This window comes from Phoca vitulina, unplaced genomic scaffold (assembly GCF_004348235.1).
Source record: "Phoca vitulina isolate PV1807 unplaced genomic scaffold, GSC_HSeal_1.0 scaffold1, whole genome shotgun sequence".
Lineage (NCBI taxonomy): Eukaryota > Metazoa > Chordata > Mammalia > Carnivora > Phocidae > Phoca > Phoca vitulina.
In genome coordinates, this window is record NW_022589704.1 from 42,321,286 (window position 1) to 42,393,374 (window position 72,089).

Consider the following 72,089-nt stretch of genomic DNA (forward strand, 5'->3'; position numbering starts at 1 on the left):
AATCCATTCTGAACAGCGGCCTTCAGTAATGTAAATATGAAGGCATTTTTGACTGGAGACGAGTAGAATGTTCTTAAAGAACCATGAGAAGGCATCTGTGAGTGAATCTTGCATAAGATTTTCCTTTCGGTTCTTTTGAAAGGTAAGGCGGATTGGCAGTTAAACTAGTTTCCACTTGGATATAAATTTGATTATTCTGGCAAGCTCAGAAGAGTTCTAATGATTCTAATGGATTCTTAAACTGCCCTAAGTAGTTCTCCACACTTGCCTGTTCTTACGGTCACCAGAGATTGAATCACGTGCATACGGGAAAGGAGTCAGGTTGGGGACTCGCCGGCTGACTTTGCGTTGCGCCATTCCCCACGAGCGTGGTCTATGACCTTATACCCTTAGATGCCTGTATGCCCTTTATGTTAACTTTCTGTAATTTCTCATTCTTCCCCACCTTTTATATGACACCTTTCAATGGGAACCCACTGCACAATCACTTTGGATTGTTCTCTATTGTCTGAAACCCTTCTTGTGACTGTCTTCTGGGTCTGCTGCCCAGAGCCTACTTCCCTCGCCGTGAAAAGCCCTAAGACACGAGGAGAGAAACGAGCTTATAAATGCAGTCTGGAGAGGTCAGACTAAATATTTTGTTAAAGGTGGTCTCAGGAGTGATATTTGTTCATTTGGCAGACATGCACATTTCCACCAAGGATCAATAGTGAACCCATTTGTACTACGCTTAGTGTTCAAAGAGTTTCTGTGCATTTATCCCACCTTGTGCTCTTTCTCTCTATAATAAAAGCCACTGGCTGTCTGAGTTTCAGAGTGCTTCTGCGTGTTGGTGCTGCTACCCTTGCCGGAGAGTCGCTACCCATCCTCTGCACCCTGTATTCAAGCAAAGATTTTCCTGGGCTGGCAGTTTTAACTGCGCCTCGTTTCTCTGCCTTTAACTCCACGGTCTGTCTGCAGCCCTGAAGCCTCTGCTCAGCACAAGCCACCCCATTTCTGCGGGCTAAACCTCCAGACCACATCTGATTTTGTTTCCCAGCATTCCGAAGCTCTGCGACTGTGTGAGGGGACCCTCAGGGCCCACTCTTTTATACCTTCTGCCTGACATCTCTACGTTTGTCATGGGCTCAGCACAAATCTTGGGATTGCTGCCTCTATCGCTCTCCCATACCTGTTCTGGCCAATGGAACAGTGTTATAGCCAGCAATGTTTCAAAGGAGAGGGAGTAGGGCAAAGTGGGAAGATCATGGACAGACCTTTGTTAAATTCCATGCTTGGCTATTTACAAGGCACGTTAATCAACCTCTTTAAGCCTCAGTTATCTTATATGTAGAAAGAGTATCATTATGCCTACTGTGAATAAATGTTCTAAAGATTGAAGTAAGACCTGGAAAGGGCCTGGCTCAGATTGCAATGCCTTGAGATAGCTGTGGTTACTCAATTCTGATCAAAACGGACAAGTTCTAGGAGGAGGTATCACATTACTTAGGAAGCTAGACTAGCAAACATTCAGTAGACCGCAGATAATTTGGCAGGGAGCTTGAACCCATGCTCACTCTGTCCATCCCACAGGTGAAAAACAGGTTGGCCTTTTTTATCGGCTTTTGGGATTTCTCTGTCTCTTAGTACATCCTTGGACGGCGTGCTAGCTGGTAGTAGAATCCAGTGACAGATTTATGACAGTATGTTGCTGATGGAATTCTTTGACTGGGGCAAGCTGGAACATGACCCCTTTCTCCTTCAAGTTTAACATCAATCAATGGTGTTCTGCCAGCTCTATAAGGAGGATCTTAATTTCTTTTTGCCCTTACACTTCAAGAAAAGATTAGGCAGCAATCAAGTTGTCGCCCAGTAAGTTCACAAGGGCTTTACAGCCCCTAGAACAAGAGCAGACACCTAGCAGGCACTCAGTAAGCATTGGATGCAAAGAAGAAAGAAGGAATGACTTTATGTGATACTTTATGTCCGAGTGGAAGAACTTCCTATGGATCTGGAACTTGTGTTGCCCACAAGTTCCCCTTTACGTTTTCACATGTTTGAACACGACTCAGTAAGATAATATTAGAACTCATGTAGCTCCATTTCACTCCATTGACAGTAGGTCACTATCAATACTTGCATGAATGATTGCACCTGAGTAAATGTCAAGACATTCATGTTTCAAACTGAACTGGGGCCTTTGTGGTTTGTCCTTATCCATTTTTCCTGCACACCTACATTATTGGCCATGTAGCAAAGCTCACATCAACTTTTCCACTTTTCATTCTAAAGACACATTGTTTCCCATGTGCCTTTAAGGAATCATTCCTGGTCTCAACCATAAAACTGGAAAGCTGCATAACTGACAAGATGATCCCCGAACGCAGCTGAAACATGGGGTAGATTGAAACCGACAGTTAATTTGTAGCAGTAAAAAATAGCGATATCACCATAAAACAAGTTTAAGATTAGACCAGGCTCAAACGCTCTGCGCCCACAGAATATATAGATGGATATTGTCAAGCTTAAATAACAAAGCAAAACAAACCTGAACCTCACAGCCCTACCGAGCCCAATTTATTTGCTTTTTCGTGGTGCGCTATCACCATCTGCTGGCTGCAGCCGATAAAATGCCTAGCATTCTTTAAATCCTAGAATATTCTAGTGTGCAGATCCTGTTGTTAATCACTATGCATAAGAAAACATATTTTTTAACCTAACAATATCATTGCAGTGGCACAAATAAATCAGAGCTTCTTAGAACACCAAACAAATGAAAGAGCCCAGAAAGCTAGTTCCTGCCAACGGCATCCTGGTCCGCTACGCCTAAAAGCTGCATTTGCTGAGTGCGTAAGTCCTAGCACATTCCCTTTTTATTCCGGAGCTTCCTTCTGACACGCATTCACTTTCTGACTTCCTCCTCCCCAGCTGCCTCCCCCACCAGGCATCCTACACAGCACTGCAGTGACAGGCAAAGCAGCAGCTCTCAGCTAAAAACAGCCTCCTCCTGGAGATCTTAAAGGAAGAAAACCACTGACACTTGTCTTCTTTAAGGAAAGCAAAGCTCCAGTGGGATTCAGCAAGCAAGAAAGGATATTGTTGGCTCCCGAAACTCTGAGAGCAGATATTTTAGCATGGTTTCCTTAGGGTTAAATGCCTGGTGTTGTGCCTGTCTTCCTAACTTGGCAACAAGTTTGGAGGGAGAAAGAATAGAGTCTACATAAGCAAATAAAATCTAGTGACCTCCTCTACAACCCTGCCCATTTTATCTGAGGTGTTCAGTCTTACCATTCCAGACTCTCTGTTATTAGCATCCAGGGCCTCTGGCTTCTCAACATCCTGAGGCTAAAGAAGGCCTTAGGAAATATTCCTGCTGCATCAGGACTAGTTTCTGTTATTATTTTTTATTTTTTTGTTTATCTGAACTTAAAATTTTTACTCAGTGAGCATGCAGTAGTTATGTATTGTAACCATTTATAAAAATTCTTCAACTTTTCGTGTATTTAGAAAGTTTTTCTGACACTCCTATTTTTATAATGATAATGTAGTAATTGCTCTGAGACAAAATAGCTGGTTTTGACGGAGCCATAAGGTGACTGCATCACAAGGTGTTTGCCATGGAAAGACGACCCCAGCCTGGTGCAGCAGCAAGGGGCAACACTGTCTCCCGCGGCCACGCGTCTCTGTATGACCAGGCTCTGCCAGTGAGAAGGCCATCACGACTCTCTACACGACACTCTCTATGGGAGACACACTGGGCTGACTTAATTTCCTGAATATAATCATCCTTGCATTTATCTAAACAATGACCTCACTCTCTTAAACGTTCCAAGATGTAAAGTTCAGCTCAAAGGCATTCTACATTTTCTTCCTGATGCTGCAATTTTAGAAAGGTACCACTTACAGGTTAGGTGGTTTCTATATAACGAAGTTAACCCCTGAAAGCCATGGATCCTTGACAAAATTTTCCCTTTAAATTTTTTTCTTTGGCACAAATGACCAGTGAATGTATTTTAAAATGTCCAATGTCATCAAAATAATTAAGGTCAAATTACTCTAAAATAAAATAATATTCTTTTCTTATCAAATAGCAAAGGATGCTTTAACAAATAATAATACCCATCGTGCTCAAGGGACAGGAAAAGTTTTTCTACGCACTGTTGTCAGGAGTGTACAACCCTTCCAGAGGGTAATTTGACATTGTTAATCAAAAAGCCCTTTTAGGGGCGCCTGGGTGACTCAGTCGTTAAGCGTCTGCCTTCGGCTCAGGTCATGATCCCAGGGTCCTGGGATCGAGACGCACATCGGGTTCCCTGCTCTGCGGGAAGCCTGCTTCTCCCTCTCCCACTTCCCCAGCTTGTGTTCCCTCTCTCGTTGTGTCTCTCTCTGTCAAATAAATAAATAAAATCTTTAAAAAAATAAAAGCCCTTTTAAAAAAGCATACCTACCCTGTGGTTTATACATTACAGCACTAGAAGTTTATCCTGAAAGAATAATCATTTCTGATGAATATAGCATGCAACCTCACAGCCTTGTTCATAATTTACAGACAGCATCATGGCCTTGTTTATAATAAGGGGAGATTTTAGTATTCAGATATGGTAGGCTGTATAATGTCCTCCCCAAAGACGTCCACATCTTTATCCCCAGAACATCTGAATATGTTACTGTACATGGTAAAAACGATTTTGCAGATATGACTAAGTTAAGGATCTTGAGATTATCCTGGACTACTTGGATTAGCCCAATACAATCATAAGATACCTTATAAAAAGGAGGCAAATTGAGCCAACACTATAGAAGGTGATGGGGTAATGGATGCAGGGGTTGGAGTGATGGTCTTTGAAAATAGAGGAAGAGGCCATGAGCCAAGAAATGTGGTAATCTCTAGAAGCTGGAAAAGACTAGGAAACAGACTCTTCCATAGCTTCCAAAAGGAACACGGCTGAGCTGACACCATAATTTTACGGTTTCTGATCTCTAATATTATAAAATTTAAGAAATTGTGTTGTTTTAAGACACGAAGTTTGTAGTAATTTGTTACAACAGCAATAGAAAACTAACATACCAGATATCAAGCAATAGAGAAATTGGTCAACTTAGGCCTCCAAAAGCCTTATACTTGAGGGTCTGAGTTATGAAAGAAGCTTTTTTTTTAATCCTGTGTTTTTATTTTGATGGTAATCTAAAAAATGTCAATGTAAAGATATTCTGGACCATCTGGTAGACTAACTTATAACTCACAGCTAAGCTATGATTTCAATGTCCAAGTTGGTGTTTGTTTTATAGTCACACTGGCAGTGCCAAGCAAAGGCTACCTCCGTGGAGTACTCTGAGAGAGGATGACGCAGCAGCTCCCAGAGGAATGGTGGGAGGACTGAGTTATCACCTGGCAAACAGCTGTGGCTATCATACTCACGCTGTGAGGAGCTGTATTTGTACCGAACAAGAATAAGTTCAGCAGCAAAGTATTTTTGTTGAAACTTTTGTTGATACTGTATTTTGAGGTATACCATTAAAGTGACTGACCCATCATAATAATAGATCTCTGGTTTATGAGTTTATTATTAGAAGGAAAAATAATGATGATGATTTTCAAGATGATTCAGATGATAGTACATCAGCCTCAAAATCAAATGAACCATGCCAAGAAAAAAAAATATAAAACATTTATCATCCTACTATTAAACATCAACCAACCCCTTAAATGGCTGTTGGCATTTCAATTATATTGACTTTATATCTAAATTTAAATGTAAATTTGTGTTGGTTTTATAGTTGTAGACAAGTGAGGATCATGAAGAATTAATCCTATTTTTATATTTCTACATAGAGGACTAACAACATAATAAAAATAATCTAAGTCAACCCTGAAGGTAACATGGGAATTTATTTTTCCTTTGAAAAGGATCCACATATTTACTCAAGTCTGCAAAATGTAGAGTCAATTATGGTACCTCTTTCCAATGGAATACTACTCAATCATTAGAAATGATGCTATAGAATAACATTTAATGAAATGGGGAAATGATCAGGATGTATTGATGAAATTTAAAAATAGTTACCAATTGTAATAGTAAAATGTCAGTGTTAAAAAAAGAAGAGAGAAAGAAAGAAGTAATTTCTATACATAGAAAAATGAATAGAAGGATATACCATAAAGTAGAAATGCATTGCTAATTCTATTTTCCTTATGCTTTTTGGTGTTTTCAAAATTTTCTACAACAAATACTTTTATAGAGAGAAAATAGACCTTTGAGTAGCAGATCTGGAGTTAAAACACTCCTCTTGTCCCTGACTTCAGAATGTTTAAAAATTGAAATGACAGGTTTGTTTCTCAACCCCTGGCAGACAACTATGCAGGAGAAGATAGCCTATGTTCCCCTAAAAGAAGAGAAGAGTGTCAAGAAAACAACTCAATGAATCCATCGTTTGTCCCCCGAACAACTGTGAGAAATAAAGATCTGCACATACATGAATATATACATGTACATAATCAATCTCCAAGAAACCCGTTTACTTAATGTTTAAAGTAATTAATGCTAAATCATTTTCCCAGTGAGAAGTTCAGGAGACTCTCATTCCCTGGGCTGCCACACATTCTCTTATTTCCACCAGCTAATGTTTTAAATCCATGAGCTCTTGAGAAACCATGTAACCTTTCTCACGTTTAAGTTGACTTCTAGAACTTTTATGGTAGGTTTAAATTATTGCAGAGGATGTATTTACCTACATATTTTATATTGACACATGCTTTCCACATAGATTTGTCAAGACCATGGAGCTGAAAATTTAACTGATTAAATCTATAGAAAATATCTGCCCTAGAACTAATGGGTGAAGACTGTCCTTGCTGTGAAACCAATCTACCAAACCGAACTTACTTTCTAACAAAAAATGTCTGACTTCCTTTTTTATTTTAATAAACATGTTCAATCACCTCTTGTATTTCCTATAAATTCAAATTCATTGTGAAATGGACTGAGACAGAAAGACATGAGTTTGTTGCTGAAATAATTCGGAAATAAGGTTCAGCATGCATCAGTAATTCTTATCCAAGTTTGCTCTGCTCCTCTCTTACAGGAGCCTTCCTCAGGAGCCTTGCAGTCTCAAATATCACTGTTCTGCAGTACAATAAGATTAGAGATGGGTCAGATGCACGCTTTTCTTTACAGAATAAAGGAGAGTGATAGGGAAGGATAACTGGCCCACCACAGCCATTCTCTCTGGGAGATTCATTTTCGGAAAGAGCCAGTGCAGAGACTGAGGATCTGGAAATTGATTCCCTTAAAGGTTTCCATGACCTTGGAGCTCCTGCAATGTCTTCTGTACTTCCAGGTCTGTATGGGCCCTTGTTTGAAAACTGCTACTTTAAACCCAAACAAAATAAATGAAAATTTTCAATTCAACTAAAAACAGAAAGGGATGCATTAAGTCAGCCATGATACCAGAGCCTAGAGTATAAAATACACATGAGAACATGTAGGATCATCTCTTTAAATGACTTTGAAGTTTTTCTCATATAAGATACATTTAAAAAGAAATTATTTTATTTAAATTCAACTAATTAATATATAGTGTATTAATAGTTTCAGAGATAGGGATTCATCAGTTGCACATAACACCCAGTGCTCATTACATCACGTGCCCTCCTTAATGCCCATCACCCAGTTACCCCATCCCCCATCCACCTCCCAAGATAAACCTTTGGAAGGTAAATCATGCAGACAAAATTCTTAGAATCATGAAGTCTCATGCTTTAACATCAAAAAATGCCTCTGAACTATCCCAAAATTCCAGTGATTATTAAAAAACAAACAAAATCTGTTCTCCAGGACTTAGTCAACTCAGCTTTTGAGATGAATATGTAAATTATATAGTTATGACCCCCAGTTGTCTCCCCCATCCCAGTGCTTAGATTTCCATCATATACGTACGGTCTTCATTAGGTTGTAGTCTACAGGGTAGTAATTATTGTGATTAAATTGACCTTAATCTACCAGCAAATTTTTAGTGCATACTCCAGGCAGGCACTGTGCTACATTGTAAGAAATGCATTATCAGATCACTCCTTATGCTCAGGAAATAGAGAAAGTAACTAGATGTGGATGAACCAATGCTTTTCATAATAGCGTCCTACTCCATTTGAACTTAGAATGTTATAACAAGCTACTCTCATTCAGTAAATCTGTCTAATGTTAGCCTAACTTTGAAAAACATTTATCCAATGCCTCTTCTCCTCCTTCCCAACTCCCACCCTAGCTTTTTAGCCTAGAAGCAGAAAGACTCTCTCTGAACTTGTTAGAAGCCACCAGCAGCCCAACTTCTATCAAGAAGATTCTCTCTCTCTTTGTACCCACCTTTCTTGCCTGCTCTGACTATAATCTTCTCATTCTTGTTGCTCTTGCCACTCTCTGTGGTCCAGCCATAGTGGCCTTCTTCCTCCCCAGTCCGAGAAATTCTCACAAACTGGCCTCTTTCTGGAATGAGCTTCTCCCTCCCACTCCCCTACTAAACTCTACTCTCCCTTCAGATCCCAGCACAGTCAAAAAGCCCCCGTTCTGCACTCTTGCCGAGCCTTGAACTTCTGATCTTAGTTTGTAATCACATTTTTGTTTCTTCTATTATTTGATTACATCTGTCTCACTAGCCTTGAAACTACATGAGGGCAGAGTCTGTGAATACTTTGACTCCCTAGTATCTTTATGGTGCCTGGAACCTAGGAGAAGCTAAATAACTGTTTGTTAGCTATTTGTATGAATGGTCTAACCCTGCTTGAGAAACCCCAGACCTAGATCATCACAATATACTCAAAAGGACAACTCTCCAAGTGTGTGGTCTCCAGCCCCAACCCTTGCCTTGCTAGGTCCAGGGAATCTGTTAGGTATTCCAGAGACTTTTTCAGACACCTGCTTGGTACAGGGAGCCAAAGAAATAGAAACGAAGAAATGTCTTTCCCTGGTGGTCAGCGCTACAACCGCACTCTCCTGCCTCAAGACTCCAGTGATTCTCTATGTGGGTCCTTCTCCAACTGGGCTTGAGTTTCACCTGCCTTGTTCGCTCCTGAGCTACCAGCATCTAACAGACTGGCTGGCACCTATTGGGTGTTCAGTATACATTTATTGAATAAATCAGTGAATCAATCAGCGCTTGACCTAAGCTTCCCCTTAAGTACAAAGCCCCTGAAACTGCCCAGTGGCATAAGGGTTTGGCACCTACACACTGTTGGACACTTTTCTGCATTAATCTCACTCCTTTTTTAAAAAAAAATCCCCATTTAGTTTTCCCTTTGATTCATTAATTTCCACATACAAACTGCCAATTCACTCTGAGAGGTAGGCGGCAATATAACTTAGGTTGACCAAAAAAACTTTCTTTTTCTCATAACCCAAAAAAAGCAAAGATGAAAACAGTTGTCCCACTCTTTTCTCAGCCAAATGTGTCTTGAAAGATTTGATTTTTGAGCTCAGAATCCAACTCTCTAATTATCTAAACAATTCTACAAGTACAAAACACCATATTTACATATGCAAAGCAAGAATGAGGAATTAGAATACTTAATTTATTCACACAATTGAATGTTGAAACAACGACAGATTCAGATACTATTTTTTGCAAATTCGCATCTCCAAAGTGGCTTCATACTCTACTTTTTTACATAGCATCATGGTCCTCAGTATCTTATCTCCAAACAATTGATATTTTAGGAACTTAAGTTTTAGGTAAATATTTGGAATATGTTTGCAAATTAAGGTTCCATGAGCAAGGTTGTTAACCTACAGGCTTCTCTTGAAAATGAGGTCCTTGGTTTGCAAACATTTTGTTCTAATACCTAGGTGAAGAACAGGGAGGGGGCTGCCTTGATGGCTTAATAGCTTTTTCTTCCTGGGTAGACTCATTTAGGATGAAAGTGATTATTTTGAAATCCATTTCATTCTAAGCAAATGTCTCTACCCTGGGAAAATAAAACCAAGCAACTGCTGGCTAGCTCCTGAGAGCAATTGTTTCCATTTTACTCAGTGTTCTTCCTTATTACTCCCAGTAGTTTAAATGAATATCTATAATAGCCCCATCCTCCTTGTAGTCCCATGAAAACTTACCTCCTTCAAAAACCAACCAACCAACCAACCATATTCTAATGAAATTGTAACCTTACATCAGTCTTTCTAGGTCAACACTAATGCTCTTCTTTTCTAATTTTATACCAGTTCATAGCAGAGTTAAGGTCAAACTCCATCCTGGAATGACACATTTTCCACTCAGCAGTCTTCTTGCCGTTTAATGCTGAGCATCATTCCTGGAGGAATGTCTCCCATGAGAGCATCTCCCAGTCCATAAACACCCCTAACAAATACTCCAGCCTGTCCTGATCTACCTTCCCCTGGAATGTTAAGTGTAATCATCTGTAAAATAAGTAGAGAGAAGGAGTTGATAGCTGAGAAAGTTTTAATAAATGGGAAAATTAAAATACAATAATTCACATAATGCTTGAACCTTTGAGTTCCTTTATTTTCCCCAGTTTCACTTTTTCCTGCTTATCTAAGAATCAAAGCTTCTTTATTTCACTAAGATTGGCTTAAGAGCTTAAAACCTCCCTTCTGCTAGTTATCTAGAGAACTCAGGAAATAGTTAATTGAAAGACTTCACATTCTTTTTTTTTTTTTTTTTCCAACTGGTTGCATCATTTTATCCCTGTTCAAGGACTAGCCTCTGAAAGTACAAAGTCAGGATGTGACAGTGTGCTGTGTAGCACATCCAGACAAAGGCAAGATTCCATATGGCCTTGGGGGAAGGAAGAGGCAGAAGGCATTATTTACTTGGTCTGCACACTCCAGATACAGGAATTCTGAATACAGCTGTCAAGTGCATCAACTTTGCCAAGATACCCAGCTACAAAAATACTGAGATAAAATAAAAATAAAATAAAATAATAAGAGAGATTCATTATTGTAATCCTTCAGGAAGACAGTAACAGGATTTATTGGGAATCACTTAGCCTGCTCTATAGAATAAGGATTACAGGTCGGTTACCATGCAGAGGATTACAAATACCGTATTAAAAATAATACAGTTGGTCCCAACATGCATTTTAAGTTCTCTCTTACCAGAAATCAGCAAGCACCTGAACCATGGTACCAAATGAAGCATTTCTTATCTCTCCTCAAAATACCTTCTTGAAAATTGTGCTGATCACCCTGTGAGGCCCCACCCCAAGTTGGTCACTGTCTTGTTCTAGTCGTAACTGCATAAACTGTCACTCTTAAGTGTATGGGAAGGAGACAGGTTTTCAACCAGAAGCTCTGCTAAATTCTGTACCTTTCATCAGTTGCTAAATTCTGTACCTTATTTCCAAGATTAATGATATCACCCTACAGCTTTCTGCACCTGAGTCGTCTCAAGACTGTCACCCAGATTTTCAGAACTTGCCTGATTCTTCTTTTTGGGTTATCTCCTCCCTGGGCAACTAAGGGAGGTCATAAAGGAGGTAGGGGGTGTTATGTCCGTGGTTCCTTTGAGGTGCTTTGGTAAAAGCTGAAATTCAGAAATAGGAATTTTGCAACCTTCCTCCACCCTTCCTCACAAACATCGTGCCCTAAAAATGTTGCTACCCTTTTTTTAAGATTATTTACTTATTTGAGAGAGAGAGAGCAGGGGGAGGAGCAGAGGGAGAAGGAGAGAGAGAGGATCTCAAGCAGACTCCACATTGAATGCAGAGCCCGACCAGGGGTTCAATCCCACGACCCTGAAATCATGACTGGAGCCAAAAATCAAGAGTCAGATGCTTAACCGACTGCACCATCCAGGCGCCCCTGCTGTTACCCTTTGAAACATGAATTCTGTTTTTGTGAATATATCCTAGGGAAATAACATAAAATATACAAAAAGCTTTATGATACAAAAAGCCCAAAGATACTAATAAAAACATGTCATTATAATAGAAAAAAAATGAAATATTCTAAATAGCCAATCATAAAAGAATGATTAACTATGAGGTACCTATTACAAATTTGTTTACACAAGTTTTTTTTTTTTAAAGATTTTATTTATTTATTTGACAGAGAGAGACACAGCAAGAGAGGGAACACAAGCAGGGGGAGTGGGAGAGGGAGAAGCAGGCTTCCCGCTGAGCAGAAAGCCCGATGCAGGGCTTGATCCCAGGACCCTGGGATCATGACCTGAGCAGAAGGCAGACGCTTAACGACTGAGCCACCCAGGTGCCCCTGTTTGCACAAGTTTAAAATAACATGTGGGTATGTATTATAATATATGACATAACAATAGATTTTTAAAATCTGCGTATGTACGCTGTATTAGCTTCCTATTGCTGCTGCAAAAAATTATCATGAACTGTGCAGTTTAAACAATCTGCATGAACTATCTCACAGTCCTAGAGGTCCCCAGTGTGAGATGCATCTCAGTGAGCTAAAATCCGCAGGACTGCATTCCTCCTGAATTTTCTAGAGGAAAATCCATTTCCCTGCTTTTCACAGCTTCTCGAGGCCATCTGCATTCCTTGGCATGTGGCTCTCTTCTTTAGCAAGCCACGATCTTCCTGGCGTTCTTTTCTGCTTTTCGACTTTTAAGGACCCTCATCATTGTGTTGGGCACACATAAATAATCCAGGATAATCTTTAAGGTCTGCTGATTAGCAACCCTAATTCCTAATTCTGCAGCTTTAATTCCCCTTTGCCATGTAACCTCACACATTAGGATCAGATGTGGCTATCTTTGGGCTGGGGTGGAATGGGGATATCATTCAACCTACATACACTGTGAAGAGAAACAAACCAAACAGCCAAAAAAACTAAAAACAAAAACAAACAATGGTACAACTAAGCACAGAAAATCTAGATGAAAATATACCCCAATGTTTGCATTGCTTAGTGGAATTGTGGGTTATTGTTTTATTCTCCTTGCTTTTCTGTGATTTCCATTTTTTTCCATGATTTATTATTTTCTAAATATTAATTAAATTCTTATTTTGATCATGGAAAAAATAAGGCTCACCAAAAAAAAAATTGTTTTAAATCCCTGTGGCTCCAGTAGGCTAGAATTTTATTCATGAATTTTCTGACTTGCAAATCAATTAGTTAAAAAGGAATGAAAGAATAATAAGTGCAAATAGTTATTGATCAGTAAAATTCACCCTGAAAATATATAGTAACACCAACCCCATTGACTTAGAGAGCTCAGAATTGCATGTCAACTTGTAGTTAGATGTCTTATCTCTCCAATTAAAAACCAAACAATTTAAGAGCAAGTATGAATCACTTTTTTATTGTCAAATTGTTAAAGAGACTGTTTAAAGGAGGGTATAATCTGATTCTTATACAAATATAAAATGAACATGTCAAAGATTTTAACTCAATAATTAATGAGGGGACCAGTAAGATGTTACAGCCTGTTCAGAGGAGAATTTAAAGTACCATAAAAATATAATCAGATAAGGAATTCTGAAATAAATTTACAACTAGATGTCAAACAGGTCTGTTCACAGGGCGATAATCAATTTTTTTCCACCAGACAAAATTAACTTACATTTCCATGGACAAGAACCATTACACCTTATTATCAATTCTCTACAACTTTGAGAGTTACAAAAACAGCTAAAAGACAATGAAAATCAGAGATAACCCAGAAGGTCATGCTAGACAAGACATTCGAGATTCTCTCTTCTCTTTCTTTTCCTTTTGGCTTTTTCTTTCTGGCCCACTTTAGTATTCCTCAATTTTTTCTGACAATACAATACCTCACATAGTACCTTGCATGTGGTAGGCGCTCGCTATAAATTTGGGGTTTGAATGTTTCATTAAAAGATCAATTATGTACTTATTGCCCTAACTGTCCTTGGGATGCCAGTCATCCTACTACTCTTTTTCTTTGTTGGAGGCCCCTAGTTCTCTGCCCTTCTTTCCTAGCTCTGCTTAAGTTATAAGAGAAATATTTCCGACCTCTGGGTTTAGCTGGACTTATTAGGGCAATATTGCAGAAGGAGAGTGAGTACCTGATAGTGAGATATACCACTAGTTTTGTACAATTATGACAAGAAGTGAACTCAGGGGGCACCTGGGTGGCTCAGTCGTTAAGCGTCTGCCTTCGGTTCAGGTCACGATCCCAGGGTCCTGGGATCGAGCCCCGCATCGGGCTCCCTGCTCAGCGGGAAGCCTGCTTCTCCCTCTCCCACTCCCCCTGCTTGTGTTCCCTCTCTCACTGTGTCTCTCTCTGTCAAATAAATAAATAAAATCTTTAAAAAAAAAAAAAAAAAAAAGAAGAAGTGAGCTCAGGCCTCATAAGACTAGAAGTGATAGACTCTCTCCCCTATCTTGAGCAGCACTTACGTGGCCCTAAAAATCCAAATACTCCAGAGATGGCCAGGTAGTAGTTAGCATTCCAGCCTGTGTTATGTGTCTAGAAGTTCTCAGCAAGATTTCCCTCAGGTCTTCCAAAGTTAAAATAAACTGTATGTTTTTTGAAAAGCTTAAAGGTTTTCTTGAAAAATCTTCATTTTTAAAGAATCCATTCCCATAACCTCAGCAAAAAAACCATTAACGTAGATGGACTTTTCCTTCAGGAGCTGGAGAAATTAAGTAGCTTCAGAACTCTTGGTCTAAGGCCATGATATTTGCCAGATGGGTAAAGAGGCAGAAATTAAGTGCAATTAGAATTCCAACTGAAGTCATCAAAACAGGAACACTAAAACAAAATTTTAAAAATCTGTGAAAGATTCCAGTTACTCACACCAACAACTTCAAAACCAATAATTATCGTATTTAAAAAGGTGACATATAGAGAGAGACGGACGCAATCTTGTAACTGTACCCTGGGACACACAGAAAACTGGATCAAACCAAACACGCTGAGATGCCACACATCTTGCCAATGAAAACCCTGAACAATTTACAGTACAGAATGATCCATCCATATTAAAAAAAAAAAAAATCTTCCGTAACCATTTATAATTGTCCCTCAATTAAATCAATTTTGTGATGTGAAAGAATACATATATTGAAAAAACACGTTTGGCACTGCACCAACAATCAGCTGAAGCGTTGGCGTCCATCCAGCTAGCATCCACCACTAACACTCGTGGTAATTCTCATTACAGTGCTCGCATGCACATGAATCAGATGCAGGTGAATTTACAATGTGCCGTGAACTGTCAGACTTAGAGCAGCCAGCAGATTGTCTTAAGTGATACAGGATTCATGCCGTTGAGCAGCACGTAACTCTCAGAGCTACTGGACTCCATTCCAGATGCACCTTCCTCTGTACTTTCCCATTTCCATAAACTGATGAGTTTATGTGTGACATTTTAAACTTTGAGTTTTTTACTGTTGCTTGATTTTCATTCTAAGTGAATCTCGAAACTTAGATCGGAGGAGGAAACCACATGCAGTCTTTTTCAATGAGATCTGAATTTTTTTTTTTTTTTAGACCAAAGCACCCTTGGTGCAGAGGTAGCATGGGGCCATGTTCCCGTCGAGGGCTGCCCATTTAACACTTCAAGCTGCAGTCTCTGTAGACATTTGAGCTTTTTCTCTTCCTACTAAGCTTATAATTTCCAGGTGCACTTCAAACAGATTGAGAAAGATAGCCCCTTGACTGCGTGCGTTTTAAGCCTATCCTTCACATAGGATCTAAGCAGCTGCCACATTAAACAGGAAACCCATGGGTCAAAATCCAAACTGAGAGGGAAGAGGTAACAAGCAGACACCTGAGCCAGGGGTAATTTATGATTAAGTTAATGAAATTCTAATTAGCCTTATAAAGCCCTGAAGTATTTCCCGCAATTGCTTGTCAGGAAGCCTTTATTCAAGGAAAGTCAGAGTGCGTTAGATGGGGGTCGTGTAGCGTATTGTCATATAGATTCATGTTTATATTCTCTCTTTAACAGCCAAGCAAACTCTTAAAGGCAGAAAGGTATTATGAAGTACTGAAGGGAGGAAAAAAAAAAAAAAAGCAATCTGTTCAGACCCTGTGTGACCCTTGCTCAGGGGACATCTGGATAATTGTTCAATTTCTTCTGATTTACAAAACAGATTGTTATCAGCCTAAATAATGTTTAATAAATCCACCAAAGAGCCCTTCTGGCCTGCTGTCCAGGTCCTTTTAAGAGTGGAATTGTCATTAGAAGTAAGAACATCTCAAAATTAAAAACATCTCAGAATTAAAAATAGAATGTTATTAAAAGTAAGAACCCTTACTTAATTAAGCATGACTACTCAAAGCACTGAGCAGTGCCCTCCGCAAAGCAGAGGGAGAGATGAAGATCACTTAGAAGTTGCCTGTGTGACTGGGAGTAAGTCCCCACTAATCAGGCGTGTGTAGATCAGGCCCACACCAGCAATGGGAAGAGTCGCAGTGTTAATGGAGGTAGCCTGAGCAATCTAGTCTGAAGTGTTATAGCTGGGAAATATATCTCAAGAGAGAGGAAGAGAAAGTACCGTGCTTATTAAAAAAAGAAGACAAGAGTCAAAGATAAGTCCATGTTCAGACTCACTTTCACACTTTTAGATTTAATTAGCTTATTAGGATAAAATCACATTCAAAAGGCAACAGCTTAAAAAATCGTTGGAGGCCAACATTCACAATCCTATCCCTCGAATGTGGACCTTCTTTGATTTGATTTATGGACATCCCATTCCTTTTTAATTATCCAAACAGTTTATGCAGGACCTACGCAGGCATGCTGATATGTCGGCCTACAAAAGCTGACCCTCGAGATCTTGGGTTTCATGTCCTTTGCCACTCTGGCCTTTATCCAACTGCGTTCCTTTAGTTCTCTCATTGGAGAAGATTTCCAGGGTTATTGATTCCCTCCAATCTCTTGACTCTTCAGTTCAGTGGTTGTGTTAGGAGTTGATTGGACAGTTAGGTAGTCAGGACCAGGGTCCCCCCAAGAAAATATGGAGTCAGGACAGCTAAAATAAAACAGCATTGACATCCCATTTTGCAGCTTAGACAGGACTGCACTGATATTCTGCTTTGCAGCTTTTTCAGAAATGACTTCTGCAAAACGTCCTTAAAATAAGACAATTAACCACAAAAGCACTTCTCAATATCACGGTCAAGGGGCGGTTAAAACCTAAGCCCCTAGATGTCAGCAAAAAAATACCATCAGCACGTGGACATTAATCTAATAGGTACACAGATACGTGACCAAAGCCCTGATTGACACGACTCAGCACACCCTGATTGCTTAAGAAAGTTCTGCAAAAGAGCTCATAAAAACCCTTAAACTTAGAAACTCTGTGGGCAACCCACTCAGGTCCCCCTCCCTCTCCGGGAGCTTTGTACTCTTGCTCAATAAACGTCTTCGTCTGGTCTACCTCTTCATTCTTTGAAGTGCATGACCAAGAACCCAGGCACTAAGGGGACACAAATCCTGTAACAGTTGCAACATGAGTTTGTGGCAGAAGAAGAAATTTTCCCCTCTCCACGGTTCTTCTAAATGAACTAAGAATTAAATCTGCAAGAGACAGATTAACAAGAGAAAATCAGATTTAGTTTCATATGTACAGGGAGTCCATATAGACATGAAATTCCAAAGACAGGTAAAATGAGGTATACATGTTATCCAGAGCTAAGGAGAGGGGTAAGAGTCTGGGGATACAGAGGGGAAAAAGGCCATTAGCAAGAAGGTGAACAGGGATGTTTGGAAAACAAAGGTGCCCCGTAGGGCAGATCAGTTTCTTTTTTTTTTTAAATGTCTTCAGTAATTTTATTTATTTTTTTATCATGTTCAGTTAGCCACTCTATAGTAGTACATCATTAGTTTTTGATATAGTGTTCAGTGATTCATTAGTTGCATATAACACCCAGTGCTCATCACGACCGGTGCCCTCCTTTATACCCATCACCCAGCTATTCCATCCCCCAGCCCCTCCCCTCTGAAAGAAAGGGGAACCCTCTTACACTGTCGGTGGGAATGCAGATCAGTTTCCTAGGTAAAAAGGAATCTCTATGAATAGCTCTCTTCCTGGTACAGGTTCTCTGTCTAAATTCCTTTTATGCAATTGGGAAGGGAAGGTCAAAGTTTCTTCCTAAGTCTCTAGTCCTTGATTGTTTTCAGTTCAAAATAATCTACATGCCTTTGTGGCCATACTGGGGTGGTCTGCCCTTGGCCCCCAGAAGTTAAACTTGGAAAAAGAAAACTTTCATAATGATACCTAGTAATATTTATCTCTCATGCAGCACTGTATAAAACATAATTACTTCTAATAAATTGTTTCATTTAATTCTTTTAAGTATCCTTTGAAGAAAGTACTGCTCATTTTACAGATGGGAACACTGAGGCATAGAGACAGTAACAATTTTTCAGGACTATGTAGTGGGCACAGCATTTAAACCAAGGTCTCTTTGGACATGAAAAAGTCCTTGTACATAATGTCCTCACTGACGCTCCATAAGTCACTATGCTGTGTCTTCCTCTCAGTTTTCTATGAATTTGGGATGCCTACTTAACTGTTGAACAATAAATAATTTTTACAACCCCTGCCCTGAAAATATAACTATTGGCCAGTATCCCCATGTGCTTAATATATTTATAACAAGAACAATGACAAATGATGAGAATGTAGACTTGCACAGAAAGGACAAATTGTTCTAAACTGCAGGATGAGTTCATCAGTCAGCATGATTAAACTGTCCCCACTTAAAATAATGCTTTTCATTCCTTCTTAGTCATGCCCACTGTCCCCAACTGTAACCGACATCTGAAAGAGCGCCTCCAGCTTAACAAACTCAGGGTTTCCCTGGAAAAAAAAACCTCCTATGAAAATACGTTTCAGAAATCAAAGAAAACACATGCTATTTTTCAGGTCCATGAGTGGTCTATTTTAAGTCATGTGGGCATGTGTTCATCTGTTCTGTCGAAGTCTCTTGAAAAATAAAGAATAAGACTTTAGTAAAAAAAATATATATGTATATGTATATATACACATATATACGTATATATATACACACGCACATATATAGAAGCTGTGGATAAGAGTACTACTTCAACTGTGATTGACAAATTAAAATCATTTTCAATCATTTAAATCTAAATTGCATTGTTGCTGTCAGAATAAGTAACCTAGATTGAGGCTAAGGAATTTAGAGCATATTCAAATTGGGATTTTATTTTTGTTAATTTGTTTTTCAGTTCTTTTGTGGAGTGGAGAGGATCCCTGATTAACTACTATGTAACTAAAGAAAAACAAAAGACAAAATAAAAAAACAAGAAGTACATTATCCCCAGATAATACGTTAAATCCCAACTCCACCATTTCCTTGACAGTTCCCTGAGACATTATTAGCCTCATTTTACAGATAAAGGGACTCGGAGTTGGACAGGTTAAGCAATTTCTCAAGGATCCTCAGACAGAAAGAACTGAGTAAGGATTTCCACTGTGCTACTCTTGCCTTCTCCTTTGTACCTGCTAGTGCTTCTCTCAGGAAAATCATGCCTTCTTCCCACCTCTACCTTTGCCTGGTTAATTCTTACCGGTCTTTCAGAACTCAGCTTAGATGCTATTTTCTACAGGAAGCCTTCCCTGGAACCCATGTCTGGAGTGAGCACCTTCTATATGTGTTCCCATAATACTCTAGGCACAGCACCCCCTCACCACACTCTGCACTGTATAATACAGTTGCCTATTCTCTTGGGGGACCTCTCCCTCCCATCCCCAACCACGGACTAAAAGTCATGGACTCTGGTTTATTCAGTGCTCCATCCTCAGGATTGCACACAGTGCCTAGCACACCAGAGGTGCTCCAGTGTCTACTTCAGAATAAAAAATCAATGGTTAAGGGAATGGATGGAGATTCCTCACCCGCATCCCCTGCTGCCCCAGGTTAAGTAGCTTCTCAGCCAGCAGCACACTGCCTCTCAGATCAAGTGTGCGGCAGTACTGAGCACAAGGCCCAACGGGAAATCAGCATTCAGTGAGCATTCTCAATAGTGAAATCCAGGTAGAGCACCCAAGGGCCTAAGCCAATTATATCAGAGAAGGGCATAAGCTTTCTCATATTTCAAATCAATTAAGATTTTGTCAATAGCACAGCAGTTTAGTCCTAGTATTGAAAACACAATTATTTCCTCATTATTTAAGTGGAGGGAAAGGATGAGCTGCATGTGGCTCACTTCGCAGAAGTACAACTACAATGCTATTTTAGAAAATGCAATCGAAGTAGATAGGACTAAAGACCACTAAGATGAAACAAATGAAAATGAGCTCTCCTTTTCCTTTTTTTTTCCGAAACCCCAGGGCTTTGCAAGGCTACAGGGGAGAATAAACAAGGAAATAAAATCACTTTCTTTTCCATGAGTAATGCCACCACCGTTAAAGTCTTGTTTGAGAAGACACCCAAAAGTAGTTTAAAAGATGGGTCAGGCAGAGGGAGAGGGAGAGGGAGAAGCAGGCCCCTCGCTGAGCAGGGAGCTCCATGCGGGGCTCGATGCAGGGCTCGATTCCAGGACTCCAGGATCATGACCTGAGCCAAAGGCAGACACTTAACTGACTGAGCCACCCAAGGCGCCCCGTAGAGAAGAAACTCTCATTCTTCAGTCATCTGGGCTTCTCTCTCTCTCTCTTTCTCTCTCTTCCCCCTGCCCCTCCCACATTCCCTTGGGAATATAAAAGGGTAAATCGACTTGCTACCTCTAGACGAATGTGCCTATGGTAAGCAGAATAATGTCCTCCCACCCAAAGATGCCCATGTCCTAATCACTAGAACCAAGAAGAGATTACTTACTTGGCCAAAGGGATTTTCCACTGTGTGGATTTTCTGGGTGGATGCAATGTAATCACAAGGGTCCTTATAAGTAAAAGAAGGTGGCAGGAGAGTAACAGAGAAATATTTGAAGATGCTAAAATTCTTGCTTTGACTATGGGGGAAGGGTCCACAAAGGATGCAGATTGCATCTAGAAGCCGGAAAAGGCAAGGAAACAGATGATTCCTCCACAGGCTCCAGAAGGAATGCAGCCCTGCTAGCCCTTGATTTTAGTCTCGTGAGACCCATTTCAGACTTCTGACCTCTAGAGCTGTAAGAGAATAAATTTGTGTTGCTTGAAGCCACTGAGTTTGGGATAGTTTTTACAGCAGCTTTGGGAAACTAATACACCTCCCAAATTTGCTCCATGAACCTGAGCCTCTGACATTAGGCTGTTTGCATCTTCATTCAGTGTGCCCCTAACAATCCTAATACAGCATGTCCAAAGCTAAACTCAGCATCTTCTCCCCAACTAGGGCTCACCTCCCAAACTAGCCTACATGGTCTGTTACTCTGCCTTTCTTCCAGGTTGGGGCTGGATGCCTGTAATGTTTCCACCTCCTTCTCCCCTCTTTCCAAGCTGTCTCCACTCTTATCAATTCCTCTTGATAAAAGTCTACCAAATAACAATGTTGTCTACCCCTATTGTCATGATTCTAAAAAGGATTCTAGGGGCGCCTGGGCAGCACAGTCAGTTAAGCTCCAACTCTTGGTTTCAGCTCAGGTGCTGAATCTCAAGGTCATGATCTCAGGGTTGTGAGATCGAGTCCCAAGTCGGGCTCCACACTCAGCGCAGAGTCTGCTGAAGACTCTCTCTCCCTCTTCCTCTGGCCCTCCCCCCATCCCAACCTCTCTCTCCCTAAAATAAATAAATAAACCTTTTTTTTTAAGTAAATAAAAAATTAAAAGCATTTTAATTCCTTAAGAAGTAAATCTTCAATAGAATTTAAGGTGAATTGTATAAGGAAAATGTAGGAATTTATATACTGCATATACTTATAATATATATTACAATATATATTCATTGCAGGAATAATGAAAAAAAAAAAAAGGCAAGACCGAAAAGAATGGGGGAGGAACCCTTAAGGTCTCCCTTATTAACAGTCCCTGACTCAATCATCAGGCAGGAAGAAGGGATTTTCCCATAGGCAGTTTATATCAGATAAGCTGATCAAAGAATCTTCCAAATCTGAAAATACATAGTTTTCATGGTTAAAGAAAGTGAGGAGGACTTGTAAAGACAGAGAATGAAACAAAGTCCTTCCAAAAGGATTCCCTAAATGCAGTTCTACTTCACCTTGCCTCAAGCTTTTACTTGGGACACAACCATGATTTTCGTAAAGCCCATACTCAGGATGTGACCACGGCACACCTGAGGATTCTCAATCATTCCACAGCATACAGAATCAAGTTCCTGGATCCCAGTCATTCCTTAAGATAAAAGGATTCAGCGGGTAACAGTTGGTTCATGAACGGCCAGCTGACCTAGTTAAGATATTTCATCCTGTGAAAGTTGGTGGGAGAATAAAGTATGTCACCAAAAGTTTAGTTAGATATAGAAACTCTCTAAAAAGCCAAACCCTTAGAAACCAATAAAGGAGAACAATTCACTTTCTAATGACAGCTTGTCACTTTCTGAGAGAAATGTCTCTGCTTAGGCGCTCTCAGGACACCAGGTACTGAGTGTGTCCTGACATGTCCTACAACTCTAAGTTACTCAGTTCTGCAATTTAGAAATCTGTATTTGTAGAGACATATATTCTATTGTGATTTTATCATATTTTGTTATTTATGAAAGCCATTAGGATGTGTGGTTTCTCAAGACAAATGAAAATAACTGACCATCTCACAAGAGTCAATCTCCAATAGAAGACCACACAATGGGCTCGCCCCAGTCCTTGGAAGCACTATCCGAAGTTACGCTACAGTCACTGGGTCCTGATGAGCATCCCACACTCCCTGAAGGTGGTAACCAAAGCCATGCCACGTTCTGGGCCCCCAAGCCTCATGGAAAAGCCTGGTGAGGACTTGCCCACCAGAGCATCAACTCATCCTAGATTAGATTCTAACGTGAGCCCACTTCTCCAGCCAATGGCAATCGACACTTACTGAAGCCAAGCAATGTTCTGAACTTTGATCATGTAAATCATAGCTCAGCTTTATAAATTACCTGTTCGAAAAGCATGCAAACTAATGATTTAATAGTAAAATATTTGCCTTTCTCCACCTTCCCCGCTCTTTCCTTCTTGCTCTTTGTAAGGAGGAATATGAAACACACTAAGACAGGGATCTAGCCATGCTCGTTCCTCTCCTGAGCAGGCAAACTTTAGGTAAGCACAAATTTAAGCAACTTAGTAGGATCATTATCCAAAATTTCAGTGCTCTTATCCCTTCTAAATGGCTATCCAGAAAGTGGTCCATCTCAGCCCAAGATGGGGTGCTCTTCCTGGTTCTGCAAGTAAAACTTCTGCAATAAATAAAGCCACCAATGAAGAATACTGCTGACATTCTATATATTATATTCAGTAACATTTGAAAAATAGGATCCACACTAATTATAGGAATTATAGGAAGAACTCTTCCCTTCTTGTAAGAAAATTGAAACCCAAGAAAATGTTTCATTAACTAAACCCCATTCAGGAGATTTTCTTTCTTGAGAGTATACTTCTGATTGCTTCTATCTCAATCTTAATTTTAATTGTTGAGATTAAAGTCTTTGGAAAAATCAGGACAGTGGAAATTATCATTTCAAAAACATAATGTTCACTTGTAGATGAAATGTCTGAAACTGGGGCAGTGAGTGAGTTTGCTAAGACATAAGAGAAGATGTGCTGCCATCAGGCTGAAGCAGACAGAATACAGAAATCCCCAGGGACTCAACCTGGTGCAATCTTCTGTGGAACTATATCCCCAGGTTTGTAAACAGCCATTGTTCAAATGCCCAAGTAAAGAGTTGTAAAAGACATACCCTTAGCTAAATATTCTATAAAAACATGACTCTTGGGGTTGGCCTGTGCACATGGATCATAGAAATTTAAAGAGATATAAATAACTTCAGGTTATACCTCGTGGGGCTGATCCATTTTGTTCAATTTCGGTGAGAAAATGTTATACTCCATTTTATAGGCTTTTTTCCTCTTTGAGGCATAGGACTGCTGAGAATAACTGGTCTTCTCCTTCCTTAATTCCTGACCATTCCTCTCTCCCTGTGGTTTTTGTCCTGTAGTCTATTAATACAGTGTTTCATATTAACTCATTTTTTGATGTTAAAACAATGTCATGTGGCAGCTACATCGTTACTTTTTAAATTAAGGTAATTTGACATCGGGTCTAGTCTATGAATGTAGGGAAATATTCACAGCATCCTTTAGACAATTGCCTTAACTGAAACAAACAAACAAAAACAAGTAAGGCAATTAAAGAAGAAATGCTTGACCTAATCAGATGTCTTGATTTTGTTTTTTCTACATAAAACATAAAGAGATACTCCTGTATGCCACCGAACCTGACATCACTGCTTGCTTGCGTTGCTTTCCCTACCTGGAATTGTGTCCTTCAATTGAGACTAGGCACTAGACAAACACTCTCAGCATAACAGAATCACAGCCTGTCTATGATCATCTACAGGAACTGAGTCTATAACCCACACCAGGAGAAGCAGGAAAAGTAAGACAACATCTTTCCAAATACAACCAAATACATTTGAAATGTCAACTGTTGAGAAAATACTTCATGGTGAGCCAGATGCTTGGCAGGCGTCAAGTCATTCTCCCAGAGTGTGGCGTGTAAGTACTTAGAAGAGCCCAGGTAGATGAGTGCTCCTGGAAGACCAGGGTACATTTTCCAAACTTTGCTCCAAAGACCCAGAGTCCCTCTAAGATATTACTGGTGTTTCTTAAAAATTCATTTCAGTAGTCACAGAAGCTCAGGAAATTCTCCCTTTACTAAAGGACTTTGACTTTGCTATGCTAATGTGAGTTGGGACTCTCTGAGAGTGAATCATATTATACAGGCTTCTCCAGACTTATTTGACCAAGGAACTTTTTCGCAGAGTATCTATTAGCATCGCATGGGGTCCCCGGTGCTTCCAGAAACAGAGTTTGGAGACTGTTGCATTTGTATAATGTGACAAAGCCCTTGCAGCCGTGGTTCTCAAATACACGTGCAAAGCTGGTCATGCTAAAGCAGTCCGGTTAGAAGTCATAGTGCCACCGGTAATACCCACCAGCCCATGGCATCAGCTCTTTCTGTACAGCGAATCCCAGACTTCCAACAGCCATCAGAAATGGCAGGCTTGAGCCAAGTGACAAACAATTGTATTCTCTAACACCATTCGGGAGCATTTCTCAAGATTCCTTCATGTCCCGTTCCTCGAATTTTATGCAATTGTACATTTTTGGTGCCAGGACTCTCTGGCTGTACATTTAATTTTCGGTTTTGTTTCAGAGCCTTGTCATTTCATCAATCAGAGCTATTCCATCTGCTGAAATGCTGACAAATCCAGCTGCTTTGTCACTTCCAATTAATTCCATTAATGTTTCCATGTTCTGTTTCAATTAGCAGCCCATTCTTTGGACTGTTTGATGACTTGATACTACCTACTGTCTGCAGATTAAAAATCAAATTACAAATTGCTTTGTCCTTGACATTAAAAATCCTTCCTTCTTTACCGAATCATTTCTCTTTAGCACATTTACCCCTCTTAAGTTAAATTACACTCTACCATGCTGTGAAATAAGGAGTTCAATTGTTATACAAGGAATGGATCCATACTGGGATGTTCATCTTGACATTCACTTAATCCTCGTGCCTTCATTCAGAATTGAATCTTCTTTCATCTAAGTCTTTTCATTGTTGTGAATTTTTTTCAGCACATTAAACACCTATTTGAAATGTTATTTACTTGGCCAAAAACCTCATGCATTTTTTTTTTAATTCATCAGACACAATACCTGTATTGTCTGTTGTCTACAGTTCTTAACTTTGAAAACTGTTGAAGAGAACCAGTTGGACAGATTCATCCTTGTTACTGATTATACTACCGCATAAACCCAAGCAATTATGAAGTAGCCACCTGAATGCTATCTTCAAGTAGATCTCATATATCTTCCCTGCCTTTCTCTTTCTTAATGTGAAAGTCATTCTGTGCTTACTTATTTTAATTGTATGGAAATGTACAGATTTTTTATTTTTGTAACCAAATGCAGAAATAGCAGAGAATTCTGACTGTCCTTTCCCATGCTTCGTGTCACAACTGACAGCATGGAGCTTTAGTGGCCTCAAGCTATACAGCAACAGTGTTGTGGGTCATATTTGTAACTTTAATGACAATCTGTAATTGCCTGCAGCCTGTCTTAGTTCTGGCCCTGCTGATTTCTTAAGGACCTGTGATAACACAGCTCCAACTTGGCCCTCTAATCTGGCTCGTGCCCTCTTTTTATGTGTTTTCTTATATTTTTTCAGGGTTATCAGGTCTTACAGTAAAGTAGTCAGAGTCTACAGCTCTCCCTCCTCCTTCAGGGCATTCCAAGGAATTAGAATTTCCTTCCAGTCTGCAAGCTTTCATAACTGTCTGACTTTTCCTGTGGCTGGAGTGGTGAAGGTTTGAATAGCAGAAGCTTTTGCTTCAAATTGAACTGCCCGGTACCAGCCTTGAAATCCCCTTTAGCTTTAATCTTTTTTAGACATTTGAAATTTTCAAAATACCACTTGTCAGTATAAGTTCCCTTTTCCTCTAGCATAACTGAATCACATTTGGATTGTACTTAAGAGATGCTGTTATTTCATTCCTCTTAGAAATATTACCTTCATTAAATGTTTGCAATGAACATACATGTGTCCATTTATTCAATAAATAAGGAGTGAATACCAACTATGTATTAAGCACTGTCTTAGATGTTACTAGAATTCAACAGGAAACAAAGACATTGTCACTGTCCTTCCCGAGGAGCTTACAGTCTAGTGGGGGCCTACAGTGGTTAATGAGATAGACATGACTGCTAGAGAGAAAGAGGTGTGGTGGGGGAGGGCTATGATATTACCACTGAACAAAGCATTGCAATAAAGTGAGAGGCAGCATAGCATTGTGGTGAAAAGGATAGACACAAGAGTCAGAATATCTGGTGCAAATCCTGCTCCACCATTTATTAGCTGTGACCTTGGGCAAGTTATTTAACCTCATCATGCCTTATCGGTCTCATCCTTAAGTTGGGGTAATGGTTCTGCCTCAAAGTTTGTTGTGACGATCAAATAAGCTAATACTGTGAAGCATTTAAAACAGTGTCCAGCTCATAAAAAACGTGCTATAGGAGCACTTGCAAAATTAAAAATAAATTACAGATTGTAGGAAAACACTATGATCTGGGAAATGTATATTGCTCTGCAGATGGGCCTAAGTTAGTCTGGGAGAAGTCATGGAAGGCTTCTTAGAAGAAGTAGAGATCTGAAGAAGGAGTAGAAATAGCCACTGCAAGGATGAAAGAAAAGGGAACAGAATGGTACCTCTACAGCTAGAGCCTAAAATGTCCATTAAAGACAACTAAATATATCAAGGTGACAGTTTAGGGACCAAATTGGAAAAATTTGGATTTCAAGTTCCAGAAAGCCAGAGATCAATAAGGTACATAATAAATAATAATAATAATAATAATAATAATAATGTAGACAATTATAAACATTATCGATAAAACAGAATAAAAAATTCAGAAGATCCTTTAGATGCTTGAAAGAGTAAATACAGAGCCAATAAAAGGAGGTACTGCTACTTCCCTGATTGTAAATTTATGGAGCTAATTTCCCAATGAAGTGACACAGATTCAAAATAAACAGTGGCTTTTTGGAAAGATCTAGGATATTCTGGAGATACATCCCTACTTCTAAAGCTGGCGCCACCTCCCCCAGCCCCACAAAAACAAAACAAAACCAACAAAACCTCTGGGCTAGTTGGAGCAAGGGCTCATTCTTGGGTCACTAACTCTTTCCATCAAGTCTTCTTAGCAGGTTCCAGGAACTGAATACAACTTTGTGGTTTCTGCAAACCACACTACCTACATGAAGATGAATGTGGATGGCTTAAATGCTGCCCTTCCAGTGACTTAAAATAGACTTCAGGTTCTACCCCAGGACATTGCTCTATTTCTATCATGCAGAATCATATGAAATAACCATTTCTGTAAGGCAAAAATGACTGAATACCAGCTGTTTCACATGGTTAAACCTAATATATATTATGGGGAATTTTTAGTTTGTTGTGATACTTTTTGCTGAAAGATAAGCCACAAGGGCTGCAAGTGGTTTCTCAAGCTCTCTGTGAACAGTTAAGCAAGGCAGAGCTTCCCACTTCATAGTGAGTTTCTTTAGACACATACTTTAGGTGTTGGAAAATTTGTCTCCTCTTAGAGAGCCAAATATACTTTTTTATAAATTCAATGCATCAGTATCAGTTCTTTTCTCTGAAGCTACCTGGAACAAGTCATCTTTGCCTCCCACCAGAAAGTTCTGGACATCCCATATATTCTCTAGCCTTCCTAGCTGCAAATCATCAGCAAATTTGCTTAGGATGTCTCCCATACTTGAAAGTTAAACTGTGAAACAGCACTCTAGATACAGTATTTCAGCTTGTTGAGAGCCATCCTACACAGACACTCAATCTACATGCTCAGGATGTCTCCCATACTTGAACTTTAATCCGTGAAGCAGCACTCTAGATATAGTATTTCAGCTTGTTGAGAGCCATCCTACACAGAGAGACACTCAGTCTACGTAGCTTCCTCTGACTCCTTAGCCCTGAGATACTGTGCCCAGATATGGCAGGTTTACCAAAAAAAGACCTATTGTTTCAAGAAAGGCATTATGGTTTTGGCATCATGGTTCTGTGATGCCATCGCTGTAAGTCAGTGCCATCATCCAATCATGCAGTTGATGGCGTAGTGGTTTGAGAGCAGCCACTGTGGGTGTCACAGCAAACAACAGAAAACAAGACAGAGGGTGGCTAGACAATAAAGATTAAAAAAAAAAAAAAGATTTTATTTCTTTATTCCTGAGAGACAGAGAGAGAGAGGCAGAGGCAGAGGGAGAAGTAGGCTCCCCACTGAGCAGGGAGCCCGATGCGGGGCTTGATCCCAGGACCCTGGGATCACGACCTGAGCCGAAGGCAGACGCTTAACCGACTGAGCCACCCAGCACCCAACAATAAAGACTTTTTAAATTATTTTACTTAATAAGACCATGGAGGTAGATGTTTGGGGGGCCTCATAATGTCAGAATATGGGAAGGCATCTCTGAAATTCTCTTGTTTTCCTTTCACTGTCACAAGATGGCAAGCTCCAACAACCTTGACTGTACATGACAGCATCCCAAGGAGAAAGCAAGGGGATGGAGGAGGGAGAGGGAAAACTCATGTTTTTTTACCTGATGGCTGCTTATTAGGAAGGTCAAACTTGCCCAGGTGTCCTTATAGCTTACTGGCCAAAATGGATCACATGCTTATACCCTATACCAGTGTTTCTCCAAGTGTGGTCTTCAGACCAGCAGCACTGGCATCACCTAGAAACTGAAAAATACAAATTCTCAGGACCCATCCCATACCTAGTAAATCAGAAATCCCAAAGTCAGGGCCTGAGATTCTGGGTTGTAACAAGTTCTCTAGGTGATATCGATTCATGCTAAAGTTTGAGAGCCTCTGTCCCAGTCACTGGCAAAGGAAAACCAGATGCTTTACCAATCATTATTCATCCATTGAAACTGGGCACCTTGGGGCCTGAATTAAAATTGGGCTTCTGATGGCAGAAAGGGAGGAGAGGAGGGCAGAGGTGAGGAGAGGAAGCGGAGAAAAAAATGGGAGGAGGTAGAAGAGGAACAAGAGGGCCCCGATCCTCATGGAAATGGGGACGAGAGGTAGATCTCAACCCAAATTGAGCCTATTGCTTGAGAAGCATATAAAATTATTGATTTTTTTTCAGTTTACAGGGAGCCAATACAACTAATAAAAAGCTGGAGGAAATCAGTTTTCTAATGAAAAATAGACTTGATTATTCTACTTCAAATGTAATTTAGGAGTATGATAAGTACTATACCATGCACATTTGCCAAGAAGTGATACACACCGCAAAAATCAGTAGTTAATTAGAACTTCAGTGAAGTGCCAGATTTCATAGGGAGTGTGAGATGGGGTAAGAAATGTCATTTAGCAAAATGAAAATTAATGAGTTTGCATCTCTTCCTACTTTTGAAGAACTGGCTTTATGGCTACAACACAGTACTAGAGAAGGCACAAAGTTTCCTTTCCAATCATCTGCAGCCAGGCTGCCCATATGGTAGCCACTAGGAACATGTGGCTGTTGAGCACGTGAAATGTGACTAGTGCTAATTGAGATGTTTTGTAACTAACTATGAAAGACACATTGGATTTCAAAGACTTAGGACAAAAATAAGAATGTAAAATATATCATTAACAATTTTTATACTGACAGCATGTTGAAATGATAATATTATGGTATGTTGGGTTAAATAAAATATATTAAAATTAATTTCACCTTTTTCTCTTTTTCCTTTTCTGTGCAACTACTAGAACATGGAAAATTAAATATGTTGTCTGCATTACATTTCCATTAAGTAGCACTGACAGTTTACATATTTGATGTAGTAAATCTACTTCAGTCAAACTCATGGAAACTTTTCAAATACCAACCAAGCAAGTCAAAAAGAAGTAGGTGGGATATGTGGTTGCCTATGACATAGGGTCTGAGAGATTCTGGTCAGAAAACATTCCCATCCGCAAGTTCTTTATTACCTCCAAGAGTTAATGTCTTCAAATTAACCACATTTTCCTTTTTCCTTAAGTATCTTCAGTTACTATGTAAATGTACTTGTGAGAGGACTTTCCTTACATAAACTGATGATGGGAAATGCCTTTCTGAGATCTTCAATTCCCATTTCTTCCCTTTCCTAAAAAAAATTCATCTGCTCAAGATCAAGTGCAGTCAAGATGTTGACCCAGTCCTGGGCTCTCACTTCTCTCACTTCTTTTCACTTACAAATAAATAAATAAACAATAGCTGGATAGATGGATGGATAGATAGATATAGATAGATAGATAGATAGATAGATAGATAGATAGATAGATAGATGATAGATAGATAGATAGATTGTACTTCTCACCCATCACAAATATTACAATGGTGCATTTCCTGGGGTGGCATTCGGGGGATATCTAACAGTGAATTAATTTGGTATTGGTGCTGAGAAAGTGAATGTTCAGTGAATGAATAAGAAATTATTTCCCAAGTTAAAGTTACTCAGGTAGTTTTTTGCTTCCAACAAAATTGAAGGAAGAATCAAATCCAGTTTTTCACTGATATTTTTAAATTGCTAAGTACTTTATTTTTTGCGTACAATTGAGAAGTTAAAAAAATTGAGTGACATCGTCATAACAATATTCTTTCTAATACCAATATCTTTACATGAACAAGGTTTGTCAGCATTTGCATCTATTAAACTGACAAATGGGGTTTTACTGGTGCTGAATCCTGTTTCATTTTATCACTAAGTGTTACACAGTAAAGAGTACTGAGCTGACTTTTTCAAAGCTCCATACATCACATTAAAAAATTCATTTCTAATAAAATATTTTTATGTTTAATAATTATCAAAATTTGTAATATATTTATGTCAACTCCAGGTTAATAGTACTTTTAAAAGGTAATTCAGCAGGACGGAGGGTAATTTTAACTTAGAGCCTTATTCAAATTTTTTTAAATTTAAATTTCCATTGACACTATTTTCTTGTTGCAGAGAAACATGATGAAGTAATCAGTAAACCTAAACTTCCATGAGAAAAATAGAATGGAAATCAGAGTTTAAGGAAGCAAAGGAAAAATTTAAAATTTCCAACTGCTAAAAGAAGGCTTGTTCATCTGTTTCTTAAATGGATAATGGTAAACAGGTATCAAAGCCCATAGTCTTTGGTTTCATTGGATTCATGTAATAATTTATTGCCTTTATTTTTAAAAAAATCATTATATTTAAAACAAGAAGAAGAAGAAGAAGATAGTAAGAAGGGAAAAATGAAGGGGGGGAGATCGGAGGGGGAGACAAACCATGAAAGACTATGGACTCTGAGAAACTGAGGGTTCTAGAGGGGAGGGGGGTGGGGGGATGGGTTAGCCTGGTGATGGGTATTAAGGAGGGCACATATTGAATGGAGCACTGGGTGTTATATGCAAACAATGAATCATGGAACACTACATCAAAAACTAATGATGTAATGTATGGTGATTAACATAATATAAATAAAATTTTAAAAAATCAATATTTGTAATACGTAGAAAATTATATTATTTGAAGCTACTATTTAGACTTACGTTGAGGGGCACCTGAGTGGCACAGTTGGTTAAGCATCCAACTCTTGCTTTTGGCTCAGGTTGTAATCTCAGAGTCCTGAGATAAAGCCCCTTACTGGGCTCCACAGTGAGTGGAGAGTCTACTTGAGATTCTCCCTCTCCCTCTCCCTTTGCCCCTCCCCCTGCTTGCTCTCTCTCTCAAATAAATAAATAAATCTTTAAAAAAAATAAATCAACTTATGTTGAAACACTTTGGATGTCAACTTTAAAATGTGCTAAGTGAAACAGAATTTTTCAAAATTTTGTTTGAGCACATAAGGGAGAAAGTTTGAAGACCACTTGGTTCTCAATAGTGCCTGCCTCAAAGCCATAAATGCCCAGACTCCACCCAGGAAAAATTAAGTCAGAATCTCCGGGAGCATCCACCCTGCCCTGCCTACCCTTGTGATAGTCACATGAGCCAGAGTTAAGAACCACAGTCATGGGGTGAATTAACTTTTCCTCTCAACTTCCTCTAGGACAGAAAGGGTCTGGAAAAACACATGGGGCAGGTATAGAACAAGAAAAGGAGAGAACTGAAAGAGGAGAAAGAAGCAGAGGTGAAAAAAGCAGGAAACAAAAAGCATTGAAAACCAACCCATCGCATCCCAATTTTGCCAAAGGATAATCCCACCTCTAACCAATAATGATTCCGTTGTTACCAATGACTCTTGGAAAGTACATTTGTCTTTTTTACTTTTTGTATTATTGTACTATTTGACAAAGTAGATGTTCAATAAAAGTCATCTGGATGAATTCTTGTTTATCTGATAATGAAACGTCTTTTTTTAAATTTTATTTTATTATGTTATGTTTTATCTAATGAATATTGATTCTCGCCAGTTTTATGCCAGTTCCTCCTCCACAGTCTTCTCAATATTCAGTCCCAGGAAAAAGGGCCTCATCCCTGTTTGAGGTTTAATGCTACAAACACCAGGGACTTGGGAATAGACACTGTTCTCTAGCTGTTAAAAAATGCTTGCTACTTTGCTATGGCATATTTCCTTTTAGAAGCCCTCTGTGATGCTTCTTGCACATCCAGTTTCATCCATCCTCTTTTTTTTTTTTAAGCCACCTTGTAAGTGGTAAATTCCATAACTCCTTTGTTCTGACATCACTGGATTCTGACTCTCCATAGGTAATTGGTATTATTATTTTGATGCCTCTGTGGTTGACACTTGTGGCAATTTCTTTAAATAGTAGCTCACCTGTGGATACTGAATTATTCTACACAATCTTCAAAGGCTGTCAGAAGGTACCCTCTTGAAATTTTATCATTTCTTGAACTAATGGGAAATCCTTGGTAAAGTCATGGGTTTCTTTATATTTATTATTTTGGAAGCCATTCCCAATCTGACTAGCTACAGTACACATTTGCTAGAATGTCTTCTTTCAGTTCATATAAGCACAGTGCTGAAGACAGCAGCCAAATTATTTCCTCACTAGAGGAAAAAAATTTATTGTTGAGTACATTTTATTGATTTCATACAAAATTTTTCAAGTCGAGAAAAAAGTAGGATTCCCTAAAAACAGACAATATATTCCTCCTCATCACCACAATCCCCAGCTAGAGAAATGCTTTAAAGAAATGACTTAAATGCTTTACACCCAGCTGCATGGACTTGTCATATTGCAGGCACCCCAAATCATTAAGCAAAATCTCTGAGGCTTAACTGACACTTTTATCCCTTATCTGACAAATTTGACAGGAGCCAATGTGTTCACTAACCCCTAACTCTTCCTTTGGAGCCCTTCCTCTTTTCTATGAATGGCTCCTTCATTGGAGGCTCCTCAAAAATTTTCATCAACCACGATAATTTGGGGATAATCTCAAGCTCTTGGCTTTGTCCAGCTTTTGTTTCTGAAGACTAACATTTTATGCTGGACTTCATCAATAAGAGAGAAACTAAAGAGAAGTGGCAAATTGTTGAATGGTTTTTAAGGAACCCGAGTTTGATAGGTAACTGTGACGCCAGGCCCCTCCCTTCTATTTTCTGCATTCCCTACATCAAAATGTTGCCATATCTACTTGAGTTCATCTCTTTGTTCTACTCCCACAGCTGCTGCCCCCTTGGTCCAGGCTCTGCACCCCCCCACCCCACCCTAGAGTTTTGTGACAACTGCTGACAGATCTCTTTGCCCTGGGCTTTTGCTTCTCTCTAATTTGATCTCCATACCCTTGTTTATGTTATCTTCAGAAAGGACAGCTCTGATCATAGACTTCCTCTTTCACAAAGCTTTAAAGGCTCCTCACCGCACACAGAACCAAACCCAAACTTCCTCACTTGCCTTTTAAAACCGTGCACCCTTACCAGAGTCAACATATATGAAGGGCCTCATTTTCCAAGCACTCATGTAAATACCAAGGTTATAAAAAGTAACAAGAATATTAGGCATCTGTTGCTATTAAGAGATAAAAAAGAATAAAATATGGTTCTCACCAGAAGTTCTCTTCTACCTGGGAGAGGCTTGTTCTACTCTACTCTTAACTCCCACACATATTTCCACCTGTTCGCCGCCCACACACGATTGGCAGAAATCCCCTCCTTCAGCCATTAAGGACGATCCATAATCCCTAAAGACACACAACACTCTGCTACCTCTGCACCTTCGCTCATTTGGTCCTCTTCATCTGGAAGTCTTCTCCCCCCACATCCTTCCTGGGGGCACCCATCATGCGAGCTCTCCTCAAATTCTAAGTATTCTACAGGGCTCTCTCAGAGCTCCTCAGCCAGATTAACATCCCTCCATTTCCTCACTGTGTATTTAGTGACATTAAACATATATCATAATATGCTATATTACTGCTTACGTAGGGAGTCTTCTTCTCCACTAAATTTGGAAGACCTTAAAGGCACAGATTTCATCTTTTTTTTTCCTTTATGTCTCCCAAGGTACCCAGAGCCTTATGCATAGATAATCCCCAACAAATATTTGATAATCTGCAGTAAATGCTTCAGCATGGGACCTTGAGAAAGTGGTACTTGATGTATTGCTTCTTTTTGTTGAAATTCCATGTCATTGTTTCCCATGTCATATTAAGATTTAGCTTCAAGTACCCACTAAAGTTTTTTATAGCTCCTTTAACCAGATTGCAAGGCAATTCTTTTTTAGCCAGCAACATAATGTGGGAAAAGAAAGACAATGTTCCTTTTCTCTAATGCGTTCTGCAATCACAGATTTCCTTGGCTATGCCTTTCTCTCATGATCCTTGATCCAAATGATGATGCTGTAACTATGGTAGACACTGAGCCACAAAGCAGCCACAATTCTAAATATTGGCAAAAAATAAATAAATAAATAAATAAAGTTCTCATTAAATACTTGCTAATTAAATGGCTTGGGTAAATTCTAGTTTTATGAACTGTTACCATCTTCTGCTTTGGATAGAGGTGTTGTTCTAGGGCTCCATAACACAGAAGCCATACCTATGTAATGAAAACAAAATAGTCATCAGTTAAGTTTTTATTTTTTATTTTTTAAAGATTTTATTTATTTATTTGAGAGAGAGAAAGAGCATGAGCAGGGGAAAGGGCAGAGGGAAGGGGGAGAGAATGAAGCAGACTCCCCTGTTTAGCGTAGAGCCCAGTGAGGGGCTTGATCCCAGGGGCTTGGTCCCAGAACACTGAGATCATGACCTGAGCTGAAGTCAGATGCTTAACTAACTGAGCCACCCAGGTGCCCCTTAATTAAGTTTTTAAAAAATCAGTTATCAATCCGGGGCGGGGAGGGGGAATCAATCAAAATTGTTTTTCTTATCTCATATAGACTGTATGTTTGGCTAAGTTTGATTTTCTGCTCTTTACCTCAGTATTTTGTTATCATGTACATAGGAAACATTTTTGGAGGGGGTTACCTATAGGATAAAAAGGTACCATATGAAACTCTGATGGGTATAAGAAAGATCAGCTAAGATCTTCAGCCTTCAAAATTACTCAGTATTTGGGAAGATAAGATAAATACATGAAAAAAAGTTAATTCGTTGTTGTCAAATATTTTAACAATGCAAAGAGGCCACAAAAGAGTATCTGACTGACTGATTTCTAAACATTATCCATTATAAGACTCAGTTAATGGAAAGGTCACTAAGAATTGGAGTGGCCCAGCAGTGTGGGCCAGAAGGCCAATGAGAAGCCCAGTTTAACTGAAGAAGAAATTTTAATTGGGCTACTAATCTTAAAAAGTTGAAAATAAGCTTTTAGCTATAATTCTTGACGTCACTATCACTTCAAGATTGCATAACCCTTTCCATTTACCTATAGTGTCTGCAAGGACATGCAGGTAGGGTCTGTAAGCAGAAAGGAAAACAGTCATACTGTCATATAATCACAAACACTCCTGGGGTACCAATAATGGTATGCACAATGTTTCTTTGCTTTTCCCATCCCGTTGCCATCAGACCGCACCATCAGCCTCACTGAGCCTCCTTTTACTCTTCTACCTCCTCTTCCTGTTCAGCCTCTCTCACAACACTCACAGGCTTTTCTTCTGCTTTTTCCTCCCCACTGGGTGTCCGATCTCAAAGTACTGAGTTTAGTTACTACCTTCATCATAGATGAGCAAGAGCAGAGGCTTCTTAAGTGGCTGCTGGAGGAGACTTCACTTCAGAAGTTACAAAGTATGCCCCTCCCCCCCCACCATGCTGGAAACAAACCTACATATACATTTCACTTTGGCCTGCGCAGTGTATTAATTTTTTTTAATTAATTTTTACCATTTTTAAAATTAAGGAATTTCCAGATTCTTCCCTTCAAAGAACTAGAATGTCCACAATGCCACAACTGAGGAATAACAGCTCACTTTTAGATGGAGATAAGCTTTCAGTTTTCCCCATTCCTCAAAGCTCCCCACTAGTTACATTTCCTGTGATCTTATAAACATTTTTGTTGGGCTTTCTTGCTCTACTAGAGCATCTGGGAGACCAACAAAACTTTAGTTTGTTATTATCAACCACTTTTCATAGTATAATATAGACTCATTATGCTAAAAAAAAAATCTGTGTCTCTCTTCTGTCTTTCTGAAGATGTTCCCAAGATCTGAATCCATGACAATTATAAAGTGGACGGCTTTTTAGGACCTACTTATTTGTCAAATCAGTAGGGTACCACAGAAACAGTTATTATATAATGTACTGATCAATCACTAATGTGTGTTAAAAAAAAATGTATCTTCCACAGGAAACAATAAAGCTTAGACACTGGAAAAATCTAAATCCATAAATAATTTTACTCTTCTTTCTCCCTCCAGAATAAATTTCAAATTCTCCGACTAGGAGAATGCAGAGCCCTGCACTCCGTGACTCCCTGTCTTTCCAGAATGAGCTCGCATCTCCCTGCTACCACCCCAGGCTGAGGCAGCATTGTCCGTTGCCTGTTTGCTGCAATAAACTCCAGGAGTTTTCCCTAATTTCCATCTTGACCCTCCATACCCCAAAGCCCTTCTCCACACAGCAGCCTTAGTGTTCTTTCTCAAATGGAATTCTGTCACCACTCTTTTGCCTGAAACCCTCAATGGTGTTCCATTGCATTTGGCATAAAACCCAAAATAGTTGCCATTATCTTTAAGATCCTATGACATCGGGCCTGTCTGTGTCTCTGACCTTGACTGGTATCATTCTCACCACTGGTCAGGACCCTTCAGCCACACTGGCCTTTTTGTTCATCAGACAAGCCTGGTTTATCAATACCCTTGCAGTTCCTTCTCCCTAGGCCTTCAGAAGGCTTTTTAGTATTCTGATCTCATATCAAATTTCCCCCCTTCAGAGAAGTCTTCACTGTCCCACCCTCTCTAAAGTAACTTATCCTCCCCACACTGTCACTTGTCATTTTATTATTTTATGTTTATTTGTAGCATCTCTCCCATTAGATTATCTTATTTGCTTACTTAGATATTATCTGTTTCTACCCACTAGGGTGCATGTTCCATTGAGCTTGGGCACCTCGTCGGCTTGTTCAGCTTTTATCTGCAGGGCCTAGAGCAGCCCTGAGGCACTGGATAATATGTTTTTTCCCTAAAAACCTACCCTTTCTCATCTCTCCACATTTACCTTTGCCAATTTCCCTTATTGTCTAAATTCTACCTATCCTTCAATATCCAACTCAAATATCATTTGAGTTGCTGTTTCTTTTCTCCAAATCTTTATGGGATTCCCCTCATCTTTCTGGTAATGGTATGCCATTTACGGAATTGTCATATATTCTAGGTATCCTTATGTCATCTTACCCCTTCCACAAAACAGTTAGCTCCTTAAGGAACAGAACCATATTTCATCTATTTTTGTACCTCTAGTACCTAGGACAGTGCTTTGCCTTACACAAAGTAGACACCCAATACAAGTTTTATAATAAATAAATTGAATGAATAAATAATGTATCTATGAGTTCCCACCACCAAAAACATACTATGAGAAATGAAAAAGAAACCCAATCATCAAGTTCCTTTTCAAGCAAATGGGCACTCCTCAGCATTTTCTTGGAAGATTGAGAGCATAAATAATTCCCTTCAGATTTTTCTATCACTGACTTTAGTCACCTTATTTATAATTTTGAGTGCTTAGAAGCCAGCAAGCTTTGTGTTCTAGTTCCAAAAAAGAAATCCTTAAAAAAAAAATTAGCAAATGACTCATTGAAATGTCATTTAAAAAAATAAAAGATAAATAAAAAACTCGCAGAGCTGTCTCAGTGGATAGAGCCAATAGCAACTCACTGAACTAAAATCAACTGAGCTATATTGAAGTAGTTAGTCAAAGATCTTCATTTTATCTTGGCACAGGAACAAAAATATGGAACGCAATATCCACATGGTAAGTAAACAACATTATTGCCATTTTCAAGCAAGAAAAGTATGATTTGGTTTTTACAAAACAAGGGAAATATTGGGGAGGAGGGAAACTCTATAGACAACTTTGACCTCAAACCATTACCCATATGTTACAGAAAACATAAAGTATTGGATCAATCTCTAACACTGAATTCATCATTTAATAATAACAACTACTAAATTACAAAGTGGGGTGCCTGGCTGGCTCAGTGGGTAGAAACTATGACTCTTGATCTCAGGGTTGTCTGTTCGAGCCCCACATTGGGAGTAGAGATTACTTAAAAATAAAATCTTAAAAGAAAAAAACCAAAAAATTTAAAAAATAAATTACAAAGTACTTCATATGTACTTCATATGGGCAGTTCTTCATACTTCAAGGGCAGTTCTAAGCCCTTTTTACATATGCCAACTCATTCAATCAGTACAGCCTTATGAGTATTATTACTATTATTATTGTTTTAGTATTATCATCATATGCTATATCATGAGATAGGTATTGTCACAGTACCATCATCTCTGGTTAGTGGATGAAGAAATGAGGCACAGAAAGACTCAGCCCTTGCCCAAGGTCACCCAGCTGGCTAGTGGTGGCTCTGGGATGTGAGTCCAGTCAACCTGGCTCCAGAGTCCATGCCCCTAACAATTTCACTGTCCTTCCTCTCTAGGTTGTTCTTTAATTTTTCCAAAATATCCTATTCATCTAAAGCAAACCAAACTCTTTTGATAGGATAATGGATTTGCTAAATCAATAAAAGAAAGTTGTCTGTAGAAAATGTCTTTCCCTTCTGATTCACGACCCCATTGGAACTACCTTGGGCAGCCCATCTCAGCACCATGATTCACCTGAGAACATCCCAGGACCAGGGGAACAGCACATATGCCTCAGGTTTCCCCACAATTTTACTCTGACCAACTTTCCAGCAGCATAGGAAGAATCTGTGAATGAATCTGCACAGAGCCCAGTGAAATCATTCCCTTCTGCGGGGCCTTTTTCCAGAATGGAGAGCAAAATTATAAGCCTAATAAGAAAGGTTTTTAGAGAAAAAACATAATGTTGTGTCTAAGAGAAACTACATTTCTATCGGAAGAAAGAATGTTTCTTTGGCAACTAGAGAGAGACGCTGGCTTCGGCATGGTGAGTCTTTAGCCTTTCAACAGAGGGGCAGCCATAAAGACAAGGCCATGGGCTTCAGAGGCGGTTTCGTACAAAAGAACTCTATCAGACCAGCTTAGGGGGCTCCTGCAGACTTTTTCTAGGTCCCATCTCTTTCTTCCTTGCCAGCCCTTCTCCATTTTCATCTAGACACCCACACACACTCTGATCTTTGGACTGGCCTCCCGCGGAGTGACCCCATTTCCAAGCACCCTGGCTTTGCTTCTAACTTCAATCCCCCAGCTCCTCGCCTGCCTCCCTCCTCTTCAGCGTAAGCAACGGCAAGGTCTTTTAAATCACACTTGACAGGTACATCTTTATCTTCTTCTCTTCCATCAGAAACAAAAAATGGTTTCCTACTTTGTTTCTCCCAGGGTTTTCTACTCCTTCTCTCTTTAAAAAGAAGAAGAAGAAGAAGAAGAACGAGAAGAAGAACGAGAAGAAGAAAAGAAAAAAGAAAAGGAAAGGAAAGGAAAGGAAAGGAAAGGAAAGGAAAGGAAAGGAAAAGAAAGGAAGAAAAAGAAAACACTATGCAACTTATTTTCTTGTAAAGTTTTCAGCCACATGTAAATCACCACTCCAAGAAATATTTTCTTAAACTTAAGAGTTTAACAAAATGTAAGTGGCTGCCTTGAACTTTAGATTAAATTTTATTACTCTGAGAGAAGTATGCAAATTCCAAGTAACAACTCAAGAGAAAAGAAAAATGAAAGAAGCCAGTATTTTTTCCATTATTCCAAAGAAGCGCATATCAAAGTCACTTTGATTTATAAACTTCAAAGACACCCAGATTCCATTTATTGAAGGTCCAAACAGCAATATTGATAAAACCATCCAGTTATTCTTTAGAACAGATTAACCCTGGATTTTAACTACCCTACAACTTCCTTCATATTTGTCATCAATTGTCAAGTGCTCTTGGATATTATATGCTAACTAATATGAATAGTACTTTATTCTTTATCACTGACTTGAACATAGGATTTTGAGACTAGGCTGCATCTAGTTTAATTTATCCAAACTTCTGCTAACATAACCATATTTGGCCAATTTAATGAATGCACTTAGGTCAGTAGGGCTAACATTTTTCAGAGAAAGACTACAGTTTACTCCTGTACTTAAACCCCTTTCTCTGTCTAACTTCTGTTTGCCTTTCCCTGCACACCTTTAAGCATCATTGAATGTTTATACTAAATAAGAAATTTCCTAGCATTACTGCTATTCACTTTACTGACATTAATGTTATTGTTCACATAACCCTGCTTCCCTTCTTCCAAGCAGCACGTTTCTCTTTTCGCTGCCCAAGTAATCCAACACACTCTTGTATACCTGTACTGGCTGCAATTCCCACATGCCGCCTCCTATTATCATTGTAGCTTACACACCTGGAATTTCTTCTCCAACAATCTTCAAAACCATGTTGTGGCTCCTGAGGCCTCTGTCCTCTGCTCTTCTCTATCTACAGCTGACTTTTGGACAGATTCTTCCAAGTCCATCGTTCTGGTCAAACCTCTATATCCCCTCATCCTCTGCATGCTAGTTTCATATTTCCAGCCAACTGCAGTCACCCTCTGAGAGGATGTTCAGCCATGCCCTCAAACTCAAGAAGTCCAAAATTCCATACATACATTATATTTCTTCTAAAATAGGATCCCTTTATGGCCAGCCAGTCTCCAAAATTGAAGAATCAATCCTGAGAGATGTTTTCAATCCTTCCCTGTCTTTCTCTGATTTTCCATCTGTCACCTCACAGAACTACTCTTTCATTTTGTAGTCCATTAGTCACTAAATTCATACCCTTAGCACCGTGTACATGAACAACTTAAATTCCTCCCTGATTGCCAGAGTCAGGTCTCTCCCTTTCAATCCAGCCTGAATACCACTGCCAACCTAGGCATGCAGAAAGGATGCTTTCACTGGGCACTCCCTATTCAAGAACCTTCAAGGTCCCTATCGTTTACTGCACTAAGGCACTAACTCTGTTGGCTTGTGAAGACTCTCCATAAGCCTGACATGCTCTGGCGATTATGGACCCACTCTCTCCTCATCCATACTCTACACTCTCATCTCCATTAGGCTCTTCCACACTGCACTCCAAATTAGTGATGTTTATTGCTGACCCTTTCACGTTTCCCTTCTTTCAGACCCAGATTAACTTCTACCTTTTTAGAAAGTCTTCTCTGTTTATTCCAGATCCTGACTGTGATCTTTCTTCTTTGAATGGCTATTACAAATGACTACTACATTTTGGCAACAAAATGCTCAAAAGCGTCACAGCTCCTCTTGCATGTTCTGTCTTGCCCTCCCCCCGCCCCCGCCCCTCCCCCCCTCTCCGCCCCTGCCGCTCCCCCCTCCCCCCCCCCACCTCCGGACAGTGCTCCGCACGTAGCACTCACGGCAGACACCGCACAAATAGCTTATAACCAAGGAATGGGTTAAGCAGCACAGATTGTCTTTCCAAGACAGTGGATGCTGGGAGGCCTCAAGAGTAAAACTGTCCACAGAGTAACTTTTTCCTAGCTCTACAACCACTAATACCCAATGATAGCCATTCAAAATAAAGTCTGTTTTTGCATTCATGGTCCTCCCTGATCCTGACTATACCAGCCTTCCAAGTTGAGATCTCCACCTAACCCTGCCCCTGTCCTTTACCTTAGCCATTCTGCTCTAAACAGTGTTCCTATTATTCCCTTTGAAACGAGTTAGCTACTCAAATCAAACCATCAGAAGTTGTCCAACAAAAGAAACCTAATAAAATCTGAAGATAAGAAATAGTAAAGCTGGGGCACCTGGGTGGCTCAGTCGTTAAGCGTCTGCCTTCGGCTCAGGTCATGATCCCAGGGCCCTGGGATCGAGCCCCACATCGGGCTCCCTGCTCCGTGGGAGGCCTGCTTCTCCCTCTCCCACTCTCCCTGCTTGTGTTCCCTCTCTTGCTGTGTCTCTCTCTGTCAAATAAATAAATAAAATCTTAAAAAAAAAAAAGAAATAGTAAAGCTAAAAACAAATATGGCCAAATTAGTAAACAGAATCATATTAAAACTGTAAATAAAATAAATAAAATCCAAGAGCTGGTTCTTTGGGGGCGAAAAATTATAACCAATCTAAAAAGTTTATTCCATATGTCAGTAAATATAAGAAGGAGAGAGAGAATATAAAAACAGATGAGGGGATTTTTACAGTTATTTTAATGTATTATGTTTAATTCTATTCCAGCCCTCTTCAGCCAGTTTTCAGGAGAGAATTAAGCTCTAAGGCATCCAATGCATGTAATAAATTCACTTCCTTCCTATGCATCTGGAATGGTAGACGTTACGTGCCACCTTGGGAGGACTGAAAACAGTCATTCAAACCAATCTTTGGAGGCTCAGTTCATTGAGATCTCAATCAAAGGACAATTCTGTGAAAATCTATAAATTACTGGAAATGATGTATGTAGAAGAAACCCGATTAGAAGAAATCACAAAAGATATTGAACAACTTAAGAAGATAACGACCTCCAAAATGACCCAGAGCAGCTAGTTTGATGGGTGAGTTCTTTTATTTTTTATTTTTTTAAATATTTTATTTATTTATCTGACAGAGAGAGACACAGCAAGAGAGGGAACACAAGCAGGGGGGTGGGAGAGGGAGAAGCAGGGTTCCTGCCGAGCAGGGAGCCTGATGCGGGGCTCGATCCCAGGACCCTGGGACCATGACCTGAGCTGAAGGCAGCCGCTTAACTGACTGAGCCACCCAGGTGCCCCGGGTGAGTTCTTTTAAATCCCCATGCAACGTATGCTTCAGAAAATAGAAAAAAAAGTGTAAACATCGAAAGTATTTTAGAAAGCCATATGTTGCCAAAATCTGATAAAGGAAAATATTAAAACTGCAGCCTTGTGTCATTTGTAAATACAGATTCAATAATCCTAATAAACAACCCATCTAGTCAGCTAAATTCTATAGTATATCGTGAAGAATGTCCAATAAGCAAAATAGGGTATATCCTAGAAACACAAATTGAGTTTATTATTCAGAAAGCAATTCATCTAATATATTAATTCAGTAGATCCAATTAGAAAAAATGAAAATTCAAAAATTTAAATCCATGTTTTAACCTACGAAGAGAATATTTCCTTAACATGAAAAGGAAAGCCATTCTCAAGCTAATAGCTAGAGCCATATTAAATGTGAACCACTTGAGACATTAAGGTTTAAAGTGTGAATAAAATGAAGGCACATCGTAACATTTAACACAGATCTGGAAGTTCTGGCCAATACTTTAAAAATTTGAAACCAAAAAAAGGCAAACTTTTAAGATATAGGAGATAAAATCACCAGCATTTGTATGGGATACAATTATATACATAAAAAAACCAAAGAGAATCAACTGAAAAAGTCATAATTAGTAAAGTTCAGTAAAGCTGAAGATATGTATACAAAAACAGAGAGCTTTCCAAGACATCAGCTAAAATTAGTAAACACTGTGGGAAAACATTCCAATTCCCATGGTAACAAAACATACAAAATGCCTAAAACTAATCTTACTGAATAACATCCGAGATTGTATCAATAAATCTACAAAACTTTCTATCAATACATCTTTTTAAATGTTTATAAATATAAAAATACCATGTTCTTCTCTGATAAGAACTTATGGATGTCATTAAAAGGATGCCTTTCTTTCCAAATTAATTTACAGATTCATTGCAAACTTCAAATTCAAATACCCATGAAATTTTTTAGCTTGTCTAAATGATTCTAAGGTTCATCTAGAAAAATGACATGTTAAGACCAGCTTTAAACAAAATGTTAACAAAAAGAGTAATGAATGAGTACTTGGCTTACTAGATATAAAAACTTTTATGAAACTACAATAATTTAGATGGTGTGGTAATAGCACGGGACTTGACAGTTTAATGAAACAGTCAAGATAGCCCTGAAATAGGACTAAAAATATATAAAAACTTAATGAAGAATGATAAATGAAAAATCACATACCATAAAAATGCTTGGAGGTAACATTGGTGAATATAAAACTGATTTAAAAGCAATGGAATATATCACCAAGGAAAAGATACATAGATTTGACTGCATAATCTTTAAAATTTGTATAGCACTGAAATAAAGTTTATCTAATATAACATCAATAATATTTTAAAAGTTAAGAACAAAACTCTATCAGAAAATACTTCAAAAATATTTACAAGCAAACTGCACCCTGGGAAAAATATTTGTAACATATATGACAAGTTAAGAACTTTATTGTATAAAAGAGAATTTACATCTCAATAAGAAAAGTAAGAACACACTGTGTATTCATTTCCTGCTGCTGTAACAGACCCCTACAAACGTAGTGGCTTAAAACAATCCAAATTCATTTTCTTATATTTCTGGAGGCAGAGGCTGAGGGAGAAGCAGGCTCCCCGCTGAGCAAGGAGCCAGACATGGGGCTTGATCCCAGGACCCCCCGGATCATGACCTGATTTGAAGGGAGACACTTAACCAACTGAGCCACCCAAGCGCCCCTCGATCTCACTAGAATTCTAACTGGAAAATAAAAGAATAGTGAGAGATTTCTTTTGCCTAACAAATTGACAGAGACTTTTCTAAAATGTGAGTACATGAATCTAGTGCAAGTACAGTTTCTGAACCATTGTAGACAATAATTAGGTGATACGTGTGAGGAGCCTTAGAATGTTCATGTCATTTAATCCAATAACTTTATTTCTTGAAATTTGTCTTAAGAACTTACTGAGGTAGGCATTTGAAATGTGTAATAAGGCTATTACTTGCAGTATTTTGAAAGAGTAATAAATTAGAAACTATTGTCCAACAATAAGGCATGGTTAAATAAATTATGATAAAGCTATAGGATTGAATATTATGCAGCCATAAATTAAATCGTAGAAGATTTTTAATAATATCCAGGATATTCTCACACTATACTGCTGAGAACAAAAACAGAATACAAAACTGGGTATATTACAAAATATATGCAAAAGAGGAGGCTAATAATGGTTAACTCAGAGTCATAGGATTATAGGCTATTTTTATTTTCTTTATTATACTTTATTTTAATAATAAATATTATTACTGTTATAATCATAAAAAAAGATAATTTAAAATTCCAAAGTGAAGGATGACAGATGTTGGACATTGAGCCTCAGAATTCTAAGCAGGATGGAAAATAGAGTGCTATACGCCCCCAAATGGCAGCTCCCACACATCAACCGGAGACCAGCCATGCACATTATTCCTTTCAGAAACAAAGCCAGCCAGCACCATGTGCAAATCAGTATCTCACAGTTATGCACCCTTGCCAGCAGAGAGTAACACAGAACAAGTTCGAGCACAGAACTCCAGACCCTGAGTAGAAATGGGTTTTTGTCCCTGCATTTGGGCCTACGCAAGGATCATGGGCATATTGCAGAGCCTCCAGAGTCAGAGGGAAGAATTAAGCAATATGAGTTTTAATTAGATTCTAACACAGGAAGAAGGACCTAATTGGAATTGCTGAAGATTGCATCCGATAAACACATCAGACACAGCACAGTTCACAATGCACCTTTTTTCACTTGGCCAAAAAAAAAAAATTTAAATTTTGCTATAGGCTTCTAGAAGGAATACTTATTTCAAAGTGTGAGTTAGGGCTACCTGATGCTAACTTTGTCGATAAACTAATAGGAAGTTAGCTTTATGACAGCAAGGATATTTTGTTCATTGCTATGTGTCTGGTGCTTAAAACAGCACCTGACAGCCAAGAGGTACTCAACAAATAATTGTTTTTTGTTTTTGTTTCTGTTTTTAAGTAGGCTCCATGCCCAGTGTGGAACCCAATGTGGGGCTTGAACTCACGACCCTGAGATCAAGACCTGAGCTGAGATGAAGAGCTGGATGCTTAATTGACTGAGCCACCTAGGCGTCCCTCAATGGACGATTGTTAAATTGTTTGGACCAGTAGAATTACTATATTCTACCTTCAGGTTCAATAGCTTATCACTTTCACAGGATTTGAACTCCCAAACCAGAGCCAGTATTGGGGAATTAATACATCCTATACACATCTTATACAGGGGTATTACTTTAAGGGAAATCCTATCTTAAATCTGGAAAGGAACTTACACGTCTTCAAATTCAGGCCGTTCCATTTAACACAGAGAACAAATTCCTCAGAGTCTAATGTAAGTTGTCCAAGGACACACCTCTGACAGCAGAACCAAAGTGGAGGGGTCTTTCTTCTCCCTTGCCCACACTGAATGCAAGCATCGGATGCTGCCATGTGGGTGATTTCGCAAGTGGAAGCACGTTCCATTGGGCCAGCTCCATGGCTCCTACCTCTCTTCTCACAAAATATGACCACCCACCATATTACCCCATACTGTCTAAAACCAGCCCCTGCCATTTTTACATTATTAACTCTAAAACTTAATATGGGTGACATGACTTCTCTCAAGACTACTGGCAGAGATCCTTTCTCAAATCAGTTGCCAAGTGATTTTGAACTCGGCTCAAGGAATGTCATGTCTGAGGACACTGAATACTGCAAGCCCAATAGACTTCCTGCTCCTTGTAATTGTGTTGTTCATCCTTGAAGTCTCTGTATTTGACATTTTGCCATTGTCGGCTCATTAAATAAATTACTTATTAAAATAAAAGAGCATCCCTGCAGTAAGTGCCTGGCCTGCTGACATCCAGCTGAAGAATGATGTGCAGGGGTTTTAGGCTTTGTCTGATTGTCCTGAGTCAGCTTGGCAGAAGCCACCATCCCCTGAGCAGCCCCTGCAGAGTTTGGGGACACACAGAACCAAGGTATGGTGTGCATGGCAAGGCCGTCTGTGTTTACAGAGAAGGGAGATACTTTTACAACCTGGGGGCCAAAGACAGGCTGTTATGCCATTGCAAGCCGCTTATTCTTAGTAAAAATCTGGGATTTATGGATTACATTTTTTATATTCAATAAAAAGAGCTAGGCAGATAGACTTCTGGGGTCACTCACAGAAAGATGTTGACAGTAGCCCACCAGAGGCAGACACAGAGACAACACCATCGTAAGCAAACCTCCAGGCAAGAGAAAGACTTAAATTCTCTCACCTCTCACCTCAAAACTTTTTTTCCAAAACTAAAATTCAAGCAGTCAACATAATACATGAAAGATGAGATCCCCCCTCAGCCTCCCTCCAGGATTTTGCCTGTTACCCCGGAATGTGAAGCAGCAAATGTAGATTTCTGTGATTCTCTGCAAGGAAAATTGGAGCAGATAAGGTCTTAGCTGAGCTGGGAATGTGATAAATATTTTCATGGACTGCTGAGTCTCACTAATTGGATACTTTAATGAAACTTGAGCTTTCTCTTCCTAACTTCTAACACCCCTTTAACCTTTAACAACTGGTCCAGGCAATCTTTAAACAAAAGAATGTGTGATCCCGGAGAATCTTTTCTTTCTATTTTCAAATGGATGCCCCTGTGGTAATTGATAATAGCTCCCAATAGAGGAAGGATCACTGTTTTGTCCTGCTGCCTTCAGAACTGCTAATGAAGAGAACTTTTTTTCCAGTATTCACCCTCAGTGAAATTAACATTAATTGAACATTAAGTCCTAGGGAAACACCCACTAGAACTTTCACACTTCTCCCGCACCATCCTCATCCTACCAATTCTTCTGCTAACATACTAGGTGGAAAGATGTCTCTTCCTATTGTACCTAAACAAATCAGTGTACGGGGAAGTGATTTATCATTCATGAAAAGCAATCAGATTGCTTGGGGCTGACAGCTGTTCCCAAAATGCAGCTGAGAAACAGACCTTTGGCAAAGTGTAAAATTTGGAACAAAATCATATTACTGTACTTCAGCTGGCAACAAAAGAGGCTGATAGTGAGCCTAATAAACAAAATACCATGCAACCCAAAATGTATTAGCTAGTCTACATTTATGGACAAAAATGGTTATTTTTCCCATTGTTCCTAAGTTACTTTCAAACACACAAAACACCTAATAAAAATAAAATATTCTTTTTAGGGTTTTTTTTTCCTCTTTTTTTGTAGGATTTAGACACATTTTTGGTATGTGTCTAAATCCTACAAAGACTATTTTTTTCACACAATTCATTATGGGAAATGAACCAGAAAAAAAATGCTGAAACGTGTACAGAGGTTAAAGAGGGACACAGCTTTTACTAGAACAGGAAGAATTCCAGTATATTCTGGCCTCTGAGCCATAATTCATTTCATTTCCCATGTTGAGAATTCTTTCCCATATCTCTCTGCTTCTCTAAGATCTGTCTTTTCGAACAAAATACACATCCTCATCAAACCTCCAAAATGCGATAATTTTTTTTTGTTTTATTTATTTGTCAGAGAGAGAGAGAGAGCGCGCGCGCGCACAAGCAGGGGGAGATGTAGGCAGAGGGAGAAGCAGGCTCCCCACTGAGCAAGGAACCCGATGCGGGACTCGATCCCAGGACGCCGGGATCTTGACCTGAGTCCAAGGCAGAGGCTTAACCGACTGAGCCACCCAGGCGTCCCACAAAATGCTCCAGTTCTTAGATGATTTTCCCAACTGTTTTGACCCTCAGTGGTCTCACCTTCCCTTGAACCCTTGTGACATTTCTTTCAGCTGCCCCCTCTCTGCTCTCCTTCCCTAACTTCTTTCATTCCCAGCCCACACCCCCCATTCAACAGCATTGAACCCCTTGCCCTATCCAAAGCACAATGTGCTCTTTTTATACTCTGTGTTTCCCTAAACATTAATTCTTTGGCACGGAAATGTCCTTCACCCTTTCTTGCTGACCAATCATATTCAGTCTTTGAGATCTCCTCAAATGTCCATTTCTTCCTTCATTTAATAAACATTGAATGAACAGCTATGATGATTCTTGCTCTAAACTAGTAGCTAGTGGTAAAGATATGAAAAAGACAATCTCCACCCTAAAGATACCCACAGATTCTTACCTTCTTCTAAAAGTCACTGTGTCATGTGGCCTCTGTCACTAGCCTCCCCATCTGTCACTCATCCCTTATGTCCTTGAGCTCTAGCCACATCAGCTTTCTCTCAGGTTCTGAACCTCCCCATGCTCCTTCCAAACTCAGGACTTTATACATCCCATTTGTTCCTGTCAGGCACTCATCTTTGACCAGCTGATGCCTGCTCTGCTTTATACCTCAGCCCCCACATCCCTTTCTCAGGGACATCTTTTTCAAGTCTTTTGAAAGGCCCAATTCTCTTATAAATATTCATAGTATTTTTACAGCCCTGTATGTCTTCTGCAAAACCATGATAGCAGTCCTAGTTTTACAATTGTTGATTTGCTTCTTTGTTTAATGCTTGCTTCTTCCATAAGGCTGTAAGCTGCATTTAGTACAAACTTTGTGGTATTTTACCAGTAAATCCTCAGGAACTATAACGGGTCTATACATGTTAACATTCAATAGATACTTCTGGAATAAATGACCAAAAAAGTGGATGCGTGAAATGAAAAATCCAGTTGGTAGGAGAACGACAAAGCCCTTTATCATGCAACAGAATGCGTGATGGAGGGAGTCTTGCATGATACATGACCCCTGAGGAGGGTCAGATCTACAAGGAGGCCATTGATCATTTTCATGAAGACAATTTCTTCTGGCCATCAGACAGGGAAGTGAGATTGAAATCAAGGGGTGAACAGCAAATGAGGCAATGGACACAGTAAGTGAGGAATCTCCTTTCAAGAAGTTTAGTTGTAGGGTGGCCATAGGAAAGATCTAGAATGAAGAGGATGATTGTTTTTTAATGAGAAACTAAAAAAGATGTTATGTGCTGAATAGAGAAGAGTTAGAGAGATGAAGAGATTGGATAATTAGCAAATCTAGGTTCCTGAAGATCTGGAGGGAATCAGAATTGTAATAGAGGTAAGAGGAACATCCTTAGCAGGAACAGGGACCTCTTTTTTATTAGGTAGGAGAGAGGGATGTTAAAATGTATAGGAATGCAGCATTCATTCCACAAATATTTATCGGGCACCTACAGGTAAGGGGAATAAAGTATGTCTGTGGAAGAAATGGAAAAGGATTCTAGATAGGGTAACCCCTATTGAAATGACAATTGAGCAAAGACAGACAGAAGACCAGAAATTGATGGTGTTGCATACTAATGGTTTCTAAGTTTCCTTTGGGAGGCAAAGAAAGTTATCTACTGACAGAGGAGCTGAGGCTGGCTTGAGAAGAATAGTAAAAGTTTCTATCAGCTGCTGTTGAGGATAGAAGAGGGAACTTATGTGGGATGTGTAAAAGAATTTCTGGAAGCATTGAAGATTGGAGAACAGAGTTTGAGGTCCATGTATTTGTATTTGCCCTGGCACCATTCCCATCCCATGGTCCAGTCCTAAGAGCCAAAAGGGCAAAAAGGTGAACTGATCCAAAGAGAGGACAAAAATCCCAAGAAACTGGTGGAAGGATGATTCTTGTGAGTGATACCAAAAACAGAACAGATGAACTTAGTAAAATGGAGACAACCTTGCTTCCACAAAATCTCCCAAAGAGCTAGTCACTCTGTCCTGTGCTTCCATAGCAAGTTCCCCATATTTTATAAAGTGCAGTGTTAATTATGTGGCACTAGAGTATGTTTATGGGTAAGAACATCTTACTTTCCTTTGGATCTTCCCCACGGCTTTGCCCAATGCCTGATCAAGAGCAAGCACTTAGTAGGCATTCATTGACTTAATTAATTACATAATACATATTCATGCTTTGCTACCTTTTATAATTATTTATCTTTCCATGTATATCATCTATTTTCTCTACTTTATTATGTGGGGCAAGAGCAGGAATCATGCCTGTACTTTTTTGTTTACCTGGAAGTGTGCCCTAGAAATAGAAGAAAGTCAATAATTTTTTGTTATTGCTATTGAAGGGAAAAAAATGATTAAGGTACTAAAGCAAGGTCAATTTCTGGATTTCTCACTCCCTGAAGCAGTCATAAACTTGTAGTTGAGTAATTGTAAAATTTTGAGACTAGAGCAGAAAAAATTATGTAATCAGAAGAACTGCAGTGACAAGTGTTGAAAAAGATGACTCCTTGTGTCTGCAACATCACCAAATACTTCTAGAAAATTATTTCCCAGGATAGAACCATCCCCAGGATTAGGAAGGACATTTTACAAAACTATCACAGCTTGATGGAACTACCTTTTGGAACAATGATTCTTCAGTCATGGTATGAATATCCTCAGGAGAACCAAAGCTGATTCTGCAGATATGAGGAGCCCCAGGGTAATAAGCATGGTGCATTTCTAAATATGACTAAGTGTCAAATTAAAACATATTAAAATAGAAAGAATTGCAAATACGCTATGAGATAAAATGTAAATTTTAATGATAAATATGGACCTAATTTGGGTTCTCCTCCAAGACCCAGTACATGATATCAGGATCAGAGCTGGAGGGATAGGAGGGGATATTCACATCCCTTAGCTGTTCCAGCATTTGACTAGGTGAATTTAGGAAGTACTGCCTCACTGTTACCAGCTCCTTGCCGATTTCATGAAACATCAAGCAACTTAAGTCACTTGAATTTTTAATGGATCTTACCACCAGAGAAAAAGTGCCTGTGAAGATGACTTTCTCACTCCCAGGCCATGTACATCCCTTTTGATAAATCCATGAATTGTCCTCCAGGTACAATCCAATCTTATGTGATCCTTGACAGGCAGCACCAGTCAAATAAACACCCAAAAACATTCGTCTTAAAAAAAAAAAAAAGTTATTTCCATTTACTTGGATTCCCCCAAAGCTTTAACTAAAATGTTCATTTTATTGACCCAATGTAGATCCAGCCCTACAACCACAAATTCACCACACTGGAAAAGAATGGCTAGATTTCATACTTTAGCATAAATACCACAAGGGTATTGACCCAAGTTTTTAGTAGATTTTTTCTCTCCTTCGACTCATTCATTTTCTACTTCTGTGTTTATGATCTTATAGTAAATGTGTCCTCTACTGTAATCTTAAATTGTACTTAGCAGGAGGTATTTATAAACGATGAATTAAAATAGAAATGGAGGGGTGCCTGGGTGGCTCAGATGGTTAGGCATCTGCCTTCAGCTCAGGTCCATGATCTCCAGGTCCTGGGATTGAGCCCCACATCAGGAGGGGAGCCTGCTTCTCCCTCTCCCACTGCCTCTCCCCCTGCTTGTGTGCTCTCTCTGTCTCTCTCTCAAATGAATAAATAAAATCTTTAAAATAGAAATGGAAAAGGTGGATCTTTGGGGTGGCAAATAAAAGGAACATGGACAGTTCTCTTCCTTCTCACAAATCCGTGCCACCCAAATCATCCACCGCTACCTTCAAAATTCTCCCATCCACAACCCCCAGGAGAAGCACACGTTCTAAAGTGGCTTTACCCATTCAGAGAAAAATGTGTAAAGAAAACATAAAATAAAGAGAGATTTATACTGTTATTTTTATGCAATGCTCCACCAAAACCCAGAAGTAAAGAATAAAGGATACCTGGGTATAACTTCTTAGAAACTTAAAATTAATTTACTATGTTTACTCTCAGACTCCTGCTTTCTCCCTAAAATATATACATCATTAAAATTCAATATTCAAACATATATGTGGATTTTATCAAAGTAAATTAAATTTAGATGAGCTTGCATTTATGTTTCATTAATCCATTTACGTATTTATTATTTGATCATCAGAAGATTAGCTAATGATTTCTAAAGATTGGACTGCACAAGTAGGCTTTTTATAAATCTCATAAAGTTTTTTCTTACTATCTTGATTATTTGAATGTTATCAAATAAGGTAATCAAATTACCTTATTCAATGCCAAATGAGCCATTTTTATGGAAAGAGCTGAAATGTATTTAAAGGAAACCACAATAAACTTAAAAATTATTCTCATTGGTCTTAATATGGAAACAATTTAAAGCCAATTTGGTGCTGGTTTAGATGTTTTTCAATCAGCAGGATAAACTAAATTATTCAACAGAAATACCCAGAAAGCTTTTCCTCTATACAATTACCTAAGTTAAGCAATCAAGGCACACAGTCCCAGAGAAGGATCTCCTATCCAATCTACACAAAGATCTGGTTTCAGAAAAGCCCCTTCTTTCATGCTTTTTCTCCCTCAAAAGCCCACAGCAGATTTTTCAAGGATATTCACTGCCAACTGCCTTTCTGTAAAGTACATATCTTCACGGAGTACTTACTAGTATTTTTCCTCCATTATCTTTCCCTATTTCAGGTGTGCCTAGCGGACTTTACCACCAGGTATCCTTCTTCCTGGATAAGCACAACCTAACCCTAATAGCTGCCCCAAGAGTCCAGCAGAAGCCCACAGTGTTCCCAAAGTGCCTGTGTGTGTTCAGAGTATTTTGAGTAACAATCTTCAGTTTCGATTCTCTATTCTCTACACGGCACCAAATAAAAAGAGACAGGTAGAAAGCACCCATTTAAGCTAACCTTTTCTATGTAATTTCGCTTGAATTATTTCGAATTGGATTTCTATTTTAGCGTGCATTTGCATATTTATTATTGGGCCCAGAAGTCAAGTTTTGAAGCTGCCTCTGAACTCCCTTTACTCGTCATAAAGGAAAGAGGAAAATAAAATTAGATTTTGACACAGATGAATTTATTTGCGTTTATTAAAGCATAATCTGAAACGGATGCAAAAGATTCCCCAAATTAGGAATTATATGTCGAACATAAAGCCTATTTACGGGTAATATGTGCAATGTGCTATAATTTAAATCCACTCAGCCTGTTCTGTCCCAGCCTACACTAGCAGGCCCTTGTCAGTAGCGTCCTAAAACACCAGGACAGACAGGAAATGTGGCTGTCCTCCCCCTTTCCTCTGCATGGCAAAGACTAGATATGGACACTTTCAGGGGGATCCAAGAGATGTGCAGAGTATCCAATGGAGAAACTTAGTGAGACAGAAGAGGAGGAAAAAAAACAAGCTTTCTTCATCTTTCCCCATTTCTCCTTTCCTATACAACACACATATCTACATAGTATGCCTTGTACTTAACGGGGGTGAATAATAAATGTCAAATTAGCAAAATAAGCAGCAAAGTAAAAGCCTCAGACTCAGGTATGAGGGGCCCCAACTTTAGAGGATACGTGCTTAAGAGGGAGGGGTCCTACTCTGGCACTCCCCTAGCTGCATCCCTTCTCTTGAGGCAAGGAGACATGCCCAAAAGAAACCTGTACCCATTCTCTACCCTGACCATGCTCTGGGATTGGAAGACTTTAAAATCCCCTGCCTAAATAACCTTAAGCCCCTTCCAGTGCCCGCCTATGCCTCCTCCCAGGGCCCCCATCCCCAGGGCTAACCAGAATGGTATACATACTTCCAGGGTGGCCAAGAAGCAGCTGGTCAGCAGGGGCAAGGGGATGGCCTAGGGCAGAGTCCCGCAAATTTTATAACCCACATGTATGTGAGGCCCTTCCAAGAGCTGGAGGAGCCAGAGGTGGGGAAAGGCAAGGAGGGAGCCAGGTGCGGGGTACCAGGAGTAGACTTGCCCAGAACCACCGGATTCTAGCTCCAAACTCCTCAGAAAAACCCATTGGAATTCTAAATTTGAATACTTCTTTATCAATCCAAGAGTATATTTGTCAAAGGACAGAAACTGCTTGAGCAGTTTGTAGGCTTGCTTTATAGTTTTTAAATACTTAGACATAAAGTACATAGACCTCCCCTTCACTTTTACCCAAGGCGCCGAAAATGTTAGAGGCAGGTTTCCAGAGAAGAGGGAAAGAAAAATGTGGGAAGAAGAATGGGGAAAAAAAGGAGAGAAAGAAGTAACAGTGAACGGCTTAGGAGGAGGCCAGGATGAGGGGGTTTATCTTGATACATTGTACTCAGTACCCTGTAAAATGCCAGGAATCTTTCAGCTGTTCGATATAAATTCATTGAGTGAACAAATAATCAATCATTCAGTAATGAAGAAACCAGGCTAACTTTGCCGCAGACACAGTTAGGACCAAACTGGGCATCACAAAGATTTCCAATATGACCTGCCAACTACTTATTCAGGCACCTGATCCCAACCTCAAGCATAAAAAAGACAAACTCGGTAACAGATCTATTGTGCATATGGAACTCTCCTGATAGATGGACAAACCCCCTCACCAGAGGATGAGTTGACCCCCAGGGAAACATCGCCTCATCTTGGGCTTCAGGCAGACCAAATGATCAAAACTAGCAGGAAGGCCGGTTTCAGGACTTCTGAAATTGCACCTATGTGAGATGAAAACTTTAAACTCGGCAGTAACGATGGAGCCAAAGAGGCAGGCTTCGGATGTAAGAATATTTCAAAGGAAAATCAATTTGGTCACTGAACGTGGTTAGTAACATTATTCATTCATATTTACTTGCTTAGATGTTTAAAAATTCTATTTTTGTACACAATTAAGAAATCATGCTAATGTTTCTCTCCTCCCATCTTCTGTACCCACCTCCATTTATCTACACAGTGGCTCACAATCCTCGTTCTCAACCTAGAATCACTTGGAGGTATTTTTAAAATATCAGTGCCTGGGCCCCACATGTAAAAATTCTGAATTAACTGGGACTAGGGTCTGGGCATCGGTAGTTTTGAGAATTATTCCACAATATTCTAACGTGTAACCTAGGATGGGAACTATTGAGCCACAGGGAGTAGAGCTATTTGGTTCATTAACCTGACAACAATATCTAGAAGGGAATGAAGATCCTCTAAGGAGGTGACCTGCAAAGTCCCAATCTAAGGAGATGGTCATTATTATACCATAGTTCAGTTTCCAAATACATCTCCTTGCTTTCATCATTGAAATTTATTCCGTGTTTGAATGACTCACTTCCAAATTTTTCAAAATCACTATTTCATATTTTAATTTTCCAGAATAGTAACTCTCCCTTCATATTTAGATTCACCTGAGTATTTAATGGTATTCTCAATTCTTTGAGCCATATTCATAGTAAGAATGCTTATTAAGTATTGGATAATACCACTCTTCTCTGCAGATCTCAAACTTCAAGAAGCGTAAGAAGCTCCAGGGTGTTTGGTTAAATCACATTCCAAGCTCCACCCAGAGTGTTCCCATTCAATGAATCTGCAAAGGGGCTTAGCGGTTTGCATGTTTAACAAGTTCTTCAGATGATTCTGCTATTGGTGATTAGCAGGCAACCCTTCAGAGAAATAGTGCTCTTGGGCTACCCGGGTCTATACATAATCATTAGACAAGGAAGATTTCTTCTCTTTATACCACACCTTCGTATTCTGTAAAACAACAACACAATTCTTCCATCAGTCATAGGAAATTCATTACAAACAGATTTCCTTTGCTCTTGTAATGTTAGAGAATACCATCTTTTTCAGGTTCTGTAGTATACTCAAATCAACTCTTATGAAATCTTGGTGAATTGATGAACCTTATATGAAATCCTTGAGCTGATTTCTTACCCCATTATTATTCTCTAATACAGGGCACACAATACAGTATATTACCAAATAATTAAGGATAATCACACATATGCCACGCAACTCAGCTTACATTAATATCTTGACAGTCACACAGGATTCCACTGTCATTTCCTGATCTTTGGGGGCTTTTCCTTGATTATAGAGGCTAATAAGATCGGTAAGGTGCTTTTTGATTTTTTTTTTTTTTTTTTTTTGCGTACATTCCACCATGGAGCCCAACATGGGGCTTGAACTCCCAACCCTGAGATCAAGACCTGAACTAAGATCAACAGTCAGGGGCTTAACCGACCTGACCGAGCCACCCAGACACCCCCCATTTGACCTTCTTAAAGTATATAGGTTGTTTCCCAACTTGTTGGTTCTTTTAAATTGTTGCTACTTAATTGTTTGATTATTGTTTCCACTTGCTTCCCAGGTATCAGTGGAAACTGATACACTGCTTGCAATCTTGCAGAGAATTGTCCTTCAAGAGTTCTCAGAAGCCAGGTCTGGCAGCTGTGCAATGACATCTGCAATTGTCACATAAGCCATAGGTCCAAGTAGTGCTTCGTTATTTTTTTCATTTACTCCGAACAATCCTCTAAGAGAGGCGATATTATTTCCATTTCACAGGTATGGAGAGCAAGGTTCAGAGGCCTTGTTTTCCCAAGGTCACTTCATTAGTAAGTTGAGACTAGAACCCAGGTGTTCTGAATATTCATCCAATTCTCTTTCCACTGCGTTACACCGCCAATCATCTGGCTCTGCTAGTGCAACTGTACCCAGACATTCCAGGTACTCTTTAATTACTTCTTTCTCAGACCTAGGTGGCCTGCCAATCTCCGCTCACAGCTGAGACTCGTGTTAGCCAAGTGTTCACATCTGACCATTTAGATTAAAGGCAGAAATGAAAACTACATTAAAAGCTTGTGCCATTTCACTGTCTTCTAGCATCACCTTTCCTTTCCCATCTATCAAGGGATACCATGTGTTTTCCTGGCCATCTTCTTGTGTCTATTATTTTCATCATCTTTAAGTATTAGAATTGGCCACCACTATGTGGTTGGCACCATCCTGGGTGCTACTGTGGTCACCCAACAAAATGACAGTCTGAGTGCCAAACTCACACTGGCAGCAGCTGATAAACAGGAGGGTAAGTAGATGTGGGCAGGAGGAGCGGGGCCAAAATTAATTCAAATGAGTGTGTGCTTTGACAAGGACCAGGTGCAGAATGGATGCATGAGAGGCAGAGGTAGGGGATTCCGCCCTCTCAGCCCCCAGTGCCTGGCTGCCCCCCTGTAGCATCCCTAAGAGTGGAGGTGGAGACTCACAGATGTGGTTCCCACCTGGGCTGCTGATCAACACACCACAGTGGCTGCTGGGACGGGCGCCCGCTTGGGGCTTCGGGGGAAAAGCTCTTTTTGGCGCACCTTGGATACCTCGGAATCAGTCTTTCCCCAGCTTCACCTACCACCCTTCCTCTCTACAATCACATGTATTCATTTTAACCATGTTGGACTGTATTTCATGTTCAGTTGTTGAAGTTCATTTCTAACAAGGCCTTACCATTGGAAAAGAATTACAATTTTAGCCAATAAAACTACTTACTCGACGAATCGTTATTGTGAAATATGTGGAAGTCACTGTCCTTGGGGCTGAAGGAACAGAGATGACCAGACACCAATGTTTCCTGCCCTCATGGAGCTGACGTTCTAGCCATCTTGGAATTCTATTGTTTACAGAGAAACTTTCACATAACCGTGAAGTTCATTCCCCAACAGTGTAGAGTGTGGAATCATATGTCTAGTGAAGTGGAATTTTTACTTTAATATTCTAAAGCTCAGGTCCCAAGACAGTCTGTATTAATCGGTTTTGGGGGTAAACCTAAGCACTGATATATTTAAAAACTCCCCCAGATAACTGAATATGTCACAGGGACTGAGAACCAGCTCTGTTCCAGCATTTCCTAACCACCCCCTGGATCCTAACAATCCTGATTAAACCTGGGCCCCAGACCCACTCTATTAGAATAAGCGGGCTGAGAGGTTGTATTTTTAATAAGCATTGCAATAATGTTTATAATCAGACCAATTTGGGAAATACTGATTGTTGTCCAAAATAAAATTTATTAATTGAAATGTGAATTAATCTATCATAAATTCTAATTTTTAAGTTTTATTTAAAAATTGTAATCAGTTTTTCATTATTAATGAGCCAGAATTTGCCTTTCTTATAAACATCATGCCATTGTTTTATGAAATGTCAGAATGAAGTGGAATTAAAATAAATATGGCCTTATATGTTCTTGGCCTTTAAAAAAACAAACAAAAAAATGGACTTTGTCCTGGCATTTACACAATTACAAATCAGTTTGTTAAAATATGTTTGGATTGAGAACATCTGATTTCTTGTTCACAAACTAACCTAAACATTTCTTATTAAATGAAATTTAGTCATGACTTAAAATATTTGAAGAAAAGCAGTCATCCAGAAAATTAAGGTCAACCAAAAACAGATGGCATCTATGAAATAGGGTGTTGAATTCTCTGTTATGCCAAGTAAAAAAATAAAACAAAATCTGTGTTAAAAGATAGTCCTTCTGAAATTTATATGTCTTATCTCAGGATGCATATACATATGTTTTAATAACCCAGACTTTTTAAATAGTAGCAGACCTTTCATGTTTCTTTCCAAGACTTCTGTTATTTGAAAATAAATTTCCAGGAAGCTTGGTTTTTGGAGGAAATACATTTTTATGTCACAAATCAGTTAGGTCTTCTCAGGGCCCATTACATATACTACATTTCCATTTACATCTATTAGGAAGAAAACATCTTTTTGCTTTCTTACTGTACCCTTTTAAAGAATTTTATTTTCAGCCTAGTGCCACTTTTGGAGAGAAACTTTTCCCAGTTATGATGCACAGGGGGAAAAGCATCTTTTGGAGTCTCAGGTGACTAACCTGTCTAGACCCCCCAGAAGATGGTAGGGAGAAAAAAATGACCCTGGCAAGGGAACCAAATGGTTTTTGGTGAAGACAAAAATAACAGAACCTATTCTAGGGCAGCGAACACAATGAAGCAAATGGTCGCTGTTGTAGAGCTTTTTCATCACTCATTTCCACTACATCTTTCTATCTTTCAGATATAATGAGCAACCCAGATTTTTCCATGTACGAATGGAGAAAACCTCTTTCTAGGGCACTGGAATGTGAAAGGCATGAATAAAGATGAAGAAATGGGCATTTTCATTTTGATTGGAGATAAGTAGTTTAAAAAATGATAATAGGATTGAAATGTATTTAATAAAAAATTATGCTGTGAATAATAAATCAGGTATTGTAATTCTGACATTAAATCATTTTCTAGAGTATCTCAGTTTTTCAGTAGCATATGAGTTCAAAACTAAGAACTAGAAAATACATTAGACTTTTTTTTATCATGAAGGGCATCTTTTTCTTCCTTGTAGAAAAAAGAAAAGGCAAAACCATGCCCTAAATTAATATTTATGGATAATGTAGTGTATAGTTTTAAAATTAAATATATTGTGAAAGGCTTTACAAATATTAATTCATTAATCATGACTAGATTCTTTTGTAGAATATAGCAAAAATGCTATTAAAGTGGTCATATCCTGGTCCTGCCATCTAAATGGCTTTTCCTGTACCAGGCTCTATTGTGAAGAGCTGTATATTTCATGATTATTCAGATTCCTAGGAAGAATTTGGTCTTTTTCTGACTAATGATACCATTTGTTCCAAACATCTGATTTCCAAGTTACAGAATAAATGATTCACAGTATGGATTTATTCCAACATAACTTGCTCTCAAACCACATTTTCTGACATCTCACTGAAATCTAATGATGTGAAAAGTTATTCATGTTATGTTGTTAAATAAAATAATTTATCAAGTAACTACATGGTACCAAAATGTATAAATATATACCTATAGCCCCAGCTATCAATATGTCTGAAAGGAATTAGAGTTGATTCACACTTTTTTCCACAATTAACATGGCTTCCTATTGTAATTTAAATGTTTTTATTTTGTTTTATTTTACTTATGGTATATGGCCAGGAATAGCCTTAGTCAGTGTGATAAGAGATAAAGTACTTGTCAAGATTATAACACTTAATATTTAAATAAACTCTTAAACAGAAAGTATCAAGACCACAACACTAGAGTTAGGCTTGTCATTAGAATTTCCAAACTCCTGATTCTTTTTTTTTTTTAAGATTTTACTTATTTATTTGAGAGAGAGAGACAGAGATAGCGACAGAGAGCATGAGCTGGGAAGAGAGGGAGAAGCAGATTCCCCACTGAGCAGGGAGCTCGATGTGGGGCTTGATCCCAAGACCCCGTGACCATGAACTGAGCGGAAGGCAGATGCTTAATCAGCTGAGCCACCCAGGCACCCCAAGTCTTTTATCATCTATTCAGCCAACAGCTCAGCTCCTGTCTCCTTACAAACATTCAAGACTACCCAGTGCCCTTCTGGATGTGTGCTGGATATCTGGGAGCACCCAAGATTTCCCACAACATGAGCAAATCAAACCTGGATCCCACCCTCAAGGAGTATAGAAGAAAAGAGAAGCCATATTCACAAATAACAACCATTAAAACAATATAGGATAAGCTCCTTAAAGGGAATAAAACCATGGTGTTATGAAATTTTAACACCTTCCATTGCCCACGCTTTCCCCCTTGGATAACTTCATTGTCTCTTCCTTTGCACCTCTGATCTCTGCTGGCTGTTTGCCTCAATTGTGATAACCTTTCTGGTTTTGTTCTGCTCTTTCCCTTTCATATCAACAAATTCCTGTCTTTCCTTTTGCAAAATAAACATGCACATTTCCTGTCCCATTGTTTTATTCCTTTCCAACATGGCTTGGAACTGCCCTCCTAAATGTAGGCATCTACATAGAGCTGCATTCCAACAGTTTCCCTCTGTGCTCATGCCCCAGCCCAGAGTCAGGCCAAGACTTCTCCCTTGGAAGAGTCAGTCAGGACACCACCTCCTGAATAGCTTCTGGCACTTCTCATTACTTTCCCCAGGAACTGCATACAGCGAAGCTTGTGAAACGGTCAATGCAGCGGAAACAGTGTCAGGAATGGAATAAAGGTTGGTAGCAACCAATATTTCTTATGCAGAGTCTGAGTTCTAAATCTGTATTTGAATGTGTCTGAGTCTGTTTGACAGAGCTAAAAATATTAATATATTCACCACTTTTCTTCTCCCGCCAGTTTCAGGAGATGGCTTGCTTGCTACTCACTGCCAGGACCTTCCCTGTACTGACATGCGGTACTCAATGAAGGTAAAGAACCAAGAAGGCATCGAGCTGCAGACTAAGGAATAGAATAGATCTGGAAGACTGAAGGAGGGAGCAGGGGAGGGCAGAGGAGCTGGCAGACCCAGGAGAAGGTGGGATTCTGACTGACTGTCTAGGAGAGAGAAAAGAGAGTTGGGAGGGGAGAGGGGGCAGTATGTAGTCATGTAGGTAATGGCAAAGATTGCCATGCGCCATGCGACATAATTCCAGGTTGCCATCTCTTCAAAATACTTCAGCAAAAGCACATAGGAATTTTAAAGGCATTTTATACTTTATTTGGGTTTTGTTTAAATCTGACAGAGGCAGAAAGACCTAGATCTATTCGGGTTTCAGTGTCTGTGTGATGTCAGGGCTAGTGACAGGTGTGAGCAAGGGGAGTAGGCAAAAGAGAAAGATAGGCAGCAAGCTCATGGAGTCAGTAAGACCACCCAGAATCTAGTCCTTTAGTCTCCAAGGCTTTAAGAAGACTCCATTTGGGAGCGATTTTACCCCTATTTCTGCTAGACACTGTTGCTGCCAATTTTTCCCCACTAACAAGAAATGTTCTACAGTGTCACACTAATCTATTTAAAAACCAGAGAGCCATGAAAATTCTGCACAAAAAATCCCAAACCCATGACGAAACAAACAGAAATATGTGTGCTGCTGTATCTAGGTCCCTTAAAAACTGTCAATGTTCATTATAAAATATTAAATGACTGAATAAATATTAGCACAGATTTTTTTTTTTTTTTTAATTTCCATGGAGTTAGGGACTAAAGGGGCAGCAGGAACTCTGTTTCACTGATATGAATGATTCATTTTGTCCTAAGCAAACTCCTACATAACCAAGTTGATTGTACCACTCTGTATCATCTGTTTGGTTTAAAAAAAAAAAAAGTAAAATAAAATAAAAAATCTGTTAATGGACTACAAATCTAAATTCTAAAAATTAAAAATATCAGACTATAAAACATAAATTCATTCTGGGATTAAGGAATTATGGAAATGCAAATAAACCCAAGAGAGAGACAGAGAGAAAGAAAGAATTTTTAAAATGGATACCATGAATCTTTTGGTTTATCTTACTCACCAGAGAATTTTGATCTAGTTAACCCTGATTTTGCCGAGATCAGAAGCACTAGAGTCTGACTCAGCTGCATTTCTGCTATGTCCTAAGTCAATAGTAAAACTCAATGTTAATAGGACACATCCCATACACAGGCAGCTAACCTTTGCCTTCCTCTGATTCATTAGGCTCATTTGTTACCAGATTTTAATGTCACAAGTCCAGAACTTTCAGTATCTCTTGCCAAAGGAATTCATATGGACACCAATCTGTCCAGCAGATCCTCTGTGGGATACATCCGCATAATACCCTGTTCACTGTAAAGCTTTATTCCTCTGGAAGCTGAAGGTCTTCTGAATCATTATGAAAATGCCTGCTGAATGACCTCTTCTTTAGGAACTTCTAGAAAAGCTTTATGATGGCCCATCATTTCCAAACGGATGGCCAAGGGAGTACATACACTCACACGGAGTTTCCCAATATTATTACAGTCATAATTACTGCACCTCCCTAAATACCCTCTATCCAGCTGACTTTAGTCCTTCCAAAAATCATTTCCTTCAATCTTTCACTATAATTTAGAATCCTGTACAAGTCCTAGGGAAAATGGAGAAATATGGTCAGGCTATATGTTTTTTTACTGGGAAAAAAAAAGTTGATGAGGTGGACCTATTTTCATTCTACTCAGCACTGGTGGAAAAAATCATGCTTATATTATTTTGTTCTTTTCATATGCCTTGTTTACCCTTGAAAAACAAAGACAAAATTGTGCTTCCTCCAAGTTTTACCGACTTACTTTCCAGGATCGTTCATCAAGAAAGCAGTTGAATTAGGTAAAAGATTAGAGTTAGTGTTGGAAAAAAAGCAAAAGTAGGGCTCAGCCAAATAAACAGTCCCAGACAAGGTGTATTAGGAGGCTAGAGGAGGTGGTGAGAAATGAAAGGAGTTCAAAACTAAAGAAGGCTTAGGTACACAGAAGCCACGCAACGCTCCAAAGCCAGATGGGTGTGATATACCATTAAGTTTCCTCCTTGTTTTAATTATCTGGAAGCTGAGAATTACATATTTACTGTTGACTTACCATAAATATTTCTGTATGTCTCCCTTCCCGGGTGCAGGGGGAATGTGGCTGTGGCCACTAATGGAAATTGCTGTGGGTCTGGAAGGCCTGAACTGAGCACTGGGATATGAAATTTCATGCACATGATTGCAATTCAGGAGGCCAAGAGGCAAAGGCAGCCTTGTCTGGGGCTGTTAACGGAGTACTGGAAACCAAAATGTAAACGTTAATAACTATGGAACCAAAAAGACCCCATGTATGGAGCAGGGCAAAACAGGTGGAAGAGCCAGGAGTACTCAAGAGTTGTATACGGTGCCAGTAACCTCTCGTGTGAGCGTTTTGGAAACATACTGAGGTGCTGAACATGCTACAGGTAGCAAGGCCTCCGTTCTGGGACACCGATTTCCCCCGCACCTTACCCGGAAGTTTTGCTCATCTATGCCACGCTCTACCTGAAAGCATGGTGCACACCGCTGCCAAGCTTCAGCACCTGGCAGTGCCCGCTGGCTCTCACGTTACACTCCTGCTGGTCCTTGCTCACGTGCTGGTCGAGCACTTCTTCTCTCCTCGTGACAAGCTCCCCGAGGGTTCCAATATCTCCATTTTTCGATCACTTTTCAAAACCTTTATCATCAACCTTACCAAAAAAGTCACATTTTTCACCTTAAAAGTGGACTTGGCTCTCCCCAGGTAAGTTTTGGCAACTTTCCTCTCCACTATTTGTTTATGGATATCTATAGATATCTACAGAGACGTATTTACAATTATCTTTTTTTTAATTTTGTTGTTATGTTAATCACCACACATTACATCATTAGTTTTTGATGTAGTGTTCCATGATTCATTGTTTGCGTACAACACCCAGTGCTCCATTCAATACGTGCCCTCTTTAATACCCATCACCAGGCTAACCCATCCCCCCACCCTCCTCCCTTCTAGAACAATTATCTTAAACCTGAAGTCCCGTGACTACTCTTGTGCCTACAATAAATATTTACTGCTGAAGAGAATATGAGATGCTCTAAAATGCAGAACTAAATGTTGTGAAGCCACAATCTGGACAGCTCTGTTTTGGACTAAATTTAGTCATTGATAATTCATGCAATGAGAATAACAAATATCTACGTGATATTTTATATTTTATGAAACGTGTTTAGGATACTTATTATGTCATTTGGACCATACAACTCACTAAAGTAGGAGAGCAGAAATTATTCTCACTCCCCAGTTACAGATGGGGAAATTGAGACTCTGGGTGAGCACATGACTTACTCAAGATAAACAAGTTTTAACTGTCAGAGCAGTGACTGAGAACCAGGACTTATGACTCCAAGTCAAATATTCATTCCACCGTTGTTCTATAATGGTGGCCTTTTCCTGTTATGAGTCTACATTAGAATTAAAGACCCAGATGAAAGGGCACTAACCACTTTCTGGCGTAATCGAGCAGCTGAATGTCACTGCTGATGTTTTTGCTCTTGCACCTTCATAGCTGTTTCATGACTGCCTGGTCTTTCCATCTCCTAAATGCTTTTCATATGTAGGAAATGTCGGAGACAGTGGTTGGTCATTGTCATTTCACTCTTAATGATTTGATGGAGAATGTACAAGTGGCCTGCGTACACTCTATTCAGAGGTCAGCTTGAAGCAGTGAGTCACTGTAAAGATAAGCATTTACCCATTATATTCATTCATTTTAGGCAAGGATGCTCCTTTATCATTTACCCTTTCTTCCTTGGAGCTGATAAAGAAAGGGATAACTCTTCTGACTGCTAATTAGCATGACAGAGGGAGATAGCCTGGCTTTTACCAGGAATTAGAGCTACTCTTATGCTGGAGGGACCGTGGATAAACTACCTACCCCAGAAGCCCCAAACCTCCTCTCCTCTGAGGAGACCAGGATGAAGATGCTTTATTTTACACCAAACTTGTACACTCAGAGCTCATATTAACTCCAGCTTCCTCCAGTGCAAAATAAAATGGAATATACTGGGAATACCCGGAACAGCCCTCCGCCACTCCCCCTCACTGCCCTTCTCTCCTCCAAAGCAGCTTCTGTCCAGACTAGAGGAATAAGATGACATCATCCTTTTTTAAATATAAGGACTTCTTTTCAAATGTTAAAAGAAAAAAGCTCCCACATGACAATAATTATTATTTTGCTATCTGTTGAATAAGAAAATAAAAAAGAATAAAAAAAGGCTTGGAAGAAACCAATATTTGAGAAAATTTTGTTTTTTATTCACCATGGTATTATCAATAGCCTTTTGGGAAAAAAAAATAGTATATGTATGCAAGACATATTTATGTTTTGTCTACACATGGACTCACCACCATCCCCTTCCCCGTACATCCTCCCACAACTGATCTAGAACTTTTGCTTCTCAGACTATCCCAGCGTCCGAGGTCTCCATAGCTCAGTTTTTCCAGGTACAGAGATTGGTCTTTACACACGGAGGGCAAGAGGCATCTGCCTGGTGCGAATTCATGCATCCCTGCAGCAAACCTTTCTTGAGCACCTCCTCTCCCAGTGTCACGCAAGGTCTAGGTTAGTGTCATTTCTGGGGGCTTCCCCACCCACAGATGTCCGAAATGGCACTAGTCAGAACTGCATTCCTTTCCTCTAAAGTTTGGATTTCTCAACATTCAAATTTCCTGAGAAACATAATACTTTTAAGTTGTCCGTTGCCTCCCAATCCTAGCTACACCAAAAAATCACCTGGGGGACTTTTAAAAAACTATCAGTGTCTGGGTCCCACCCCAAGCCAATGAGAGTAGGCAGAGGAGGGGAACCCACACACGGGCCCCTCTCTTCTTCTGTACATGTTACTGAGCATTTTCTCATCCAAAACACTTTTCCATCAGCTGGGCCCCTTTCCCTCATTTATTACACACACACACTAATATTTATTGAGTACCAGGCACCAGGCACTAGTTCTGCCCTCCTAGAATTTACATTCTTACTGCGGAGAAACACAATAAAACATGAATTTAGCATCCTCTGGTTCCCATCTCTTTTCTCCTATTTGCTGGCATCTGCTACGTCTCGGTATTACTCTATGGCTCTATTACTGGTGGCTCATGGCCACTGGCTCTCAGAGTAGATTGTTTTCTATGTCACTATGCACTTTACCATGTGGAATTTTTTAAAAAGTATTTATAATTACACTCCACAAATATATGTTTGAGATGACTAATCTTCATCCTGCCCTGAGAAAATGAAGGTACCTTGGTTTCAAAATGTTTCTGTCTCCAGAAATGTGGAACAAAGGCAGGATTTTAAGTTAAGGGACCCAAATCCAAATTCTGACCCTGCCTTATTAGCTGTGTGATCTCAAACCAGTTGCTTAATGTTCGTAGATCTCACAGAGCACACACATAAGACCAGTGGCCAAAACTGAACAGGCTCTGGGATGAAGACCACCCTCCTCTGTCACTTCTATGTGAAGATAGACCTCCGGAAATCTCCTCCTCTTCAGCACCATACACATGCTCTCACCACTACCATCTTGATAACCATCTCAAATCATCTCAGTTTTTCATTTATCTTCAGTCTCTCAGCTACCACAAAACCTCCCAGATTCCCTCCCATCTCCACACACTAATCCCCTTCAAGCTCCCTACTTATCCTCTTCTGTCACCTTCTCCCTTCCTTCCACCATTCCTGAAACCCATCCACTGTGCCTTCTGAATTCATGACCATTATTTGCAAAATCCCCTTGTATTAGTTACCAAGAGATTTGCTGCATAACGAATAACTCTAAAAATTAGTGGCTAAAAAAAAAAAAGAAAAACATTTATTATATAGCATCGTCTTGCCAGATTGGAAATTAGAGAACAGCTCGACTAGATCGTTTTAGTCTGGAGTCTCCCATGAGGCGCCAGTCAGTTGTCGGCTGGAGCTACAGTCATCTGAAGGTTTGGGGAGGAAAGACCCCTTCCCATGTAGTTCATTCTCGTGTTGGCAAGTTGGTGCTAGTTGTTGGCGGAGGTTGGGGAGGCCTCTCTTCCTCTCCACAAGAACCTCTCTACAGGACTGCTTGAGTATCCTCATGGCCTGGTGGCTGGATTCAGCAAGAACCAGTGGTCTAAGAGAACAAGACAGAAGCTGCCATGCCCTTCATGACCCTACCTCAGAAATCACATGTCATCACCTCTGCAGTATTCTATTGGTCACTCAGCTCAGCCTGATTCAATACAGCAGATGACTTAAAAAACGTTTCCTTACCAGAAGGTGAGAATCATTGGGTATCATCTTTGGTGGCTGGCTGCTACACCCTATTTTCATGAACAAATCTCTGAATGCTCCCTACTCTTTGCTTTCATCACATCCTGATTTTCCCCTAAGAATATCCCATCAGACTTCCAGCTGAAGACTGCTTTTCCTTTCGTAGCCCTCAGAGCCTAGAGATAGGTAGGCGTCATCCTTGCTCCTCATTACTTTCAGACACTTCTCTTTCCCTCTTCCCTAAAAATGCCAGCTTAGATCTCACATCATCATATATCACACTCTAGTGAGGCCTCTGCCATCCCCCACATTTCTCTAGATTCTAGTTCCTGGCTCTTAATCATACCCTCTAATATTACTCCTGTCTTAATTACTGAAGCTTTGGACACAGAAGTAAATCACCATGCCCACACCATCACCTCTCAATTCCTTAAACTACTCCATGTCAACCATTCTACCACAGACTTAAATCCATAGTCATAGCCCTAGACTATGTCATTAGCAATAAATGCAACCCTTTTTAATGTTAATTTCATGTATTCTACCCTCTGACCACCACCTCCAATCTGTCCAGCTCACTGCTTCTACTACCCCATCCCCCAATCATCTTTAAAACTCACCAGGACCCTCAGTCTATTTATCACCACATTCCACTGTCCTTCACCCCTTAATGTTATCATCCCCCTACATATCAAGCTTAAATTCAGTGACTGATCTCTTTGTCATTGTTTCTTTATATACACACTTGACTCGTTTGCCTCTCTTGAGAGTTACCATACTTACTTGAAAAATTAGAGTCTTGGTTAAAATCCAGCTTTCTGTCCTATGCCCAACCTCGACCACACAACTAAATGTAACTGGAGAAAAGCATAGAGTCATGCTGAATGGTCTCATTTTAAACTTATGAACAGATTCTCAAATATACTCTTAATGCTGTCATGACTTAATTTCCCAAGACCATTCAGTTTCCTATTCTCTTGAACAACCTTTTCACACTTTTACTCATATCAAATATTCCAAACTTCCTCCTATCTCCACTATCCTATGTCACTGAGAAAATTAAAATAATCAGAAGAGAACTTCCACAGACTTCTACCACCATGTTTATCCACCTACCAGCCCTGTATCTACATACTTTGCCCCCACACAAGTTACTCCATGATCCTATCCAAAGCCAGATCATTTCCATTCAAACACAAATAACATGCTGATGTTATTCCCATCTTTTAAAACAATCATTAAAAAATAAAATAAAATAGGGCGCCTGGGTGGCTCAGTCGCTAAGCATCTGCCTTTGGCTCAGGTCATGATCCCAGGGTCCTGGGATCGAGTCCCACATCGGGCTCCCTGCTCGGCAGGAAGTCTGCTTCTCCCTCTCCCACTCCCCCTGCTTGTGTTCCTGCTCTTGCTATCTCTCTCTCTGTCAAATAAATAAATAAAAATCTTTAAAAAATAAATAAATAAATAATAAAATAAAATAAAATAATAACTTCTCTGGATTCTACTTATCCTCCTGGCTATTGTCTCATTTTCCTTCTCCCTCTTGAACAAAAACTCCTCCAGAAAGTTACCTATAGCTGCTATCTGTATTTCCTTTCCTACCCTTCTCCATCAAAGCCATTTTAGTCAAATTTTTGCCTCACTACTCCACCATAACCACACTTTAACAATGTGAACAATATCCGCCATGTTACCAGATCCAGCAGCCAGGCCTCCCGTTGCTTGCCCTATCAGCAGCATTCAGCACAGTGGACCACTCCCTCCTTCTTGACACACTTGCTTCTCTTGACTTCTAGGACACCACATTCTCCTGTTTTCCTCCTGTATCACTGGCTCCTTCTTCCTAACCTCCTTTGTTGGCCCTTGTTCTCTCTGACCCTTTAGTGTTGCAATGTCCTAGAGCTCAGTCCTTATTAGTCCTGTTCTCTTCTCTAACTACACTGATTTTCTTGGTGATCACAGCAGTATCATGGCTTTAAATACCACTAATATGCTATTGACCTCTAAAGTATATCTCCAACACCAACTCCAGATTTGTAAGTCCTTGGATGTAAAATAAATATCTTAACACAACATGCCCAAATCTGAATTCCTGCTCTTACTACCAAAACCTGCTCTACCCTCAGCCCTGTCTCTTAGTTAATAGCAACCCCACCTTCCCATTCAACAAATGAAAAATTCTAAAATTTAATTCTAAAAAAATACTAAAATTCTCTTTGAGTTTTCTCTTTCTTCTACAATCCACATCCAATCCAACCACAAATCTTGGTGGCTGTCCTTTAGAATCTGAATGCTTTTCACTACCTTTTCTGCTGCTAGCTGGTCCAAGCCATCATCTCTCACCTGGATACTGCAAAAACCTCTTAACAGCTCTCCCACTGCCCCCCTGTCCCTTTACAAGTTACTCTCAGCATGGCAGCCAGAATGATATTTTTAAAACATTCTTATTATCACTCTTCTGCTAAAATCCCTGATTGTCTTCCCATGGCACAGAGGAAAAGAAATGGCTTCCTAGACCTTATGACTGACAACCCATATCACTTACCTCTCTGACCTCATCTCTAACTCCTCTCCCCCTTGATCGCTCCACCCCAGCCACACTGACCCCACCCTGTTCCTAGAATATGGGCCAGACAAGCTCCCACCTTACCACCTATACTTTAGCTGTTCCTTCTGTGTAGATGTTACTTTCAGCTCGGTTAACTCCTTTACCTCTTTCATGTCTTTGCTCAAATGCTGTATCATAGAGACTTACCTTCACCCCCTTCTTTATTACTCCAACAACACAACTACACATACACACACACACATACACACACACACACACACCCCTTGCCAACTTTCATTTACCCTTGTTCCATTTCTTTCCATTTTTTTTGTCATTTATCCTATTCTAAGGTATTTGGTAATTTATTTATCTTTTTA